The 70,729-nt window shown below is 49.0% G+C and overlaps 1 protein-coding gene and 1 long non-coding RNA gene across 3 annotated transcripts; both read left to right on the top strand.

The window, feature by feature from the left end:
- The first annotated feature begins 31,599 nt into the window (after window positions 1–31,599).
- Window positions 31,600–38,254, top strand: EMX2 (empty spiracles homeobox 2). Of its 2 annotated transcripts, XM_074373548.1 has the most exons (3): window positions 31,600–32,501; window positions 34,399–34,583; window positions 36,785–38,254. In XM_074373548.1, the coding sequence occupies exons 1-3, from the start codon at window positions 32,096–32,098 to the stop codon at window positions 36,950–36,952; spliced, it is 759 nt and encodes a 252-aa protein (XP_074229649.1). In that variant the 5' UTR covers window positions 31,600–32,095; the 3' UTR covers window positions 36,953–38,254. The 2 variants fall into 2 exon arrangements, with proteins under 2 accessions (XP_074229649.1, XP_074229650.1); XM_074373549.1 differs by lacking the exon at window positions 34,399–34,583 and having other exon boundaries at window positions 31,961–32,501.
- Window positions 38,255–58,156: 19,902 nt separating this feature from the next.
- On the top strand, window positions 58,157–68,195 carry LOC141579085 (uncharacterized). The gene is made up of 3 exons (XR_012510117.1): window positions 58,157–58,610; window positions 59,639–59,803; window positions 60,318–68,195. It is a non-coding gene; the product is annotated as an uncharacterized LOC141579085 (long non-coding RNA).
- Window positions 68,196–70,729: the final 2,534 nt, after the last annotated feature.

The following is a 70,729-nucleotide window of genomic DNA, read 5'->3' as shown; positions in this document are numbered from 1 at the left end:
TAATGCTTACAGAGACACTCCCATATACTATGCCTTGTGCTAAGCACGTTCTATGGATTTTCTCCATTAAGAAAATTAATGCTCAGATCATGTGCCTAAAGTCAGGCAGTTAAGAAAACAACACGACTGGGATCTGAATTCAAGGTAGCTTAACCCCAGAGTCAATGAGCTTAACCACCTGGCTATCCAGGAACATAATAATAGAGGGAGGGAGGCTCATTCAAGAAGGTTTGAATAAATACAGCAAAATTTCATTTCTCTTCCTAGTCACAACCACTGCTAACAGTTCATAGAGTGTCTATTCTGACCTTTCCCTGTGTGTTTGATTACATGGCTACAATCAGAAAGATAATCCTCTTTTTTGTGCTCATAGGAGATTAAACATAAAAGGAATCTGTCTTTCCAACTGTCATTTGTAGATGTATCTCTGAATTATTTTTATGTCAGTACATATAGTTCTGTCTCAGTCTTTCCCACCCCTGCCTATTCCATTAGACCAGCTACTCCAGTTTATATCTCCTTGCCCCTATTTCTGGATGTTGAAATCATTTCTGAATTTTCAGTATTGCAAGAGTATTTTTGTCTATGTATCTTTGTGCACATGTGTGACAATTTCTCTCAGGTGAATTATTAGAAATGAAAGTACTGAGGGGAAGAATAGGTGCTTTTTAATAAATACTGTCAAATTCTGCCCCCAAGAGGCTGTAAAATTTCTGTTTGGACCATCAGTGCCTGAAAGTATGTTTCCCCACAGCCTCACTGTAGTGAATGTTACCAATTATTTCCATTTTTGTTAATCTGATGGGTACAAAAATACTCTCTTTGTTGATGTATGTTTCCTTTGATTACATGAAGTTGAACTTTGTATCTCTGTGACATACATGGAATCTGTCATATACCCCAACATCCAAACCCTTGTTCTTCCTCTTCAATAGAGCCTCTCATTCTTAGCAGAGGAAATGACCTCCTAGAATAAAACCTACATTTCCCAGCCTCCCTTGCAGCTAGGTGTGGCTATCTGGCTAAGTTCTGGCCAATGAGATGCAGGTAGAAGGACTGTAGGCAACTTACTAGAAATGTCCTTAAAGGGAGAGAGCATGAATTTTTCCACCCCTCATTTCCTTTTCTGCTGCCTGAAGTGTGTCAAGATGGCTGGAGTGGGAGCAGCCATCCTCGGCTGGCACACTAAGGAGGCTAGAGGGGTGAGATGGAAGGACCTGGTGCTGTCATATTAGCGCTGGACTGTGTACATCTGCATTTCACTTATGTCAAGCTTGTTTAAGCCACTATTATTATTATTATTATTAATTTCTTCTGTGCAGCTAATCCTAAGCCAAACAAAGACAATCTATAAAAGATCTTGTTTGTAAGCCGCAGAAACTGGTTCCTGGCTAGTTTACATAAAAGACAACTTGTGGAAGAATTTAGGGTTTAACAGAATCTGCAGGAGACTCTCCGACCAGGCTCAGAAATAGACAGGAACTAGTAGAGGGGCTTTAACTATGAAGGACCAGGATGGAGGCAACACAGCAAAAATTGCACAGTCAGATGAACTTGGCCATGATGAGGCCAAGCACATGCCACCTTTCCTCGCATCCCTCCATCTCCTCCTCAACCTCCGGCCCTTGGAGAGGCCATCCAGTTGGCTCAGCATGTTCCAATCCTGGCCCCTGTGGCCCCAGGGGTGTGGAAAGGGAGGAACTGGCCCCCTGGGCTTCCGTAGTGGGAGGAGGGACCTGCCTTCCCCCGTGACAACTTAAAACTGGGAAAAGCTCACTGTGCCCTGAAAGGTCAGTGAGGGTCAGAAGGAATTCCCAAGATGCCTCAGCCATTAGGGCAGCTGAGTTTCTGGGGGTGGAGCCAGACCACCACTTTTCCTTTCTGTTTCTGCCCAGGCTTCCCAAATATGCGTGGCTTCTCTCAGTGTTGTCGCCAGTCATACAGCACCTCTGTGCTGATTAGAAAAAGGGGCCTCTTCCTCAAGACACATTACTGCTAACTGTGGCAAAAGTGTTATAATAGATTGATTATTAAAATAGGCACTTTACTGCAATCCAGAGAAAAGGAATTAATATACAATTCTACCATGTCTAGGATGTGATTTGCACCCCTTTGGTTGGGGTGCCCTGGTGCAGTACACAAGCTGCCCAACTGTACGGGGTGATCCTGCTCCTAACTTTTAGTCAGCCTCTTCAGGGTACACAGTTCCCGTCTGCATCCTCTGCTGAAGCCTGGGGTGAGTAACGAGGCTGCAGTCTCGACCTCACTACCCCCATCTTTCTGGCTGACTTCAGATTTGTCACAGTATCTTTCTCCACCTTCATGACATCTGTTCTGTCTTCCTCCTGAATGAGGCTTAAAGGAGATTTTGCCTGTGGGAAGCCTTTGAAGAGTCAAAAGGTACCTCGCAGATGTGTTAGTAATACTACGGAAGCGCGTTAACGTTGACATGATCTAACAGCGTGCACCGTGTTTTCTTTACAGGCTGGTGGTTCTGTGCTTACTCAGCCAGCTGTCCAGAAGTGTACCATGCCCGGGCTGTGTCTGCCCTTGGAGGGGGCGCCCCATGGGGCACACCCAGGATTTCTTGGCATCTCATGCCATCTGGACTTACTTTGTACAGTCACAGAGAGGCTCACGTGCCCAGCCAGGTTTCTGTACTCCACGCGCTTGGGGGACCAGAACCTAAGCGGACATCCCGGAAGTTGCATGAGTCTCCCGCCCTGCTTGTCCTCAGCAATGAGCCTGGTCTGTGGGTGGCCTGTAGCAGTTAGAAGAGATGGAGGTGACGGCTTGCCATCCCTCAGGCACCAGCACCCCTGGCGGGAGTGAGGGTGTACAGTACAGGGATTCCAGAACTCCAGGGTTGTTGGAGATTATTCTGCAGATTCCTGAGCACTTTTGCAATGAGTCTCATGAAGTGGTGAAGTTACTCCCAACAAGATCACTTGCGCTGACCGATACTTTGCATTCCTTTGTGGTGATCTGAAATGACATCAGCTGTATATGGTGACGCCAGTTCTCTCATGGTGGCCAGAAGCTGTTGGAAGGCAGGACTGCAGCTAAAACTGACTTATTAAAATAAGAAAGTAATTAGCACATTAGTAAAAGTGCATTGGCTTGGTAGGCAAACAACTGTCAAAACGTAGACCCGCAGGGAGGAACAAAATAATGGAAAGTGTTCTGGGGAGGAGGAAAGTCTTCCTTGATTTAATGAATACCTTTGAATAGCACCTGTATTCTTGGCCACACTCAGGGAGAAAGTCCCTGCTCCCTCAGAACTGATGTGGTTGCAGTGGGAAACAGAAAATAGGGAAACAGAAGTGACCTTCTTTAGCATTTAGTGAATAATAGTTATTAAATTAAATGTCCCATAATAGGGGATTGGACTAATATATTTTCATATACCCACACTTTGGACTATTTTGTAGCCATTGTAAACATAGTTTTTGAAGACTATCTTACAACACAGCAAAATGCTCACAGTTTATTCATTCATTCAACAAACATTAGTTGAGCACCTACTCTGTGCCAGGCTCTATATCCTGGGCTTGGAGACAGAGCAGGGAGCAGCAGAGGTTAAGTTCAGACAGGCTCCCAGCTGTTATGTCCTATTCAGGGAGACAGTTAATAAGCAAGTCAAAAAATACCCAAGCAGAAAAAGGTCAGATGCAGACAGCAAACAAAGTGACATGATAAAGACTGCCTTGGGGAGGGGACAGAGCTGCTATAGCCTGAATGGTCAGGGATGGCCTCTCGGAGGAGGTGACCCAGAACTGAGAATGACCAAGACGTGGCCAGTAGAAGATGAGGAAGCTTTGTGGAAACTTTAGGGCAGCTAGCCTTTCTTTAGTGCCACAGATGGGGAAACTGAGGTGACAGGGCTCATTTTGGATGTCAGTGGCAAAGCCAGGAGAGGACCTGGGGTCTGGGCTCCCTGGACAGTGCTATTCTTGTGCTGTGTGCCATTTTGGCTCCCAGTAAATGTGGCTCTCAAGGGCTTTTATGGACCTAGGGCTTTCTGTTAGGCAGGTCTCAAGGATTTCTGGAAATACTACAATGTGCATGGGGCTATGCCCAGAGTCACAAAGAGTGTAACAGGCCAAACCAGGAGGGAGCCACACCCATTTTCCACGTAGGAAAATGAAAGCAGCTACACCAGAGAGCAGGGATGTGGGCACAGCATCCCGAGGTGGGCCAGCAGGCAGTAAGTTGAAGGAGGGGATCACTGAGGCTGGGCAGACAACTTTCTCAGCCCCCAGCCCCTGGAGGGGAGCCCAGGGCAGTGAGGAGGTCTTCTGCCTTGCACCCAGGGATGGGGTGTCCCAGACCTTCAAAGACTCCCCAGCCCAGCGATGCAACCACAGGAATGATATGGGACCGGCCTCATCCCGGCTCATTTCTGTTCCTTGTTGTACTGCCACCCCCTGCTGGCTTTGATCTCAGTCCCACTGAGCTTGGCCCAGCTTTGAGTTCTCCTGCTGTGACGCCCCAGGCTGGGACTCCAGCTCACAAGGACTCTGTCTCTCTGTATCACAGCCCGGATCTGGCCTCCTGCCTGCTGGGCTGTGGCAGCAGGATCCCTCGGGACCCAGGGGGAGGTAACAAAGGAAAAAGGTAACTTTGGGCCAGACTGGGGAGAGGGTGGCCAGCCAAGGGCAGCCAGGCAGACGCACTTTGATGGGCAACGGGAACCCCGCCCCTCCATCCCTGGCAGTCTGAGTGGTATGTAAGACCTAAGAGGGAGGGTTGGAGGGAGTGGTCAGGTCCAGCATTCAGGCTCTGGGTGGAAAGACCTGTTCATATTTCAGTTTGAGCCATTTCCTCCCTGGGTAGCCATCGCCAAGATCCTTAACCACTGTGTGCCTTAGTTTACTCATCTATAAACTGGAAGTAATAAGATCAGTTACTTCATAGGGTTGTTATGAGAATTCATTGAGGAAATAGATGTGAAAGTGCCTGGCTCACTGTAATCACTCTAAACCACAGCTGTCACGGATGCTGGAGTCTCAGCTGACTTTGGGAGGCATCACAGCCAGCTCTTTGGAGGCACAGTGGTTCTTGGAGCCTCTTTCCTGTCTCCTGCCTGACAGTAGTCTAACTTCCCCTTTCTTGCATCCTTGTTCTCCTTTTCCCTCCAGCTCATCGCCCAGAGTGGATGTAACAACCTCTGAGGGACCACCACGCATCCATCCTTCATCCTCCCACACCCAGCTTCTTCCTGCTCTGGCTTCTGTTGCTCACAGCTGCCTAATGGGTCTTCCAGCCTCGCTCAAAGTCCTCGATAGCTCCCTGTGACTACAGAGGAAATAGCAACTTCCTCACCTTTTAATTTAAGATCCTTGGCAATATGATCTTTTCAGTATTACTTCCCAGTGGATCTGGAAAGTTTAAGCCTGAGTTTGAATCTGGGCTGCACTATATCTGAGCCATGAAACCTTGGGACATGTATATAACCTCGGTGCGCCTTGGTTTTCTCATCTATAAAGTGGAAATAATTATCCCAGCCTTATCAACTTCACAAGGATATTTGAGGATCAGATGAGCAGGGATGGGGATGCTGTTTCTGCCTGGAAAGCGACTCCCAGGTTTTGGACCACGGCAGTTTCCTTTGTTCTTGCCATTCCCTCCACATGCGATGCCTTGTGACCCACCCTCAGTTACCATAGTCCAAATGGGCACATCATTCAGAGTCCAGACGCCTTGTCCTCTGTGAAGCTGTCCTCATTACCCTGCCTGAAATGATCTCTTCCTCTCACGTTTCCGATCTCATGTTGCTTACGCCTCTCTCAAACACCTGTGAGGGCCTCACTTAACGCTTGCCTACCCATCTCTGCCTCATCTCCTTCGACCGTGAGCCCCCCGGAGGGCAGGACTAGACTCAAACCAGCTCTGCTTTTCCCAGACCACTTCATACCCCACACACAACAGGTGCTGGATGAGTACTTGTTAAAAGGCTGGGTGACGGATGTGGGTAGAGTGAGGTGCACTGAAGCAGAGAGATGCGTCCGATCCCCTCTGGGCGGGTGTTATGGACCTGGCTGACTGTCATTTCCCACACGTGGCCCGAATTTTCACAAATAGAATGGACCCCGCGTGCCCATACGGGAAGGCGTCAGGGGCAGAAATCTGATTGGAGGTTGGGGAGGGAGCTTATCCAAAAGCTGAGTTAAGCAGAGCAAGCACCCACGTGACCTTCACTGGGGCTGCGGGTCAAGGGTGGGACTCGGGAGTGCGGATGAGTCGGTGCAGTACCTCCCTCCTCCTGCGGGCGTCCCCACCGGCGCCTTCCCGGGAGGGGCGGGCAAGAGTGGGGTTGCCGGGGTGCTGGGCGAGTGACTCCTGGCGACCTGAATTATGTTCCACACACAGGAGCACCTGGTTTATTATCGGGGCTGAAACACACGAAAGAACAAAGGCCCTGGGGACGTTTATGACCCAGCTGCTCCCTCTCCGTACGGAGCCGAAGCCGTCCACTCCGGCTTTGTATGAGCCCCTCCTCAACCACCACAAACACCAACCCCCTCCCCGCCCCCCCGTTACATTTTGGGGTCACACATTCCTCAGGCGATGTTGAATCCTGAGTATTTTAATGCTTGATACCTATCTCTGTGTGGATTTTTGTTTTACCATGAGGCCACTGGAAAGTTTTTTGATATCTCTTTGAAACAGATGTCAGCAATGGCTTCCAGCACAGATCAAGGGCAGGTTAAGGCCTTGAGATGGGTCTGAATGTCCCTTTAACATCGTTCAATCTAATACCCAAATATACCTCGAGTCATTAACCTGTTTTTATAAGAAGCTCTGAACCGTATGTTCGGGAACTAATTAAGCGAACACATCAAGCCCTGGGATCAGGTGGAGCTCTGTTTAAATGTCTTAACCTTTTATGATTATCTTAATTTAGAGAAAATTCAAAACACATTCAGAAGTCTTAGAAAACGAACTAACTAGGAATTTACTGGCCGGTTTCTTTTCTTGATGTTGGGATCATTTCTTTACAAGTCCGGACTGGATTCCTGGGGAAATCCTCTGTGCTCACAACTTCCCGAGAAACGTAGACATTTGCCAGCCTGGGAGGCTCAGAGGGGCCACGCCTGACTTCTTCACCGTCCACTCTCAGCTTCTCCCAGCCCAGATGTCTCCTGTTTTCAGAAGGAAGGGGGAGAAAAAAGCAGACTCTGAACATGAAGTTGTATCTTCTTTTTTAATAAAATAAATGAAGTATGAAATGAGTTGGCATGAAGTATTCCTGCAACCCATGTTGTTTTGGGGGAGCCGTGGAGGGAGTTTGGGGCAGGGGCTGCAGTGTAAGCTGCACAGATCTGGCTCCACCTTGGCTGCAGTTGGCTGAGAGGTGATGTGAGTGTGACGGTCACCCTCCTTTTCAATTCCAGGTTGATTCTGGTGGTGGGGAGTGAGGGCTGGGGTGCTCAGCAGGTCCTTGTCTTCATATCAGCGACCTCAGATAAAGGAGACGCACAGTCTATAAGGCATGTTTGAAATGTGTATACTTCCCAAATCTGGTTGAGTATGACAAGGTCTTGTAGTTTAGTTTCTCATTCAATACATCTTTATTGAGCACCTACTGTAAACCAGGTCTGTTCTAGGCACTGGGGATTCAGTGAGCAAGAAAGTCACAGTCTTTACAAGGATGTCAAACTGCCTCTGACACAGGTGCCCAGGTAGAATACCAAGACCGGGCTGGGTCTCAAAAACCCTCTTTCTCAGGATTGTTAAGCCTTTAGAATAGGGTTTCTAGATAAAATACAGGATGTCTTGTTTACTCTAAGAGTGTCCCAAATATTGCATGGGACATATTTATAATAAATAATTATTTGTTATTTATCTGAAATTCAGGTTTAACTGGGTATGCTGTGCTTTTGCTTGATCGATCTTGCAAGTTTACTTTAGAACAAAGATGGGGGGAAGTGTCTCAATCTTGGATGTTAAATACTAATTTTGGAGGAAGGCAGGCAGAAAACAACTTCATATCAGGCCCTTTTCCCTGTTTTATTTCATTTAGACTTCACCACAACTCCATGAAGTACTTTCTGTTATCATCTGCATTTTGCCTATGGGTAGATGGATGCTCAGAGAGGTTAAGTGACTTGCCTAAGGTCACCCAGCTGAACTTCTAGCCCAGCTCTGCTGAACTTCGAAACCTGGGCTCTTTTCTTGCCCTGCCGCCAATGCCAAGCTGATGGTTATCTTCGCAGAGTTCTTATTTTCCTAGCTTGCCCTGGTTTCTCTCAACTTCTTCCCCCTTTTATCCACAAACGTTCAAGGAGAGATTCGCTCCCATCAGATCAATGTCATTGCCATAATGAAAACCACCACCCAAGCCCATGAAGGATGAGATCTGTCGAACCCTAATGAGAATGGTTCCGATTATGCAAAAAGCAACCTCATGGTTATTCTAATGTTACAAGTAAATATAAAACATTTAGAAATACTTGGCTTGGGCTGTTTTTTTCAAGTACAGATGTCTGACTCCCTGCCAGTTTGTTATTAAAAATGCTACGGTGGTTTGGGTACAAAGATTGCTGTAAAAATAAAAGCTGATGCACTCTGAGCACTGGTTTTGACTTTGTGGTGAAAATTGACAACGGTGAGGCTGGAACAGATGGTGGCCAACGGTGGCTCTAAAGTGGGGACCCCAAACTTCAGAGCTCGGTCACTGCCCCCTTAAAACCCTGTAGGAACTTCCCATTGTACCTCAAATCCCAAATGGGCTCCTGCCTCACCCCAGCCCCATCTGCTCCCTTTCCTCTCATTTTCTAGCTTCCTCCAACTCACCACCCACCTGAGCTTGCTCTGTTCTCTGTTCTTGTTGTTCAGCTAGCTGGCTCCTTCTGAGCTCCCATCCTTCAGGCATCTTCTGACCATCTTCTCTGACATGTTTGTCCTTCTCCTACTTCCAATCACTCTTTATCCCATAACTTCGCTTATTTCCTTTATTTCCCTTATAACTCTCTGAAATGATCTTGATAACTTTCTGTCTTTCTCACTAGAAAGCAAACCCAATGAAGACAGGGACTCTGCGTGTTTTATTCACACACTCTGTCCCCAGCGCACAGAGCAATGTGAAGGCACATAGTAGTTGCTCAATAAATGTGTGGTGAACAAACTGATGGATTTTTACCAAAGCACCTAAAGTCTTCCATTGCATAGCCCCTCTGGGTCCATGGACCAGAAATAAAGGGGCAGCTTCTGTAAATGGTAACTCATAGAAAACAGTGAAACTTGGGAGAACCCTAAACCTCTGTGAGCAACAGCTTTGAGGCCGGCGGGAATTTCCAGGATGGTGCTCCAACCTCAGCAATGGAACACACTTTGGTTTGCTGTAGCACTTGCCTGTGCACAGAAGGAGAGTGTAAAAGAGACAGAAGATTGGGGGGGGGCTCACATGCACCCATGTAAATATTATCCCCCTAACAACCTTCCTATTCCAGGCAAATGTGTTGATGCGACCAGAACATTCTGGGGGCATGGGAGGGGGACTATCCCCCGGAGGCTTTGCTCCTTCTGTTGGCACTCAAGGCTCCTCACACACTTTCATCCATCTTCCTTCCTGGATTTCTTCTCATGCTTCTCTTTACGCAGCCTGCTTTCCATTGGTCCTTAATTGTTTGTCCCGCCCCTACTCCCTGCGTGCATTCCCTCACCTGCCCCTTTACTCCTGCTGTGTTTTTGACCTAGGATGCTTTGCCCATCTGTGTAGATCCAAAGCCTACTCAATATTTGATGACTGGTTCAAAGATCATCTTCTTCTCAATCTTTCATTACATTCACCCTTACCTGGCAGTGACCTCTCCCTCCCCTGAACAACCTGGATGTTTCTTCTTTTCCTCATCATATTCTACTTGTTTTCAAGCCTGACTTCAAGATCCTTAAGGGCAGCAGCTATGTCTTGTTTTTGTATTCTCCACTGCCCCCAGCACAGTCATTTTTGTGATGAGTTCGTGAGGTTTCCTGGACACACACAGCCTCAAGTTGTTAGCTCTGGGCAGGAATGGGGCAGCGTCAGGAAGCTACGGCTGATCAGAGTCCATAACGTTCCCTTCCCCTTTCCCAAGACGGGAGGAAGAAGTGATGTGACTTGTGAAATGGGCAATCAAAACCTGCGTCAGCAGGACCCCGCATGTCCAGATGAAAGATCCAGAAAACAAACTGAACTTTCCCTTTCCCATTCAGATGTCTTCCTATTGGGTGGCCAAAAGCCCGAAACAACTGAATTCCTGGGCGCTCTGCAAATCTCTCCCATTCCCAACTTTCACAAATGTTTTATTCCAAAACTCTGTCCAAAAAAAAAAAAAAAAAAAAAAAAAAAACTCCAAAGAAAGTCAAGTGCTAACACTGAACACATGAGTCGGAGAACTGGAGATACGAGTGGAAACAAAGACTGTGTTTCTGCCAGCTAAGTGTTGTCAAATATATGAACATGCAAATATATTTATCTCAAGTGGGTTGTAAACAGAGCGTGTATCTCACGCGGGGTCCAAATTCACTTGCAAGAGGATGGTAACCAGTTCGGGAGACTCTTAAGCCAAGGATCCTCCCTTTCTGCATGATTCAGGAGATTTGGAAACGTTCTGAGAGCAATGTGGTTTTAAAATGAAGCCCAGTACAAGCTTTTGATCTATACAGGATACTATGTGTGCAGGCGCAGCTCTACTGAATCGACAGGCTAAATTTAAACACTGCTCACGTACAGAATCTGGATTTATTATTTTGCTTTGGGACACACACATCTTGTGAGTCTTCTGCATTTATGACACATGGAGAGGTGAGGCAGGAGTCCCGTGATTTTTCTAAGGCCAACACCCCAGTGTGGCGCTGGCTGCTTTGGGGGCCATTGTCATATTTTCAACAAGTGATCACGGTTAGAGGGTGAGCTGGGAAAAATATTTCCCTGAATTCATCATGGATTGCAACAGGAGGAAACACTCCATCACTGAAAAGTGACACTAATGTATTCTATTAGATTTGCTTATCATGTTAAAGAGCATATTAAAAGGAAATGTTTGGAAAAGGGATGCCATAACATGGTATGATGGATTGAGAATTCCTAATTTGGAAAAAATGTGCTAAGACAACATGATTGATGTGAGTGACCCACTTTATTTTATAAGAAAGTATGAGTTGCCTCGGGCTCATTGGTACACATATTTGGAAAAAGTTGGGTTTTTTCCACATTAAGTTTTTATTAACATTTTCAAAAGAGCAGAAACACCATAGAAGGATATAAGTTGTGACTTGTCAATGCTGTTGTGTTTGTAGTCATTCGCTGCTTAGAAAAACGTACCCCCTTGCTGGAAGGGTTTCTGAATTAGGAGTTTCTTGCCAAACGAACACCCGATGGGGAGAATATGTGACACCTTTTTGACTGATTAAGAAATGGCAGGGAAAGGGGATTTTTATTTGAAGCACAATTGGATCTTCTGCTTCTTGTAGGTAGCAAACTCTTAGAATGACTAACATTTCATAGAGCCTCTGGCGACCTCCCTGCTGCACAGAGCAAATAAGATTGAGGCTGACTGAACCCTTTTATTTCTACTTGGGGAGTTGGAACCCCAGGCTGGGGTTCCCCATCATCAAAGTTGCTTGGTCTGGAAGTTGGAAGTCTTGGGTTATCCCAGGAAACAAAAGGAACCGTGAAGGCTCCAAAGAGGGTTGGTGGCTGACAGAATATTCTGTTACCGTTAAGACGATGTTGCCAGTGAGTTTAAGAATTTAAGAACCATCTATGGTATAATATTTACTGAACAAAGGGAGATATGAAAGGAAATCTGTATTAAAAAGTGAAGGTAGGAAAAGAAGCTTTCTGGCGGGCAACTGGTCAACTCTGTCACAAAAACCTTAGATTCCAGCATGCCTTTGGATCCAGAAAGCCCACTTCTAGAACTTCCTCCTAAAGAAATAATCATGCACATTCACAAAGATTTACGTAATAAGATGCTCACTATAGATTTATAATATTAAAAAAATAGACTCAACCTAGATGTCCAAAGTTAGAGGATTGCTTAAATAAGTTCATACATTTGATGCAGCTGTTAAAATGATAATGTAGAATAATAATGTGGAAAAAGGCTTATAATATTTTATTAAGTAGGAAAAGTGGGTTAGAAAACAATATGCATATTATGATGCTATTCGTATGACTCTAATATCAGTGTCTACTTAATTCTTAGACATACATGTCTGTCTACTTCAGTAGATGTTTGTATGTTATAAACATTTTGATATTATTTTAAGAATATATGTATATATAAATATAAAACATATATTTTTTGAAGGATATTTATCAAAATGTTAAAGAATGACTACTTCTGAAAGGTACTGTTTGTTTCTTTCCTTTTGTACAACAGACATACTTTCTCTTGGTAGTAAGTAAAGCAGTAATTAAATGGAAAATCCAAGAGGTTCAACTGATTACAAAATAGAAACAAGAATACAGTTTGCAAGGATTCCCAGATACAAACTAGTTTTCTTATATAATAGTAATACCAAGTTGCAAATATAAAATGAAATTTATTCCATTCACCATAGCAAAAACAAAACAAAGCATAATCACCCCCAAAACTGAAAATGCAATGGCTTATTCATGCAAGAAACATCTAAGACCTGTTTAGATGCAAATATTGAAGTGCATCAAAGGAAATCTAAATTAAGTAAACTATGGTATTTCTGCTTGAGATGGCTAAGTATTGTGAAGATTTCAATTCTCACCCAAATCAGCCTATAAATTTTATGCAATTTCAATAAAATTCCTGATTAAAAGAACTGGCAATTTGATTCTATATATTATCTAGGAAATTAGACACACGGGAATAGACAATTTTTGTAAAATAAGAAAAATGAGAGGAGGCTTGCTCTATCAGATTTTAAAAGATATTACAAAGTCAGAGTAATTAAGCAGTATGATAACGTTGTAGGAATATCAAAAAGGTAAGTGAATAAAATAGAATGTAGAATAGAATAAGTTAATGAAATAAAATGTTTAAATGGGAATCTAGTTATTATTGTATTTCTTGTTAGTGGAGAAGGACAAGATTTTTCCATAAATGATGTTGGAATAATTAGTTATCCATTTGGAGGGGGAAAAAGTAGGTTTTCACCTCCTGTCACATTCACAGAGAAAAATACAAATGTATTAAAGATGTATACATTTTAAAAAATTTTAAAAGTTGGAGAAGAAAGTAAAAAATAAGAATTTCATTACCTTGAGGATAAGAAAGGCCTTTCTTGAAAAGAAATGTACCTCAGAATCCAGAAAGGAAAAAAACTAACAACTTCACCTGCATGAATATTTAAATCTTTGGTATGGAAACACACACAAAAAACAGATGGCAAACTAGTGAAAAAATATAATGTAAGACAAACAATAAATTCAGGGCTTTACTATATGAAGTATTGTTTTAAGATAAGAAAAAGACCATCTTTCCAAGGGAAAAATTGAGATACACAAGCAAGCTTTTTACAGAAGGAGAAATACAAACAGCCACTAAACATACAAGAAATAAAAAAAGATGTTCAGCCACATAAATAATCAAAAGACTTAAAATTAGAGCACAATTTTATTTTCACTCACTACCAAACTTTTAAAAAGGAATGGTAACATTCAAAACATTGAGGATGCAGAGAAATATTTTTGATCCTGTAATTTAACTTCAGGGGATTTACCCTGTGGAAAGAGTCAAAAATGGTCCAATGCTGGGATACTCTGCAGGAGGGAGGCGGACCTACCCCCCGAAGGAGGGAACATTCAAGAGAATGATTTACCTGAGTTTTCCCAAATCCTGTTTAAGAAGCATACATAGCTATATTGAGAAGCATTTTTATAGCAGATGGTTAATGGTTGTAGGATGGGTAAGGTATTGTCTCTGACTTTTTCCTCTTATGTCACGTTTACGTTTTATTATTATGTGTCACTTTCAAAATAAAAAATAATCACATCTGACAGCTGTGCCCAGAGAAATGCCCAAGGTTGATAGTAGGTGAGGACCAGAGGTGCTGGCTCGCCTGATGCCCCAGCTCCCGCTGCCCCCAAAGGGTCTCTCCTTCCTGCAGAGGAGCCCATGGGCCCAGGGAGAGCCTCTTCCCCAAAGGAGCCCATAAGCGCCTGAAAATGTCTCCAGATGCCGCCTGTCAGGTATACAAGGCATTGGTTTAGTGGGTTTCAGGGCAGGGCCAGAACCCACAGTAGTGATGGGGCCTCCCAGCTTCATCTCCAGGGGCTGCTCAGCCAGTGCCAGCGCCAGTGTCAGCTTGCCCATGTGCCCTGTAAGGGAAATCTGGTGAGGGAATCTACGAGCTCTGGAATGATCCCTCCAGCCCACGAGGGGCAAGTGAGCCAAGAATTCCTTCTGCTGCCTCCAGGACTGCTCCCGCACTCTCCACACTGGGAAAAATCACATGGCTGCATGGCAAAGGGGCTTCCCGGTGGGATGGGGGATGTGGAGGGGAGACAGCATGAAGATGCACCCCTTTGAAGTGTGCAACACCATCAGCTCGTATTTTAAAGTGCTTTATCATTTACTTTTCCACCCACTACTTCATTTGATCTCCAGCACCATCTCCTGAAGGAAGAATGGGTGGGATTGTCATTATTCCCACTTTATAGAAGAAACAAAGGAGGCTCAGGAGATTGAGTCATTTACTTGGTCACACAGCTAGGAGGCATGGAGAGGGAATGAGATGTTGGGTCAGCTTGGTGTTAATTCTCTGCTCCTGCCACACTGCCCCTTCTCTGCTGTGGAAACACCTGCCCATGCTCAGCCCATGGAAGCAAGTTCCCTTTGCTCAATATTGGCTGGGACCAAGGGCACTGTAGAGTTTTCTGCACAGTCTAGGATGGCTTCTGACCCCAGCCCCAGACTCAGTGTCTAGCATGACTGGTCCCCCCACAACCCCCGCCCTGAGCAGTTTTCTGCTTCTTGGCAGCTGAGACCGGATCTGCCCATTCTCGGGGAGGCCCTGGAGGAGGGCACAGATCTGAAGGTTTCTATCATCCAGCCCAGGAGAGGCTTCTAACCACTGAAGCCATGCTCTGTAAGCCCTATCTTTGATCAGTTCACGCCTGTGCTCCACAATCCAGCAAAGTGCCTGGCAAACAGCAGGTGCTCACTAAAAGTCTGTTGAATCGGTGGTCCTATCTCCAGTCCTCCTAGGACTCACTCAGGCTATCCCTGTCCCCACCCAGGACTCTTTTTCCCCTGTGTAACATGGATGTGTGTTACAGACCTGAACCTCTAAGACCTGAAGCCACCCAGCATGCTAGGGCCCCTGCTGCCAGCTTTATTTCAGAACAAAGAGGCTAGAAGAACAGAGGCCAACTTTATGCAAGAGATTTCAAACCAGAGACCACAGAAAAGTGGAGGAAGATCTCCATGCTTCTGTTCTGAGTCCACTTTTATAGCAGTTTCATCAGCTTCAACATCCTCAAGAATTTGACTCCACCACAACTCTTTAAGGCCACGGACTTTGCTTTTCTGCTTTTCTGTCCCAGCACATGGCATGCGCATGTGAACAAATGTGGTCTCCTCTTGTAACAACTTGCCACAATAGAAATCAGAAGTTTGGGATTAGGAATGATGTTATGGGCCATAGAGTCCAGCTCCTGCCATTGGTGAACCCAGAAGCATTAAAGACTGCCAAGGTCACAGAGAGAGAGAGAGACAGAGACAGAGACAAGAGATTCAGCCAGGATGCATGAGCTGGTTTTCAGAGATCAGCCAAAGCTCAGGCTAGCTTACCTGGCTTGGTTTGGGAACCAGGGGACCTTGTTGGGATCCACCCATCACATACCAGAACCTCCACATTGGCTCCAGCTGAAGCTCAATTACTGCTGGGAGTGGCATGATGCTCTCATAATGAAATCATATCTTTTGCAAAGATCCTTGAGGCTACTTAACTGTGAAATAATTACATGTGCCTCAGAACTGGGAGATCAAGGGTTTCTATCCAACGTCCCATGATGCTCTTAAAAAAGGTTTCACTATAAACTTCAGGTGGGGTGGGGAGAGGCAAGATTTCCGAGCCAGGACATCATGTTTTAAATCCACCTTTAATGTTTTGGCATCATCTCATCTATATGTATATATCTCTCTATAGAGATGTTAAAACAACATAATAGGAGATTAAAAGAGTAACAATTGTCACCTATAATCATGTTGCTATAACTCAATTGTACCCACATGCATGTGTCTCCTTGTTTAATTACACAAGCAATACGTGAATGCACACTCATTGCCGGAAATTATCATCGTCATCGTAAAGGTGCCCTGTCCACACCATCCCCCATCAGTTCACCTCTCCTCCCCTACAGTAACACAATTGTCAGCTGTGTATTTTTCCAGAACTTTTCTCTGAGTTTACATCTAAGTATTCACATGTAACTGTATATTAGGGTATGAATAAAACAAAAATAGGTAGTGTTTATTTGAAACATTAACAGGATCATATTACGTATTATTCTGGAACTTACTTTCCCCCCCCTTTAACAGGTCTTGGAAATCCTTCCATGATACTATATACAGAGAGCTACTTCTTTTTACAGCCACCCAGATTTTTGTAGTATGGAAGCATTATAATTTTTTAAAAACCTGTCCCTCCATTAAAGGATACTTAGATTGTTTCCAATTTTTCAATATTCCAAACAGCAAATGTACACAGCTTTGTGCAGTCTTAAGCTTTCTGCCTCCCTCACATGGCTGATGAGTCTTTTTACTTATGTCAGCGGAATGCCCTAAAGGGGAATGTCAGCTCCATGAGGGCAGAGATTTCATCTGTTTTCTTCACTGCTATGTCCCCAGTGCCCAGAACAGTACCTGTTCAGCATAAGTGTACCATAAACATTTATTGAATGAATAATTGACCAGTAAGGGGAAGACATAGCTGAAAACAATTTTCATGATTAATGTTTGTCTAACCCGCACTTGACAAAGGCATTTTTACTCCCTAATCATATTCCAGCCTCAGAACAATTGTGTGAGGTCAGCAGATTCTGCGTTGTTACTCTCTGTAACTTACTGACGAAAACAGCATCATGAGGAAAAAATACAGGAGATTTCATGTCTGGGCAAATTAAATAATAGTTATCTAGTTTCCCAAGCAATCCTTGAAGGCAAGGACCATAGATCACTAAATCTTTTAATCCTGTTAATTGCATGTCAGTTGCAAATTTCCATACGAATGGTGAATGCACAATGCTGGTTGGATGAGTAAATGAACCCCGAATACTGTAAATATCTGACTTTAAGTGGGCCCATGCTTGTGAGGACACAGGGCCTCCAAGCTCACTCTGCTCTCAAGACAACCAAGCTGTCTTGAGCCATCCTCACCATCTGGTGGCTGGTGTGGGGAACGGCTTTTTCTTTCTTACCCAGTGCTGGGAGTTACGCTTTTCCCTCCATCTCTACTGGGTCAAGTCTACCTCTGACAGTCCTTTTCCTGGGTTTACATACCTTCTAAATTTTCTTTCCTTTTATCGTTGGAATTACAGGTCTTGCCCACTTCTACTGCCTCCAAAAAAATTGAAAGTGAAGATCAACCAACCAGCCCCAATGATGACTGAGAAGTCAAACTGTAATGCAGGGACAAGGGAAGACATGTATTTTGAAGTAGAATCAGATTTAGGGCCATTGCCCTTCAAATTACCCCATGACCCCTTAGAGTCTTTCTACAGGTCTTCATCAAATTCCTTATCCCATCAACTCAGCCTGCTTCAAAATAATGTTTTTCGTTGTCAGCTAGCATTCACTTCTATTTTTCTGTTTTGTTTCATTATAACAATCTCTATCACAACACCTGTAAGGTTTTTATTACACTTATTTATTTACAAGGCATTCTTTCTCTACTAGACAATGAGCTGTTTGAGGGAAGACATCAGGAGGTTGTTCATTTTTGAATCCCTGATGCCAACATAGTGCCTGGGATCCACCCAGATAGTAGGTATGTCTTTTTGGGGAAAAAAAGGATTTTGCTTTCTTTCCATTTTTTACATGGCACACAACCACTATAATTTAGTGCACTTATATGCCTATCAAGCCTAAAATTCTATATCTTATGAGTAGGCATTTAACAGATTTTTTTGGGAGGAGATACTTGGAAATTTGACCATCATTTATAACATTGTTTCTATGAGGTACAAACATTCTGAGTCCTAGTTAGTGATTAAGAAAGAAATTTTTGGAAAGTAATCTATTTGAAAGTGAAGGCCTTCAATCTTCCTTCCTGACTCAAGCAAAGACACTTGTTAAGCTCCAAGGGATACCCTCCCTTCCCCCTCCCACCTCAGGAAATGCAGTGCCTCATTACAAACATGGAAGCGTAACAGCATCCAAGAAGAGGCAGTCTGGTAGATGGTGGGCCCCAGCAGGATCTTAAGATTGTGTTACCTTTTTAAGGGTCGAGCCCTCTTGGATTTAACTGCAGGCCTGAAGAGGGGGGCAGTGCTGAGAAGGGCTGGTGGTACTGGGGAGACAAGCCTGTTATCCTCCTCTGTGAAGTTCCGGGTATTGTATGTAGCTTGCCTTAGCTCAGCATCTCATGCTTTCTTTTTTCTTTTTTTTTTTTTTTACTTCTCCCCCACCCCTCCAGTTTGGTCTTTTGCTATAGTATTTGTCCAGGATTCTTTCATTTCTTTCTTTTTCTTTATTGAGGTATAAAATGTTATAGTAAAATACACAGGTCTTAAGTTTGTTGAGTTTTAGCAATTGTATACATGTTACCATGGCCCAAATGAGGACATAAAGCATGTCTAGGACCCCAGAATGTTTCCTTGTGCCCCTTTCCAGTGAACCCTCTCCCAGAGTTCTCCCAGAGAACTCTTCTGAATTCTATATCCAGTTATAAACTTCATGTAAACAGAATCACACAGTGTATTTCTTTCCTTTCTTTTATTTACTAGACCACCAATAATGAAAAGGTATGTTTACATAAACTACTTTTCTTTTTTGAGGTGTCAAAAGTTAATGTCCCCAAATGTTGGGCAGTGCTGACCTCTGGTTAGAGGGAATTTAAGTGATTGTTGCTTTCTTCTTTGTACATTCTAGTTTAGTATAAAGATATACATACGATTTTATAATAATGAGAATAAATGAGGCTTTTTCATGGGACAGAGAGACATGGCTCTTATGGAGACAGAAAAACTGAGGTTCAGAATGAGTGTGGGGATGGAGTCCTGGCTGGCTGATGGCTGAGAACACTCTTCCCTGGCAAGACTCTTGGTGGTGGCTGGGGATTTGGTACATCCTCTCAAGGTCAGAGACCCCTCGAGCCATTTCCTATCTGGAGTCTCAATTACCCCTTTGGATATGAAATTATTTGATCAAAGAATTCAACCAACCTCAAACTCTCCCCCTTAGATCTTAGCAAAGAGAAGGCATTGTCCAAGCAAGGGTTAAAAATGCTATTAAAGTCCTGAAAAAATACACAGACAGAAACAATTTCAAACCCTTGATTACATATTGGAGTTCTAGTGATGCACGTAAGGCAAATGGTAATAGACCAAAACCTACAAACAATAATAGAGCAAAAATTGCAGATGAAGTCTACAATTGGACTCTGAGTAACATTTGAACACAGCTAAGGGGCAACTCCTTTTCTGTCTCCTTGATGGTCCTGCAATACAGATTGCTGCAATACATACATGGAGAAAGAATGAGTCTAATAGAGGTATAAATAAAGAGAAAGTTTTGAATCCCGAAAAAACATTTGCAGAAACACTTAAAACAAAGAGAAAACAACCTAGCAGTTTCACAACAGAATGCGAGGCCTAACTCTGTTGGTTAAATGGTCCCATATGTGGTATCTGCAGAGCTGGGAGGCTTGGAATGGGCCGGCCCAGGCCAGTGCCAGGGCTCTGCGCGAACTGGCTGGGCAGTGATCAAGTAGTTCTACCTCACCGAGCCTGTTTCTGCCTCCCTAAACTGCAGTGAGAACGGCGGTATCCACCGGACGGGGGTGGTGGGAAAGGTGACTGAAGTGATGTGGGAGCAAGTTCTCTGTACACCGTCTATGATGTCTGTGTGCCAGCTGCTCACTGTCTCTTCTGGACCTGAAATAAGTGCTCTGGGGAGAGTGGGATCCAGGCTCTGTATCCTCTCGTTATTGAATTGGGGGGGGGGAGTCAAGAGCAAAGTGTTACCTCTTTTCTTACCCAGTCAGCAAAGTGTTATCTTTTTTCTCGCCCTGTGAGACTTCCTCACTGGGGAAAGAGGGCATTTTGATGGGAAATAAGAGATGGTGGCAGGAAGAAATGAAAGATCTGCAATGGAATCCAAGTCCCCCTAGCTGTGTGTGACCGTGGGTGAACCCCTTGGCATTTCAGAGCCTCAGTTTTCTCATCTGGAAAGTGAGAAGCCGCATACTTCAATGAATTGCTCAGACGACCGGATGAGGTAGATCCTTGTAACAGGCGCTTAGCATAGTACTGCGACAGGTGCCATCAGTGATAGAAATGCACTGTCTCCCATGCAAGGTGCTCTGATGGTAAATGAGCAGTGAAATGGACCCTCTCTTGTTCCCAGCACACCTGAGCAGCTGCCCCTTAAACCAGGATCATGGGGGCTCATAGTAAGGGGCAGTAATATGGAACTCTGATGCTTACGCAATTAAAGTTTCCCACGACACTGGGCAGGGGCAAGATGGATCACCTGAGTGGAGAAAATATTGCAGATGGGCCAGATGTGCTAAAGCCCGTCTAGGGGAGCCCCACATCCACCTGCTTGGCACTGTGACCCACCCTTCATCTGGAAGCTTTGGCATCCTGTGAGTGTGCAGACGCCTCCCCACGCAGCCAGCCTCGGAGACTGCAGCCATTGACTGAGGAGGGGGAGGGGTCGGTTGCTTTTTTCTTAGCAACATGAAGACATTTTCCCACTTCCGGTCCCCAGCGCATGTTAGCACACACCCCAGAGCCCAGTCAGGGACAGAGCAGTGAGGACATAGCCTGCACTCTTCCATGTCCGCAAAAACCTTTCCCCAAGGCTGGGGAAAAGGCCAGATCAGAGGCGGGCTCCGGGCTCCCTGAACCTGGGGTTTTGCCTGAAGTGGGGAGCCCATCTCTTGGTTAGATTTTAGCCAAGTTTCATGGTTTTGCTTCATGATGTTCACCAGGTAGCTATTTGGAGGATTTGCTTATAAGAAATAAACAGCCCACAGCACCTTGCGTTCCGGTGGTCTCTGACCCCTCTTGCCCCTTCACTAAGTCTTCCTCGAGCCCACCCCGTTGCCCCCTCCCCCGCCGCATCAGTTTCTCTTCCCGACTCCCAGGCCTCTGAAGTAGAAGCCTTCCGGTCCTCAGGCTGCAAAGTTAGGACGTTTCTCATTTCTGATGCCCGCCGTACCTGACTTCGGTTGTCTTTTTTTTTTTTTTTCACCCATCCATAAACTGAATGTCCGGTGCGGAGGCGATAACCTTCGGACATCCGAAATCCAGCTTTTGTTCCACCTGGCCCCTGCCCTCCTGCGGGAGCAGCTCCCAACTGTCCGCTTTCTTCGGCTCTTGGCTCTTAATCGAAAAGCGGACTGTAGCTGGGACCGCCCGGTCTGCAGGCGGTCCAAGCCACGGACAGCTTTTCCTGGCACGAGGTCGGAGGGCGGCTGCAGGCTGGAGCGGGGACCTCGGGAGCCCGGACCGCTGTGCGCGCCCGCGTCGCCCGCGGAGGCCGGAGCCGCCAGTGCGGCGTCTGGAGCCCAGAATCCGGGGTGAAAGGCCTCCGCTGCTCTCCCAGACGCCTCAGCTGAGCATATGCTGCACTCCTCAAATTCATTTTTAATTCATGACATCAGTGTAGGGACCATCGGAGCCTCTAAACAGCCTCTCTCAAAACCAAAACAACCACACGACGCAAGCGAGAAGAGCCTGCCACTAGGTCCAGAACGTTTCCTCCTCTGTCCCCAGGGAATGGGCGTTTGGAAAACCACTTTCTAGAGCGGATCTGCTGTCCCTTACGGCCGAGTTACCCGCTCCCGCCTTTCCCTGGGGCCGAAATTGGACCCCAGGGCATTTGTTGTAAGGACAGCTGATGTCAAAGTGGTTTCCACTAGGACTTAAAAAAAAAAAAACTTTGTATGAAAACGATCAAATATGTACTTGCAGGGAAATTATAGGCTCCCCCAAATACTTTTACACACATACGTAAAATAAATATATTTATATGTACATATATATCCAGAACTATCTACACATGACGTATAACATGTAACGTATAAAATGTATCATATGTTAACTAACATATTAATGTAAATTGGAACTCGGGCTTAAATATATGGTAGACAGTATATGACATGATGAAACCATATAATACATATTATATGCTAAATAATATATACTACAAACGGATCATATATATAATATATTACAGAACACATATATTAAACAGAATGTCCTCCTCTAAAATATTCACGGTGCTGGAGATCGTGATCGCTGAGCCCCAGCTCAGCATGGGGCACTTCGGCGGAAGGAGGGAGGCGCACAACGGTTCCCTGGATGCTGAAGCCCCCACCCCATTTCTTGCCCCATCCCAGCTCCCCACACACCCAAGTGTCTTGGGGTAGATGTAAAGATTCCAAACGACCAGCTCCTTATTGGAGTAACGGAGATTATCTTTTACAGAGGTCAGACTCCAATGAGGGGGGAGACACAAATTTCTTAAACGACCCGGGAACGTTCAGTCACGCGTTCACTGCAAGCTCTGAGCATTTGGCGGTGGGTCCCGAGAGTGTAAACCTAAGAGTTCTCTTTGACACATAAGACAACTTAAAGTGTCATTTTTCCAATGTAGGCATTTAGAGAGAATTCGGAAATTGAAACGAATCTTATTATATGCAAGACTTCAACATTCCAGAGGCCCTTTAAAGCTGCGGTTAGAAGGGCGGTTAAGAAACCCGTGGATGGGCTGCAAGGAGACGATTCAAAGCAAAGCAAAATGCAGTTAGAAATTTGATATTAACCGCGCACTCGCAAGTAGTGCAGCCTAACAATAATCGCTGCGCGTGTTTACTCTTTTGATGCTGCGGAAATCGGAGAAATACTTTGACAGCGAAGTTACCCTAAGGTGTTACATCGTTTAAAAGGGGAATATATTTCAGTTGGCTTTCTGGCAAACTAAAACGATATGCATGGGAATTCGTTTTTCTCCAGAGTTGCCCAGAAGCGGAACCTCAAAATCAGTTGTCTGGAAGATGGAGGGCGGGGGGTGTTAAACGAGGGTGGTTTTAGATGGGAACGCTCATTGCTCTTCCTCAGAGCGGCCCCCAGACCCCAGGAGCCTCTCCCGACCCTCGGTTCCTGGGTCGGAGGCCGAGGCGTACGCCGGGAGGAGAGAGCGCGGGGCTGTTGGGCCATGCGCGGCCCTGGGGCGCGCAGCCGCGCCAGCAGCTTTTATTTGCAGTCTCTTTAACTCTCCATTTCTGGTTCTCTTCCCTTCGAGCGCCCTGCCGCAGAGTGTTAGACAAGCCCTGTCGTCTGTGGGCTCTCACCTCAGAGTCAATATTATCTCAGATGGGCACAATAGACTGGAATGAAAAGCTAATATTGAACCAATGAGGTCCCTGCCCGCGCCACCGCGTTGCCACCCTTTGTTGCGTAGACCCCGGCGAGCCGCTGGCGGCCAGGCTAAGCGGAGGGCAGCTGCGGTCGGGCCTCTCCGGGTCCCTGCCGGGGGTGTGCATGGGGCGGGGGTTGAGGTGGGGGTGGGGGTGGGGGTGGGAAGCCGGACCCAGCTTTGGCCGCTTGAAGGCCTCTGGAGGGCCCCATTCTCTGCCTCTGCTTCAGCCGCCAGAGGCTCCGCGGAGTCGCGGGGGAAGCGGAGCTCACCGCGTGTCCCAACGCCCAGATACCGAGGAGACGCAAATAGGAAAGCGGGGTCTGGTGTGTCCAACCTCCAGGTGCTAGGGCCCCCGAATGTGAGCGTGGCGGGGCGGTGCAGCTGTGGGGCCGAATCAGAAGACTGCATCCCGATCGATCGTCCTGGGAGGCCGTCTGCCTGCCGCTGTGGCCGCCAGTAATTAAAGATAGCCAGGGGCCGTGGCTCCGGGAGGGGGTCTCCTCATGAGGAGGGCGGTCAGACCCTATCTGTAGGCCTCTTCGGAAGCTCCTACCCCCTGGCCACTCTTCTGTCCCCCGGCCAGCTCTGGGCAGGCTGGGCAGAGCTAAGGAGGCAGAGGTCGCTGGGCCAGGGGCTTTTGGGGCGTCTTGCTGGCTGAGAGGGAGGGCTCAGGCCGCGCTCCCGGATTCTGGACCTCCGGCGCAGGGCATCCTCGGAGATTTCAGGGATGCTTTGAAGAGCAACGCGAAGCTGCGGAGCGCACAGAGTCTCGGCGGAGGCCTCAGAGCGCCGGGCAGGCCAGCGCTGGTCTACCAGAGCTTCCGTTTACTGGCGCAGGGAGGCCGCCACAGACCCACTAGTCCTAAATCAGGGGCTTGAGTCCTCAGGAGGCGACCTGGGAAGGAGCAAGACGGCTTGAGGAAAGGCCTTAGGCCGGAAAAGGGGGCCTAGAGGACAATGGTGGGCAAGTGGGTTCGAGGCAAGTGATGGAGTTATACTATGTGGGGCCGCCTGAAAGAGACAGTTTGGGCGCCCCAGACTGCCTGCGGGGGAGCTTTTTGCCACCATCTCTCATTATCTTGAATGCAGGTGTCTATCGAGGGGGGAGGTGGGGGGAGCTGGAGGTTGGAGGCAGGGCTGTCTCAGGGCTTCTCGCAGGGTGACCTCTCTGAGTCTCGGTTTTCTCATCTGGAAAATGGGTATCATGATTCCTTCCACACCAGATTGTGAGGTTCACTGAGCTCTTGGTGTAAGCAAATACGCCTTATTTAAAAGCTAAAGTTCGATACAGGGAAAGGAATTGTTCTTCTAAGTCTTCCCGGCGTCCTCTCCAGGTTTCATGGAGAGCTAAAGTGTCCAAGAGAAGAAGCCTCCAGTTGCCTTCTTTCCTCAAATGACCACAACCTCCTTTCTAAGCCCTATCCCAAACTTCCAGAGTCCAGAAAATGGGGAAGTACAAAAAAGAGACAATAAAGTGCCTAAGAGAGAGGCTGGTGGGACACCAGCGTTTCAGAAGCCTCTCCTAAGGTGGAAGGTGAATTCCCGTTGACTACCCCAAGCAGCTCCTTAGAGGACTGGAACCCAAGTTACATACAAGGCCCGTGACCAGTGGCAAGAGCAGAGTCTGAAATGAAAAGATGTCCAGGAAGGTGGTGGAGGAGTCAGCAGATGCGTCCCCCACCTCCCATGCTGGGCCTGTGGCCCGCTAAACAGGTCATCTTATCTTTCAGCAGGGAGCTTCTGGCAACAGTCCATGGCCTTGTAGCCCAATGAAGCAAAGCTTTTGGGACTGCTGGAAAGGAAAGCAATAACCCCACCCACCCACTAGCAGGGACAGTGCAGGGGCGCTATCTCCATCCCTGTCCAGGCAGGCAGTCAGTCGCCTGAGCAAGTGTGCCTATGTTCCCTAATTCCTGCGTCCCTGTGTCTGTCAGTCAGCATACCCCTTTCTTATCCTTGCTTGGCCTTTCGACTTTCATTTGAAGGCAGCCGAGGGAGAAAGAAACTGGGACCTCCTTTTATCTGTTTCCTTGCTTTCGATAGTGAATCGGCACAGGCTCTGTGTTGGTTGACGAGTTTCAAAGTGGTGAAGGAGGTAAACTCCACGGTCAGGTCTTGCGTGTGGCTTCACGGGTCAGCGCGGAGTTCCTGGCTCTGAAACACTGGCTCTCAAAAAGGGACGGATCTCGGAGACCCAGACGGTGCAGGCACTCGTAGGCTCCTGCTAACTAACGCCCGGAAAAGGATAGAGCCTGCTTCCTGCAGTCCGGGGCAGCAGAGGCCTGGACCAGGGTCCAGATCCTCCTGCGAGGGCTCAGTTCCCCCAGAGGAATCTTTGAACAGTTACCCGCAGGTTTCCAACGAACTTTGTTTGGATTGCAGGGCTTCATCTCACTGGAGGAACCTACTTGCACAGGGACAGATGAGTACACGCGCACCAGGAGGAAGGGACCAGTCACCCGGGCCAGGTCATGGCCACCTAATCTGGCTGGTGATCAACTGCTACCTCAGCAGTAACCATCAGGATCCCTGTCTCAGGGCGTCCTCCACTGGCCACGAGGGGGCTTGAAGTTAAGAGGGGCAGCACTCCGCAACCCCAGCTCTTCGGATTCCACCCCAGGCGGGGCCAGTGCAGGCCATCCCATCCTGCGAGCCACCAGGGTCGGGGGCCTCAGACACGATGTTGGCTGCATTTGTGCAGTATTGCCCTGGCACAGGTGATCACGTCCTCATCGCCCCTTTTAGAACAGAACCCGTCCCCTCTTCCTTTCACTCTTCCGAAGGAAGCCAGATTCCTAGCGAAGCTGGAATTCCAGCGTGAGTGGTAAACTCTGAAATGGGGAGCTGGAGCTGATGGAGGGAGGAGGGACGCATGTCCTAGATGTCCTCTCTCCTCTGTGGCCATTGAGCCTCCTTTGACTTCCTCTCCTGGATCAGACTGCGGTCACGGCAAGGTCTTGGCAGTGGGGCACAACCCCAGCACTCTGGGGCGCGCGGGGCTCAGCGGCTCCACGGGTATGCTGCCCGCGCCCAGCCCTCGCCACTAGGCGCCGCTGCGCGCACGCGGATATCCACCCCGGGCTGCCGTGCCTGCCCAGCGAGCGGCCTCTAGGCACCAGAAAGGGATTTGCCTTAATAACAATAAAAAAAAAACAACCGTTTTTTTTGGATATTAATTTTTTTTTTCGTTTTACCACTGCTGCCCTACGCAATTCAGAGGCCGGATGACTGGAAATCACTGTGGGCTGGAGGAATTCTTAACTGAGTCCTGAGGATCTCCCCATCCCTGGGACACCTTGGGCCCCGGAAAGGGCTCACTCTCCACTGACGCCTGTGCTTCCCGCATTGCCTTGCCGGCGCACACTGCAGGCTGGAGGGACTGGCTCTCCGGGAGGGTCCTGACCACGGCGACCTGGATTTAGCCCAGCGTGGCAGGTAGGCAGGATGTACAAGGCCATGGCCTCACATTAACTAAAATCTGATGAACGGAAACTGTGCCAAGCATTAGCTCATTTACTCCTCTCAAACAAGTAAGATATTTCCTTTTCATAAATGAGGAAACCGAGGCTCGAGAAGGTGAAGGTCACACAGGTAGAGACCCCAGGCAGCACCTGGGCACCTATCCAGAGTTGCATGAATCTATGCATCTACTCCAGTTATCACACAGGTCTATTAGGAGCCGAGCGAGGGAGAAGCAGAAGCCGGGTGAGGTGGGCCTGGTGGGACACTCAGAGCAGATGGTACGGGAGATCACCGGAAAGCTCTGCCCTTTGATGTCTCCTACTAGCCAGGAATCCAAGCCTCTCTCACTCCCAGAACCTCCCTAGAGAAGTCCCTGGCGTTTGGGGGAGCACTGGAGGGGAGAATGGCAGGAGCGTGAGATGAGCAATAGCTCTTGTTTGTACAACTTGATTGCTCCATCTCCAAGCCCAGCAACAAGCCCTGGAGGTGGGTAGGTAATAATAATAACCTCAACACCAAGGACAAGAGCTCACTTTTGTTACAGCTCATTCATTATATGCTGCACACTGTCTAAGCACTTTGCTTGGCTTATATGTTGAACAACCTCAAGGGCCAAGGTACTATTATTTAACCTCGTTTTCCCAGAAGAGATAACAGGCAACAGAGAGGTTAGGTAACTTGCCCAAGGTCATCCAGGCCTGATTTTTGCAGGGAGGGGGGCAGGTTTACTAAGGTATAACTTACATACAATAAAACTCACCCTTTGTAGTGTACAGTTCTATGAGTTTTTAAGACACACACGAGAGTGTAATTACGATCACAATCGGGAAGCAGAAGGGTTCTACCACTCCCCCAAACAGGCCAGTCTCCTACCCTCCATGGCCTCGCAAGCAGCATTTTACAGGTGACAAAATGGAGGTCGGGAGAGGTTGTGGTGTTGCCCAAGATTGCTCGGTCAGTAAGTGACAGATCCAAGAATGGAACTTTCATCACATGTCTGCTAGTTCAGCTGCCTGCAGAGTGTAGATTCTTGAGTCTACAGAGCAAAACCCTCAGCGACTCGGGGTGTGGGGATTGGGAGCCTCTTGTCTAAGATGGAGCCTCAGAAATCCCCCCACTTCCCACTGCTCACACCGGTACTTAACCAAACACCCACTCTTCCCGGGCAGCTAAGGAACAAAGAGGGGCCGGATTCTGCAAGGCTGAAGACGCCACAAGTTAAATGAATGGCAGCCGCTGGGTCCTAGGAGTGGAGTCTAGAGGCAGCTCAGGGTCCGAGTCCAGACTAGAGTGCCCAGCGCCCTGGTGTACCCGCACCCGCCAGCCTGGTTAATGAGTTACTCTCCTAGTTAATTCCTCCACACGTCGGGGCTGGGCAGCTCGAAACTTTTGGAGCTCCTCTGTCTGGGCACATGAATTAGCATAGATTTCTCAGTGTCCAGGTCTTCCGTGTTGGGCCTCTGACTCACTGGAAACCCGCTTCTCCCTTGTGGGGGCCCAGGAGAGGTTTAGCCACCAGCAGCGCATAGGGGCAGAGGAACTGCCAAGTCCTACTCCTGCCAGGAGGGCGGGCATCAGACTCCTTCACCCTCACCTACCTGGTAGTAACTGGAGCCCCCGGGGCAAACCTGGCCCTGTCAGAGTAGTTTGCAAGAGGCGGGTGGCCTGCAAGGACAATGCATACTGGGAGCAGCCTGGGCCCTCTGCCCCAGACGAACCACTGTCCCTGCCTCAGGAGCGAGGCTGAGACTCTGGGCTCCATAGTGTTGCTCACTTCCTTGGGACACTCTCCGGACACATCTTGGCCAAAGTAGGGTGAGGGTTGGGGGGCAGAGAAGGGGTTTAAGATAGTACCAGCAACATTTAGTTTTACTCTGAGAGTTTAGTAGAGGGGAAACTTATCATACCATGGCTGGCCTCACTTCACCTCTCAGACACTGATTGGATCCCCTTTACTTTCAAGGTCATCTACTGTCATACCCCCAGCCAAGATCACTAAGACTGTGCCTAAATGACCACTCCCAGCCTTGCAGCCAGGGCAGGGCTCTTAGTGCCCCCAGTTTCCCACTTGGAGCCTAAGGAGTTTGGAAGGCCTGGCCTGAGGGCAGGCCTGACTCTCTAGCCCTGCTGGAGATCCTTCCATGGAGAAAGGGATCCTCTCTCATGGGCTCCAGGATCCAGGATCTACAGCCCACCTAAATTGGGTGTTTCTTTCCAGAAGGGAGGACTGACCCTTACCTCCACCCCAGGCTGGCTGGCTAGCACAGCCCAAAAACTTCCACTTTCCCTGGGGCTTCAGGCTTCCTGCCCACCAGGGCACAGTGAGGCTTTGTCTCTACAGCCTAATTGAGGGAAAGATTTCTGAACTGGAGACAATATTTTTGGAGGTCAGTGTTTCAGGACCCAGGGAGGTGTGTATTCAAACTGCGCCCCACCCCAAGAGGCTGGATTGAACACCCTGTATCCTTGAGCCTAGGGAAAAGGATGAGGGGGGTGGGGAATGCCACAAAGCAAGGTTGCCCACTAGGGGTGAAAACCCAGCCAAGACCCCTGCCCAGAGCTGGTGGCAGAGGGCTGATGCCTGAGGCAGGTTTCTTGGGGCGAGTGCAGACCTGGGGCCCACAACTGTATCGTGTGTGTATATGTATGTGTGCCCTGGGAATGTTCAGGGAGACAGCATGAATAATCTCTTTTGGGCCCTCACTAAGGTCAGGTGCCCAGGCAACCCCAGAAAACACACCCTTAACTCTTCTTTTGCCTGGAGTGTTTTCCAAAAGGGGATTTGGACCCTCTTCCCACCCTACCCGCAAACACAGATCATGCCTGGGATAAAATGGAGAAATTGACATAAACATAAATACACAGCAGATGAAACTATAGAGAATCAGGGCAGAGAGTGGGCAGCTGAGAAAGCAGGGGAGCATGTCTGGAGATCTGGGGACCTTTGATTGATGAATCCGGTGGCGTTGAAGCCTGACTTTACATGATTTCCCTCTTCTCCCTCTCCCAATCGACATTTTTTGGGTCTCACGGCAACCTAGTCACCAAACACTGGCATTTCTTCATCCTTAAGAGAAATGACATGGGCCTCCAAGTAATAGATTAAAAGGATGTCAGATTTTTTAAAAATCATTAATTGTAAACGTGCAAAATACCTGCTGGTACTTCACTTAAGAAGAATGTAACTGGCAAAAAGAAAAAGAGGAAAAAAGAGGAGGCTGATGAATAGATAATAGATCTTTAACCACCAATAAACAGAGAGCAGCGCCAGCAGCCTGGGGGATGTGATCATAATTATGCCGCTGCGTGAGCCAATGGGGACGAGGGAACTCGGCCCTAAAATCATCCCAAAACCGAAGGCGAGCTCGAAAATGCGGACAAGGCTTGGGACCGGAGAAGCGATCTGCACTCCCTAGTTGCAAGCCCTGGGTTTGCAGAGCAACCCGCCCCTGGGACGACAGATGGCAGAATAATAATAGAAATAATAATGATAATAATAACGATGACAATAATAATAGCAGCAATAATAACAATACTAACAGCACTAACAAAAATTATAACGACAACGCAGTGGTAATAGTAGTACCCCATCAGTCTCTTCCTTGACCTTGGACCCTCAGTCCCAGATAATGCAGAAGGAATTATGTGGGGGAATATGAACACCCTCCCGGAGAAAAATATCCCGGAGAGCCTGTGGGCTAGTTGGAAGCCCATCTCCCAGGCTGGGTCGTCCACTCTAGTCTCAACTTGGAAACCAACGAGCCGGGTCATGGATCGCGAAAGGAGCGACCCTGGGACGTCGGGGCTACGTGTCGTTGGAGGATCCCCCCTCCCCCGACAAGGCTCCCTCCTCACCTAGGAAACCGCCAGGAGTTTTCTGGGGGGTAGGGATTTGTTTGACCGAACGGAACCAACCCTTGCCCGCTTACCCTTGTGTGCTCCCGGGGCGATCCGAGCTCCCCTGACGCGGGGTCGCGGTGGGCAGCGGCGGAGGCGCGCTAGGGGTGAGGAATCTGTGTGTCAGTCTGTCCGTCTGTCCCACCAGTTCGGGTTCAGCAGGCTCGGGATCGAAGGGACCGCAGCGGAGGCGGCACCGGCCGGGTGCTCTGCAGGGACCCGGGTGCCCCGCAGGGAGTGGTGGTGGTGGAGAGAAGGAGGCGGTGGCTGAGTGGGAGGAGGTGGGGAAAGAGGAGGAGGAAGAAGAGGAGGAGGAGAAGAAGGAGGAAGAGGAGGAGGAGGAGGAGAGGCAGAAGGAAGAGGAGGAGGCGAAAGAGGAGGAGAAGAAGCCTCAGCGGGCGCCGCGGGAGCGAGTGAGCTAGGAGCGCGGGGCTACAGCGCGGAGAGGCCAGGCGGCCTGGCGGGCGCGGGAGGCACGGTCGAGGCAGCGGCGCCGACTCCGTTCCACTCTCGGCCCGGATCCAGGCCTCCGGGTTCCCAGGCACTCGCCTCCCTCTGACGCACTTTAAAGAGTCTCCCCCCTTCCACCTCAGGGCGAGTAATAGCGACCAATCATCAAGCCATTTACCAGGCTTCGGAGGAAGCTGTTTATGTGATCCCCGCACTAATTAGGCTCATGAACTAACAAATCGTTTGCACAACTTGTGAAGAAGCGAACACTTCCATGGATTGTCCTTGGACTTAGGGCGCCCTGCCCGCATTTTGCAGAGGAGAGAAAACTTTTTTTTTTTTTTTTGCTTCCTCTGAGAAACTTTCCCCCCCTCTCCTCCCTGCCTCTAACTCCGATCCCCCCACGCCATCTCGCCAAAAAAAAAAAAAAAATTACCCCAATCCACGCCTGCAAATTCTTCTGGAAGGATTTTCCCCCCTCTCTCCAGGTTGGGCGCGTTTGGTGCAAGATTCTCGGGATCCTCGGCGTTGCCTCTCCCTCCCCCCCCCCTTTCCTTTTTCCTTTCCTTTCCTTTCTCTCTTCCTTTCCTCCCCCCACCCCCACCCCCAACAAACAAGTCCCCAATTCTCGTCGGTCCTCGCCGCGGGCAGCGGGCAGCGGGTGGCGGAGGCAGCGCGCCGCGGTCCCGAGGAGCCGGGAGCCCCGAGCGCCCGCTCCTCGGCGCAGCATGTTCCAGCCGGCGCCCAAGCGCTGCTTCACCATCGAGTCGCTGGTGGCCAAGGACAGTCCCCTGCCCGCCTCGCGCTCTGAGGACCCCATCCGTCCCGCAGCGCTCAGCTACGCCAACTCCAGCCCCATAAACCCTTTCCTCAACGGCTTCCACTCGGCCGCTGCCGCCGCCGCCGGCAGAGGCGTCTACTCCAACCCGGACTTGGTGTTCGCCGAGGCGGTCTCGCACCCGCCCAACCCCGCCGTGCCAGTGCACCCGGTGCCGCCGCCGCACGCCCTGGCCGCCCACCCCCTGCCCTCCTCGCACTCGCCACACCCCCTCTTCGCCTCGCAGCAACGGGACCCGTCCACCTTCTATCCTTGGCTCATCCACCGGTACCGATATCTGGGCCACCGCTTCCAAGGTAGGTGCCACGTCTCGGGGCTGCATTGCGCCGAAGCCCGCACTGCCCTCGGCCTGCTCCGGGTGGGCGCCTGGCAAGGCCTGGGCGGAGGTTTCTCCCGCCGGTTCGTGCCCTGCATTCGGAAACTGGGCGGCGAGGGGCCGGGCATGGCGTTGGTCCCCAGTCTCAGAGCTGCGGCCAGTTTGGGTGCTGGCCTGCGGCCTCTTGACCCTTTAGGGAGGGGCGCAGAGAGAGGAGTTGTCCCCAAAGGTCGAGGCAGGCTGTCCCAGCCTGCTCCGAGTGCCGGCGGCCAAGGAGTACAGAGCCCGCAGGGTCCCCAGGCTCTCTGCTTCCCCGGCGGTGCCCTCACCGCCCTGGCTCCGAGGGGCGCGGACAGGGCCCGGCCGCCAGGTTCGCTTTCGACTGCGTTCGACCGTGTTCGCCACCCACTCAGCGCCCCTACAGTCGCAGAAGACTGCGACTTCTCTGCCTCTGACCCTTTTCGGGCGGCGAGGAGGTCTTCGCGCCCCGAGAGCAAAGTCTGGGAATTTGTTTTATCCTGTTATTTTTGGAGACTCAGGGAGGGGCGGGAACCCGCGCGGCGAGAAACCTCCGAGGCTCGGCACTCTCGCCGAGACCTCGATTTGGGCGCCGAGCGGCCACGGCGGGAAGTCAGGTTCGGTCTGGTTTTTGCTTTTGTTTTTCTTTTAAAAGAAATGAATCCGGTCGGAAGACAGGCCAGAGGAGATCTGTTTGGGTGTTTTCCTTTCTTGCTATTTTTTGGATTTGTTTTTTTCTCTGGGTGGAGGTGGGAGGAAAGTTAAAACTCCAGAAAAAGAGACGAGTAATTAGTTTAGTGATCTGAGCGGGGGGAAAAGACCTACCTCCCGAGGCCGCCGATCAATACTCAACGACTTGTCCATTCATTAACCCTTTGCGTTCCTGCCGGAGCCTAGAATCAGGCAGATCCCTCTCCCCTATAATTAAAAAAAAAAAAGCAAACCAAACAAAAACAATGTTTTACTTTTATTCCCAGACCGGGTTTGCCTCCATTCCCGCTTGAACTGTCGATTTGTTTTTCTTTGCGTTTTTGGTGAACCGATTTGCCACCCTAATAAGTGAACCCGAAACTCTCTGGCTTTGCTAGAAAAGTTTAGTACTGTCTTTCCTCATTCTCTGCCAGCCACGCTTTTGGCCCCCGTGCCATCCCAGAGTTATCGGGATCTTCCAGGGTTGCAGACAGCCCGATCGGGTGCCCGCAGCTCGGTTTTCGATGCCTTTGCTCGCGTCTCCTAGTTCTCTGGAGCAGGGCAGCGGGGGAGCCGGGGCCTCGGGAGGCAGCGGCAGCAGAAACCCTGTGCACCCGCCGGCAAGATTTCGGTCCCGGCAGGGCTGCAACGATCCGCCTCTGCACTTTTCAGGAGGAGAAAGATTTAAATACTTTAAATATAAGTCCCCGAGAAAACTAGATAGCAACTGGTCGCCACTCCTCCCCCCATCCCCGGGGCAAAGTTTCCCCAGAGGTTAGAAAGATGAGAAAGCCGTTTCTTTGGGTCCTGGGCGCCAATCCTCGGGCCCAGCCTTGCTGCCCCCTCCTCTGCCTTAGGCGCCCGGCTCGGAGATGGAGAGGCTCGCGGCGCCAGGGCGGCTGCGAAGCCCGCTGAGGTCAGGAGCCTGGGGACTCACCCGCCGGGGCAGCTGCTGGGTGGGTGCAGCACAGGTACAGCCTCGGCTGTCCGTGCCAGGCAGCTGGACGGGTATCTCCTTCGCGCCTCTGGAGGGTCCCGGGTCCCCATGAGTCGAGCCGCACCAGCTAAGTGGAGGCTCTGAGCGCGGTGCCGGGTCAGCCCGGCTTGGGAGAAGTGCGTGGCCCCGGCCAGGACGGCCCCCTTTAACCGGACTTCTGTGCCCCGCGCAGGGAACGACACAAGCCCGGAGAGCTTCCTTTTGCACAACGCTCTGGCCCGAAAGCCGAAGCGAATCCGAACCGCCTTTTCCCCTTCCCAGCTTCTGAGGCTGGAACACGCCTTCGAGAAGAACCACTACGTGGTGGGCGCCGAGAGGAAGCAGCTGGCGCACAGCCTCAGCCTCACGGAAACTCAGGTAAGCGGGCCCAGGCGCTGCGACCGCATCCTAAATCTCTGGACACACGCAGCCCGCAAAATGCGGAGGGGTCTCCGGCAAACAGGCCGGAAGCTAGTTCCTTGCTCGGATTCAGGATGTGTAAGTTTTGAGGTGCCCTTGGCCTCCTTGGGCTCCAGCAGGGGATTGTGGGAGCCGACTCGCATCAGGCTTTTTGGGGACGGGCTAAATTGCTCCTTCTGTACGGCTGGGCTGGACTTGCAGCTCCTGGCTGACACCTCTGCACTCTAGGTGAGACTTTCAGTGAGAGTATGAGGACAGGGCTGGGGTTCAGGAGGAGGGAGAGCCCAGCAGAGTGTCGGGGTGTTTGGGGCTATAGGCTGGAGAGAGGGCTGGGAGTGGGTTTATAGTCGAGTTCTGTGCGACCGTAGGCTCACGGTTCACATAGACGTCTCCAGTTACTCCCCTTGAGGGGATCAGAGAGTCAGACCGCCGAGCCAGACATCCTGGGTGCGTCCCTAAATCAGAGAAACAGAGCTGGAAGGCTGCGGAGAGGGGCTGCCTCAGGGGGCAGACCCTTCTTTTGCAATAGGGTCTCGAGGCAGGCCTGGCTGTGGCCTGCCGGGGGGCGGGGAGGGGACTTAGGGCTACAGTCGGCGCTACTGTACGCGGAACCGCAGGGCGGGGTCAAAGTTCCCGGCAAACAGTAACATTTTGGGGCAGATTAAGTTGTAACATTTTTTTTCTGGGAGGCGCAAAGAGGTCGAGGCTTTTGTTTTAAAACGTCCCCTCGGACAAAACCGAGGAGGGCCTCGCGGGTTGGTGCGGGGCCCGGCACAAGGCACGGCCCGGCTGATTTCTCCTGGACAGCCCAGGCGGCGGTGGTCTTTGTCCGCCTCGCTGCCCACGCTGCCTGGAGCCTTTGTGTGCGTGTCAAGCCCCGAGCGCACCGACGCGCGCCTTGGGCGAGCGCCTGGGAGAAATGAACCATCCTCCCCCTCAATTAGCAAACTCAAAGCAAATTAAACTCAGCCTTGTTCCAACTCTGCTTTTTCACGGGGCACTTTGGGGGACTGGAGCATTCGGGGAACAGTAAGCCTGGACCATGGCCTGCCCTCTCAAAGGAGGGAGTGGAGCCGACTTCAGGGGCTTGGGATGCTGCTATCACAATGGGACAGCCCCAGGGGCATGGGAGGTGCAGTCCCCACCATTTCCCTTACCTGCACCTCACTGCTGGGAAGCTTGGGCAGTGTTACTGTCTGGTCTGGTCACCGAATGGGACCCACCACCAGCTTCCCCAGGGGACACTCGGGATAGCAGCCGAGCGCCACCTAATTGCTCCCCGGACCTTTAGCCGTGCTCAAAGGAGGCCAGATTGCCAGCCCCGCCCTGGTGGGAAGTGATGTGATGGGGTGGGAGGTTGGCCCTGGCCTGTCCTGAGGCTGGTCAGGAGGAGGACAGAGGGGGGTCCTCTCTTCTCTTTCTGTTTTCCTCTTACTTCCCTTTTATCCCAGTCTTACAGAAGCTTTCACTTTTGAGCCTCTTTTCCTAGCTGGAAAGATGCAGCGGAGTTGGTCCCCAGGGTTCTGCACCCCACCATCCCCCTGGCTTTCTCCAGCAGTCCCCCTACAACCACTCCTCACCTGCAAGAGTCCTGGGCAGAGAGGAGGAAGCTCAGGCAAATCCTGACTGCCGACCCAGGGCCCAGGCCTTGCAGAGGAGGTGCTATATTTAGGCAACGGCTGCGGAAACCGGCAGAAAATAGAAAGCACATTGGGCCGTGCAGGGAACTGCAGCAGCGGGAATGAGATCTTTCCTGCACTGGCTAGGTAGAGGGAGTTAGGGACTTGTCTCTCTTTATTTTCCCTTACTTATTATTTTATAGAGGTTTCCCAGCGTTTGCAAGGCTTTTGCACTCAGTGAGCTGTGGGTGTCCCCGGCAGGAAAAAGTGAGAAGCGGACACTGTGTCCTCTGGGCCGTGGGGCTCGTGGGGAGAGGTGCCCTGGGAGGGCCCAGAAGGGCAGGGAGCCAGCCTTCGCTCCCGCCAAGGAACAGGAGCTCTGCTCCCCAGCGGGGAGGCCGTGGGGAGGCCGGCCGGGAGCACACACGGCTGACGAGCTGGAATTTTAGTTTCAGACCCGGGTCTGGGCCAGGGAAAAGAGGAAGAGGTAGGAGGGCGCTGTGGAGAAGCTAACACGCCCCATCTGCCTCTCTCCTGCAGGTAAAAGTATGGTTTCAGAACAGAAGGACGAAGTTCAAAAGGCAGAAGCTGGAGGAAGAAGGCTCAGATTCGCAACAAAAGAAAAAAGGGACGCACCATATTAACCGGTGGAGAATCGCCACTAAGCAGGCGAGTCCCGAGGAAATAGACGTGACCTCAGACGATTAAAAACACAAACAGAACCCCACAGAAACGGACAACACGAAGCAAAACAGAGACAGGGAGAGGAGGGGAAGAAGAAAAAACCTACAAAACAAAAACAAACCGCACACACGCATTCACGGAGAAGGGGAGAGGGAGTCAGAGAGAGGAGCGGCGCGACGCAGACGTTGGGCAGTAAGAGCGAAGGGTCCTGATCCGAGCCGCGCCGCGAGGTCAGAGGACGAAGGCTCCTTGATGAACACGCAACCCTTGTCTAAGAGGCAGCTGAGTGAGTGACTGAGAGAGAGGGAGAGAGAGAGAGAGAGGGAGAGCGATCCAAAGGTGGCAAAGCCGAAGGCACTCTGACAAGGGGAGCTGTCAGTCAAACGCCAAACCAGCGAGACAAGATGATTGGCAGGTATTCCGTTTATCGCAGTCCGATTTAAAAATAAAATGATGATGATAATGATGATGATAAAAGAAAAAAACCCAACCAGGCACAGGACTTTTTATTTTGCACTTCGGAGTGTTTTTCCCCAATCTTTAAAAATAATTAGTAACAATAACAATCGAAATTTCACAGCCAGCCCCATCCCACACCTGTTCAAAAACTTGAATTGCATGTAGCAGTTGTTGGGCGAATGATGTCTAAAGACAGAAAATGAATCGTAATTTTCTTTTCCTTTTAAAGACAGGTTCTGTGTGTTTTTTTATTTTGATTTTTTTTCCAAGAAATGTGCAGTCTGTAAACTTTTTGATACCTTCTGACGTCAAAGTGATTGTGAAAGCTAAATGAAGTAGGCTCAGCGATAGTGGTCCTCTTACAGAGAATCGGGGAGCAGGATGGGGGGCTGAGGGTGGCGGGGGAGGGAGCCCACAAGAGGAGTCAGGACTTGTGCTGGAAAAAAAAAACCACCTAAATTAATTCTATTTGTTGGACATTCCCTTTCCTAACATCCCAAGACTTAAAACCGCGAAGTAAACTTCTCCTTTAAGTGGTTGGAGATATTGGCTGAATACAATCATTTGCCGTAAAGGCCATTCCAAACTTTAAATTTATCTATTGCAAAAACTGAAGGACTGTAGTTAGCGGGGATGATGTTAAGTGTGGCCAAGGACACTGCGGCAAGTTTTCAAGCACTGAGTTTCTATTCCAAGATCATAGACTTACTAAAGAGAGTGACAAATGCTTCCTTAATGTCTTCTATACCAGAATGTAAATATTTTTGTGTTCTGTGTTAATTTGTTAGAATTCTAACACACTATATACTTCCAAGAAGTATGTCAATGTCAATATTTTGTCAATAAAGATTTATCAATATGCCCTCAGAGTAGTCGTCTTGGGAAACTGAAGTGGATTTTTTTTAAAAAAGTAACTTTAATTTGAGTGTGGTCCTTCCTCAACTAGGCTCAACAAAACCAGGCTCCCCACCCACAAAAGGGCCGGACTGAGGGGTTCTTGGGCATTTTAAAGAGAGAAGAGGATGGAAAACAGGGAGGATTAGGAAAACTTAAGTCCCTCAGAAAAGGGATAGGAGAAAAGTTTTCCAACCAGACTTCAGCCCATAGCAAGGCCTAAAGAGGGAGTTTAATTCGAATTTCGGGTTAAAAATGCTTACTACTCTTAACCTCTTTCTTTAAAAAAGAAAACTGGACATACAGTTATCCCCTGAGGAATATTCCCCCAGGATTGGGGAAAACACTTAACAGAATCAGAATCGTGAAACTTTTATACTGTGTTTCTGACTTCGAACTCCAAAGTACAAGGCTCTTCTCCCTTTCCCTCCCTCCCTTCCTTCCTCCCTCCCTCCCTCCCTCCCTTCCTTCCTTCCTTCCTTCCTTCCTTCCTTCCTTCCTTCCTCCCTTCCTTCCTTCCTTCCTTCCTTCCTTCTCTTCCTGGCCCCAATCTGCTGAAGGTGATGAGGTGAGCCCAAGGGCCTCAGTAGCCTTATAAGGCAAGCATTCTGAGAAACCATCAACTCTTAATTTAAACATTAAAGAAAAAGTTGTAACCAGTCTTGGAGGAAACTTAGCTCCCCGTCCCACTTCTTCCCCCTTCTGGGGGTACGAGGTTGTTTTTGCATGCTTCATTTGCTTCTTATCCTGATAGGCTGCATTAATCAGTTTTATTTCCATTGATAGAGAAACCTCGTCTGTTCTGTTCGAGCTACAAAGCGTCCTGCGAGCTTTTGTGAAAGTGCAAATCAGTTTAAGCAATTATCATACCAGGAATATGAAGGGGAAAGAGGAGGCCTTGCCCAGTGGTCTCCTTTAATCTCTTAATCCACAGATCCAGGGGGGCTGCCTGGACATAATTTAGGACAATCTCCCCACCCTTTACACTGTGATAAGGCCAAGTTACAATGCAGGGCAAAAATACAAGCTTTGTTAACATCCTGCCTTGAAAAGTTAAGATTAGACATTCCGTGCACGTGTGGGGACTATAGGGCACTATGGAAATTTTTCTTTCTTTCTTTTTTTCCCTCCCCTCCTCTCTTCTAAAGTAGAATCCATTCTTGGTCTCTCTCCGTCTATTTTTCTTTTCTTTTCTCTTTATCTCTGCCTCTGTCTCCTTTTTTCTCCCTCTCTGTTTCTCTGGAGAACCCTGGCAGTTCACGGTGCATTTCCATGCAGGCTCCTCTGGGAAGGTGTGGGTGTTGTGGGGGAGCGTGGGCTGGGAGAGGATGCTGGGGTAGGAGGGGCTGCCTCAGGAGACACAGGCTTGCCTTGCAAAGGGACAGGTGCTGTCCTGTGTGTCCTGGAAACTCAACTGGGGGTATCCAGACACTTGTTCAGCAGGACCTTCAAGATCGATAGCTGTTCTCGGTGCTTTGCTGTCCCTGTTACAGCACTGCCGCAGCATCTCTTTCCCTTAAGCAAATGACCTTTTCCTTCTACACATTTCCCCAAACTTAGAATGCCTCAAACAAGAGCACAGAGCTGTTAAAATTCAGACTAGCCTTTCCTGAAGAAAACTTCTCATCTTGATAAAAAGCTTATTTCTGCAAGAACCATATACTTTTTTTAAGTACAAGAAAAGGAGGAGAGTGATGAAGACTTTTTTTTTTTTTTTGGTAAATGTCCTATGTAGTGAAACAGCAATAAAATCATCGGAGAATACTATTAGCTTTGAAAAAAAAACTAAAAGCTTTATTACAAACCAAGCTTTGAAAATAGGGGGGATTAGGCGGCTGAAAGGGTCCCACAATGGTAAGAAGAAAAGGTTTCATGCTAATGAGGTTAATGCCCTTTGTATCTCAGGCCTCCACATCTTCATTACGCGCTATCTCTGGCTGCACGGAGCGGCTCAGAGAGCCGCAATCCACTCCAACGCCCCCCTTCCCGGCCCAAAGAAGGATTTGATAGCAGCTCTGTTCAAACTAGATAATTATATCTTTTCAAGTCGGAATTAAGATAAAGAAAGTGAAGCAGAGGCGGCTCGCCTTGATCCACTGCAAACAAATTTGGCGCACTTTCGAGTCCTTCCTCCGCCTCAAAAAGGCTGGACAGTCAGCTTATTAGCCGCTCGTTTGCTTTATTAATTCATCTATTTAAAGTGGCAGGATTAGAGCGTCTAATGTGGACGCGGGCTGCCGTGGCGCTGAGGAATATAAATATTTGCGAGATGCCATCCCACGATGACTATCTGGGCGCAGGGCGCGGGGCAGGGTGCGGGGCGCGTGTGCCTTGGGGCTGCGTCGCAGTCGCAGTGCGCGCGTCCTGGGCTGGAGCCTTTTGGGCAGGGGAACGTGGGAGCTGTGTGCTGCAGGTCTGTGTCCTCCCTCGTGGTTACACGGGTGCCAGGCCTGGGTGTCCCTGCCAGGGCTCAGTGGGCATCAAGAGCCAGGTTCTGAGTTCCTCCCTGCACATGGCGAACCGTACGCCTGTTGCCTTGTGTCCTGCCCGTTACCCTGAATGGGGATGTAGGTTACACCTTTGATCCACGTCCCGTTCGCTCCCTTGTTGATTACTTGTGGACCTTCCCTGTGTTCCCCTGTGCCAAGTGGGTTTGGGGAGACATAGGTTTTCAGTTCGCATTTCCCTGAGAGAGTCAAATGGAATGTACGACGCAAGTGTCTCCCCCCCCCCGCCCCCCAGTTACATTCTCCTTGTGAGGCACACGTGGGCTCCGCGTGCGTTTCTCCAGTTCCTCCACCGCTAAAGGCCGGGTAGGCGCGGGCGAGGTTTAAGGGTCGTTCATGGCCCCAGAAACTCCTGGGGTGGGGAAAGGCCTCGGACCTCTGGACAGTTTCTCCTTTCTGCCTCTTGTTCTGAGTGTCCGGCGCCCCCTCCAACTCTGTTCCTGGCAGCCAAGCCCAGCCCAAGCGGGAGCTTTGGCGGCGGCCCGGAACCTGCCGGGCCACTTTTGTGCTAGGGGCGGATTGTGGCAGGCAGAGAGCCGCGGCAAGCCGGCCAGGCAGAAAGGGGGCTAGGGCCTGCGCTCGGCCTTGGGAACCATGGCTCCTCCCCGTCCCCTCCTCGAGTCGTAGGAAACAAAGTCTCGGACTTGCGGGCCTAGTGGGGCGGGATTCTTGCGGGTCGGAGGCCTGGCCCGGGACCTGGCCCGCGGTAGGGGGGGATTCAGGCTGGGCTCCCTGCATGTGGGCAGTTGCAAGTAGGAATAAGGGTGTGGATGTGAGTCAGAACGAGAGGCTGTGCTTGTGGGTTTGTAGAGATTGAGTGCATGAGTTTGGTCTGTGAAACAGTTGTGTTTGTGTGTCTGAGCCAGGATTTAAGTCAGGATGTGTAGGTGCTAATTGTGCTAACTGCATGAGTTAGAGGCTAGAGAGGCCAGTGCTACTTCTGTAGATTGTGAGTGTGTCAAGGTGTCCAGCTTTCCTTGTCATCTAGATTGGATTTAGAGCAAGAACGTGCAGGTGTGCAGCTGAGATTAGAGTGCCTACGAAGGTGTAGAAATACAACTGTGTATAGTTCGTGTGCTAGCGTGTCGCCGCGCAGTGTGTATCTGAGCCGGGCTGTAGTTGTGGATCTTGGAGGACGGGAATGCCTTCAGTGTGTGTGTGACTCGCGGGAACATTTCTCCGTGTTTAGGTTGGGGGTCCCCTGTCCCCTGTGATGGCGTCCTTGCCAGCACCAGGGCAGCATTTGTGCGTCTCAGGATCTAGAAGTGTGTGTCTAGTGAGAAGGCTAGGAGGGTTCGGTTATTGTTTCTGCAGCTCACCACTCGCTCCGGAGTTTGGCAAACGGCAGCCGTTTTCTGTAACTGCGCATTTTTCCAGGCCGGCCTTTCTTATTCCAGCAATCAGCGTTTGGTTTACTTGGGTGCCGCCTCAGCGCAGCGGCAAGCCGGGCGGGAAAGGAAAGCGGCCTGCAGCGCTCCGCCGCGGTGCCCCGAGGCCAAGTTGCAGGGCCCCCGGCGCGCCTCGCCCGAAGCTAGCTCCTGCGCCCGCCGCTCGGCCGCCAGATTTACTTCCCCCAACCAGCCTCTCAGCGAGGGGAAGTGGGAGTTTTGAGAACCCGCTGACCCCAGCCGTGACCCCGCTCGGGGAGGTGGCTTCTCCCGGCTCGACCCAGTCTGCCGGGAAACCAGAGGCCGTGCCACGCTTGAAAGCGAAAGGTCCATTCATCAGCCGCGCCCCAGAGTCTAATTGGTCTTTTGTTCATTAGTGCCTGTTGCCCGGCGGGGGATGGGGGGGACTTGGGAGGGCCCCGGGGCTGCAAGTAGGGGTGCCCGGCTCCCCGGCTCCCCGGGCTGGGGTCTGGGTAGGGCAAAGGCGCGTCGCACTCCTCCGAGGGGGCGCCAGAGCGCGCCAAAGATCACGCCCACCTGCAAAGATGCTCGGCCGTAAGCTGGTCTCTGAGCGCCCAGGCCCGGATCCTCCGAGCTGCTGGAGGCCCATGGCTTCGTCCCTGCCCCCACCTCCACCTGCGGGCTGAACCCACGTCTATCCTCCGTGCCTTCGGGATTTCAGACCTGTCTTCCTGCCTCTCCCAAGTTCCCAGCTCAGGCGCTGGCCTTGGGGCTGGGTTGGACTCATGTCCCGCCTTTCTTCGTGCTTCTTTCGCCCTGCTCTAAGCGCCTACCACCAAGAGACTCTGGGTCCCTCTCCCTAGGCAGCAACCTGGCACTCTGGTCGTGCCAGCACCCTGCTTCGCTGGGCGGGGGAGTTGAATCCTTTTGGCCCGCTAAGGAGGTGGGAGTTGACCGATTGTTAGGAGAGGAAGCCTGGGTCTCCACCACTCCAAATTCTACCTGGCTGTCCAAATCCAGTGTCACCTTCCCTCTCCCTACCTCCCACCCAGTGTACAAATCAAGTCTCCCCGTCCCCCTCTCTACCCCACACCTACTGCGCCTCTGTACACTGCTGGAGAAAGCGCAGGGGCAAAGTCTCCTCTCCCAGCATAAGCCCAGAGGCCCAGACGCACCTGAAGGGCCAGGGAGGTGCCTGGAATGGGGATGGGGTCGAGTTTGGAAAATGGTCCAGGGCTCCCAGACCCACGCCTCTCCTCTCTCTGCCCCAGGAGAACCGGCTTTGCCTGGCAGTGTCCTGGATGCCGGCTCCCCGACTCAGTGGGCCCCCTGGCTGCCCCTGCCCCCAGCCAGCTCCAGATCCTATATATAGCGCGGGTCTCCACAGTCCTGGTTGGACCCTGACGTCAAGAAGAACTTGATCTTGCCTGCTTCGCTCCTGCTTCTGAAACTGATCCTTGAAATGAGAGAACAGACTCTACACAATTCCCATGGCCTTGACATAAGGTACAGCGATAAATATACACCACTAATGAGCAATTACCATATAATCACCTTCCAATTAGCTCGCATAATGATGAATTAAACATTCTAGCAGGCGGGATTAGGTTTCTTACTTTGTATATTATTTACGAAGGCTATAGCTTCTGCAAAGAACCAAATATCAAATTAGATGGGGAAATTTCACTTGGGGGTAATTATGCATTCAGGCCAGCGGCTGTATTCTGGTCACTTGTCAAATGAGGCCTCCTGCAAGGTACTGACCAGTTCGTTTGGGCGTTTATTTCCTCCTTTTCCTCTTTTCTCTTTAAGCAGCAATTGCCTTTCCTTTTGCTTTTACCACCCTGGCCCGCGGGTGGGAGGCTGGGGGCTTGGGGCTTGGGGCCGGTAGGCGGGGTTTGGGGAGGGATGTCAGTCTCCCAGGGAGGATTTGGCTCAGGCATCGATCGATGGAAGCCCCCATGCCCTCGCAGCGCCTGTCTCTTAGCCCCTGCCCGCTCTAGCCCTGGGTCCCCTTCCTCTCCCGCTGGGAAGGACGACACGGGCGCGGTCGGAAGACAGACGCGCAGGTCAGGCGCTACTGAGAGCTCGGGGCCGGGCCGGGGCCTTCCTACCGCCCTCACCGCCTGCGTCCTGCTGCGTCCGCGGCCGGACCTTCGCTAGGCCCCCAGGGGCCTCGGTGCTATCTATTCTGAATTTTACCCCTGTCCCCACCTTAGGAACAGGAGAGAAAGAGGGTTCGTGGGGAGGAATACTGAAACAAACAACAAACCTCCACCCACCCGCAGCCACCTCTCTTGATGGAAAATGAATTTTGGCAAGAGATTAGCTCCTAATCTGATCTAACGCTGCTGACATTTGGGAAGAAGATGAAAATGGCAGCTCAATTTCATTCAGAAAAGGGGTCACTTCGCTGGGCTTCGCTCTGCTCCCCAGAGAACGTGGATATCCCTCCCCCCTCCCCTAAACCAGAGGAGCTGGCACGGAGCGGGGAGCTGGTGGGTTGAGAGGCTCCTGGGATTGCCCACCCCCGTCCCAGGGGCAGCGGGCACCCTGGGCGGGACTCTGCCCTGTCCAAGTTGAAACGTGAGCATAGAAGGAGGGTGTAGGCTGGGGAATCATCCTCCGTACCCCAGCCCCATCCCCACACCCCTCCCCTTCAGGGCACTGCCCTCAGGCAAAGGCGGGGGCTCTTGGCCCCCAGCCAGGACTCTTGAGGCTGAGAGCCTCTTCCTTCTAAGGAGGCCAGTGAGAGATAAAGTTTCAGGCCTCACCAGAGGAGAGGCCCTTCAAGCCAGGTGTGTCAAGGACAAGCAGAAGAATCTGTGTCTGGGTCCCTGGGAGTGAGCCTGGGAAGGAAGAGAGTTTGTGCCTGCATTTGACCATGGACCTCACATGCTGGTGGCTGCAGATGTGTGAGTGGCTGTACATGAGTGTGTCTTGCACAGCATATGATTTGCGCATGTGGACACATCTATAGATGTGTGTGTACCTGGCCTTGGGGCGAAGGGTCTGCTGGAGTTCATACTGTGTCTGCAAAACTTAGGAAAAGGCATTTCTTCTTCTGGATAGATGGTTGTCCTGTGGCTTGAAGAGTGAAATGTGAGTTGGGTTTCAGTGACCGCCCCCCACCCCACCCCCCAGACCTCTTATGCTTCGCACAATCTCTATTCTACACACTCTGGCTCCGGTGGGGATTCTCCGTGTTGGGTGGAGTATTACTGAAGGTGCCCTTCTGATTGAGAATCAGCTTTGTGTTGAGCAGTCCCTCCTTCACTGGCTGGGGACACCCCCCCCACCTTTCCAGTGTGGAAGTTTTGGATGCAAGAGCCCCCACTATCTGCCACCAGAAAGTTCCTAAACATCACACAAAAGGCTGGTCACTGCAGGTGCCCTTGTGAGTGAGGCTGAGTAGCAGCGTGCACGCGTGTAGATGAATGAGTGTGTGAGAATGGTGGTAAATATATGCTTGCCTTTGTGGGAGAGGACTGCAAATGTGTGTGTCGGGGGTGGGGGTGTTGAGCATAGATGGAACCATGGTGGGTGGGGGCGCATGGCTGAGAGTGTTGTAGGAGCCATGTAAGTGGCTGGGGTGTACCTGGCTTCCCTGGCTCCCCCAGCCTTCCAGAGCCCTCTTGGGTCTGCCTGTGAAGGGCTCACCCTGCCCTCCCTGCTCCCGGCTCTCCTGTCCCACATTCTAAATGACCATGGTTAGTTTTTTCAATGAAAAACAGAAGTGGTGTCTAATCATGTAAATGACTTCAAGCGGAAGGCTGCTGCTTCGTTGAGTAAATGATGCCACATTGGGTCAGATGTCACTTTCCTTCTAGTTGTCTTGGGGCAGCAAGCAGGCTTCATCAGCTCCAGGGACCCTTGTGAGAGGAGCAGGGTCAGTGCTGATGTTTACGGAAAAGCCAGAGCACTTTTAAGGCCCCTCTTCTCTGCCCACATCCCCTGCTCCTCCTCACCCCCGAAATCTTGAGTTTCCCCAGCTGAAAAGGAGATTTTATTTAGAATATGCTACATACCAGATCCTGCTGTCAGTCCCAGGGAGGCCTGAGGAAGATCAATGGTTAGACCAGTGTGCACACGTCGTGTGTGTGTGTGTGTGTGTGTGTGTGTGTGTACCAATGACATCGGTCCCAGTTGCTCACTGTCCATCAGCTGTCTGAACAGGCTTTGCCAGAACAAGTGCAGTGTAAATCCTGGGAATAACAGTCTACAGAGGTTCCTTGATCCCTGGCCCCAGGGAAGGGAACAGGTGGGGCCTCTGGGAGTCTCCGTTGGGTCTGTTGCACATCCTAGAAGCCCTTCCCCTCCCCTGGCCACTGTGCTAGATGGGAGGCCAATCTGCGGACAGGGGCTAAGTAGCCATTGCTTCTGCTCCAAATCCCTGCTATGAGCCGGCATTTTACCAGGAGATATCAGTCTGCGCCCTCCCCCTGCCGTGGATCAGTTCCTTGTTACTGTGTTCCTGCCCACCACCTCACTGACCTCGGTTCCAAATGCAGGCTGATAGGTGAGGGACACACCCAGGGAGGGAGGGAGAGGGTCTCGTGTCCTCCCCTTCCCAGGCCCCTGGCTTGCTCTCTCCTACCAGTCAAAGGGATGAAGCTGGGCTGGGATGGAGGTCACTGTAAAAAGATAGGGACCACGGACCCCCTCACACCTCACCCTGTGCCCTTCCTGCTGCCTGTCTGATTGTGGTTTAGTCCCTTGTCTCCACATCTGTCTCCTGCAATGGTGGAGAGCCATGTCCCGGAGCCCAGCCCAGCTCCTTCTTCCTTCTCTTCCTTCTTTCTTTCTTTTCTTCCTTCCTTCAACAACCCTCCCTCCCTTCCTCTCCTCCCTCCCTCCCTCTCTCCCTTCCTCCCGTCCTTCTCTCCCTTCCTTCCTTCCTTCTCTCCCTCTTTCCTTCTCTCCCTCTTTCCTTCCTTCTTTCTTTCTTTCTTTCTTTCTTTCTTTCTTTCTTTCTTTCTTTCTTTCTTTCTTTCTTTCTTTCTTTCTTTCTTTCTTTCTTTCTTTCTCTTTCTTTCTCTTTCTTTCTCTCTCCCTTTCTCTCTCCCTTTCTTTCTCTTTCTTTCTTTCTTTCTTTCTTTCTTTCTTTCTTTTTTTCTTTCTTTCTTTCTTTCTTTCTTTCTTTCTTTCTTTCTTTCTTTCTTTCTTTCTTTCTTTCTTTCTTTCTTTCTTTCTTTTCTTTCTTTCTTTCTCTTTCTTTCTCTCTTTTCTTTCTCCCCTCATCCCCCTTTTCCTCTCTGTCTCTCTTTTTTCTTTCATTTATAGGGATTTATTCCACACATACACTCATTCATGTGAAGTGACATATGTATGAAATTAATTATTAGGTATTTTTTGCTAGAGGGAAAGTTTTGACGCAATTTAAGTGTCCATCAATAGAGGATTGGTATAATAACCTACCCTGACGCAGGATGTTATGCAGCAGTTACAAAGAGTGAGGCATAATTTATGTTCTAAAATGAGAGGATCTCTAAGATATGTAAGTGTTCATTGATAAAAGTGAAAAGAGTGTTCCTGTAATATCACTAGTGTAAAAGAAATGGAAGATGTGTATATTTGTTTGAAGTTGTTTATAATCTTTCTAGGAGGATACAAAAAGAACTGGTAAGGGTGGATTCTGCAGCCTTTTTTGAATGCCATGGCGTGGTTGCCAGCTCCTTCAGATGTAACCATGTAGTTCTTAAATGCTTAATGTTCCCTTTGTGATGCGGTTCCAGAAAGGAGCACCAGGATCCAGGTCATCCCTTTGGCTCTAAGCAGCCCTTTTTTAGCCAGTGTGCTTGTGTTAATGCAGTCCAAGTCAGTGTCAGCTTTTTTGGAAACCAAGAGTTGAGCAAAATCATAGAGGCTGGCCAGGCCAGCTTCCCCTCGAGAAGGAATCCTACAGAGGGCCTCACTGGTGGTCACACAGCCTGGGTTTGGATGTTTCCAGAGCTGGGAAGCTCACTACCTCCCAGAGTTGCCTTGTCTCTTCTGAATCAGCTCTGGGTTTTAGGATTTTCTGTGACCTCTGGAGAATAAGTCTTATCTCCTTGGAGTTTACCTGGTGACATGATAATTGTTTGAAGCATTGCCTCCCTGCATGACCCCTTCCCTCCAATCATATGAAAAAATGCAAACTTACACAACAGTAGAGGAAGCAGTGCCATGGGTACATATCCCATCTTCAACAATTATGTGATGAGTTGAACTGTGTCCCCCAAGTTTAAATGTTGAAGTCCAAAGCCTTAGTACCTCAAAATGTGACCTTATTTGGAGATAGGGTCCTTACAAAGGTAATCAAATTAAAATGAGGTAATTATGGTGGGTCCTAATCCATTATGACAGGAGTTCTTGTACAAAGAGGAATTAGGACACTGATGCACAGAGGGGAGACGATGTGAGGACATGGGATGGAGACAGCCATGTACGAGCCAAGGAGAGATGCTGGGAGGAACCATCCCTATGACACCTTGATCTTGGACTTCTACCCTCCAGAATGGTGAGAAAATAAATTTCTGTTGTTTAAACCACTCGGAGTGTGATACTTGTTTCAGCATCGTGAACAAACTAATACAAATGATGAACTCAAGGTCACCCTCCTTCCATCTGTCTTTCCCAGGCACTCCCAAGCCATTGCTATTTTGAAGCAAGCCCAGACATCATACCTTTCACTGGTAACAATTTTAGGATGTATCTCAAGCAGGATTCTTTGAGAAGCTCAATCACAACACCATGATTCCTTAATAATTCTCTCCATGAGGTGATGGACTGATCTGTGAGTAGACCTGGGGCCCAGTGTCCCCCACCCCCAGCGTGAACTCCCTGACAGTACAAGTGAGAAACATCTGGGACACAGGGGAGGTCTGTCTGTAAATGCTGGTGCCCTCCTCCCATCTGAAGGATTTCCCTTCCAAGAAAGTCTGTTTTGCGGGGTAAGGTTGGTGCCTTTCTTTTGTTGGCACAGTGGATTGTGATGTCGCCTGTCTGACCATCCTGCAGAACTCAGCAGGACTCGAGGGGTCTCAGGAGGGGGCTTTGCTCCCTTACCTAGGGCCTCGGTACCTGTGGTCATGTACCTGTTCCCCTTGGGTACCAGGACCCTTGGCCACCACTTCCCCTGCTGCCCCAGCATGGAGTGCCCATGGGAACCAGGCTCTAGCAGGGACTCCCAGGATAGCTGGGGCAGAACCCGGGCAGAGCTACTGTCACTACTGTCACCAGGAGGGACAACCCAAGAGAGTCCTCCTATTTGCTCTCTGAATCCTTCTGAGCTTCTGGGCACCCAGGCTGCTTCTAGGGAGCAGCTGGGCCAGGGGCGCCTTCCTCTATTCTGGCCTGCTGGGGTCTGGGGCCCTGGAAACCACAGCTGTGGGGCCACAGCGTCCTGAAGCAGAGCTGAGCATGGCTCCCCCTCTCCCCTGGTTGTGGCTGCATTGTTAAGTACTGTCCCTAGCAAGTAATTACACCCATACCGGCTCAGTTGCACCCTAAGCAAATTAGGTGCTGATCCGAAGGTGCAATTAAGTAGTGGTGAGTGTAATTTAGTAATTGCCAGCATCTCTTCTCTCTGCGGCAGCAGTCACAGGCCGAAAAGCCAATTCTAAGACCTGTTGGAAGCCCATTTCTTTCCACGACCCTCCTGGTTTTGAGTCTAGGCAAGGAGGTACCTTGCAGCCAACTTCTTTCTGATTTCTAAGTATTGAGGGAGAACCTCTGGATGTGTCAGGGGGCTGAACATAATTAGCATTTTTTAGGAACAAAATACACAACAAACCTGCTATTGTTTCCTTAATTATATGTCTTCTGATATAAAACAATCCCTTGGTGTTGGTGATGTGTTGATTAATTATCCCAAACAGTTCCTTTTGAAAGTTGGGAAATGTGTCTCTTGACCTCCTTCTCCATTTCAAGGGAGCCAATGTCTCGAATTTCCTCCAGAGCCTTGTCACTACCCGTGCTGAGGAGGTGGAGGGAGAAATGGATGCCTCTGGGCTGTAAAGGGGGGGAGGCCAGGCTGGCCTGTGGGCTTTCGGGGCCTTGGAGGCATCAGGGCGAGTGGGGCTGGATGACTTTCCAGGCTGACCCATCAGAGACAGATCTGCGGCCCCCTGTAGGCTCCATACAGGGACTCAGTGTGGGAGGGATGTGTGTGGGCCAGGATGGAGCAGTGGTCGCCTTTGTCTGGAGACTCTGGATCCTCCAGTCAGGATGTCCCTGTGACTCCACTGAGCGGTCTCTCTCCACTGACCCCACCAGTGGACCACTTCTCACTTTCTTCCACCCGTTTTTGTCTTTTGAGCCCTCCCAGCAGCCTCTGAGAAGCACGCCAGGCAGCAGCAGGTATGAGGCCTGGCCTGAGAGGGTCCACAGGGCTGCAGTCAGGCAGATGGCCCAGGGGCTTTGTCAAGTGTGTGGACGATACTGTGGGTGCTGAGGGGAGGGGAGAGCCCCCCAGAGAGCCATGTACTTGTGGGTGGGTGGGTATGTATGAGCATGTGTATGTGTCTATGGATGTACACATGAGTGTGTATGGATGTATCTGTATATGGAGATGAATGGCTACAGTGGTATGCCTATGTGTGTGTGTGTGTTTGTATGGGTGTATGGGTGTGTCTATAGGTGTGTATGTGCACTGGGGAAATGAAACAAGGGTGGGTCTTCCTGCTGAGACTTTCTTTTACATTCCTGATCTCAATCTTTGCTTGTAAGGGCCCCAAATGCCTCCCTCTGTCCCCTTACTCTCCCATCAAACCTTTGCTCTTTTAGGGCAGTCGCCAAGCCTTGCACCTCCAGGAAGTCTACCTAGGTTTCCCAGCCAGCCCTCCCACTATACAGAGCCTGCCATCATTTCCCCATCCTGTTGCCCCAAATAGTTCCCTCTCTAAGCAGGTAAATCCAGTCTCTCCAATGCAGGAACACATGTGGGAGCAGGGCTGGTCCTCACCCATCTCGGTGACTACCTGGTGCCCAGCTCTGGCCAGAGCTGCTCGATCCTTCTTCCTCCAGTTCTCCTAATGCTCTCTCCTCCCCATTTACTCTCTCAGCCCTGTTTTTTTTACGTCTCTCCTTCCCCATCACCTCTGCCTGTCTCTGCATGTCTCTCTCTGCATCTTGTCCTTCTTGTCTTATTACAAAAAAGACTAGAGGCGGCCCACAGGGAATATGATTAAACTGAATTAAGCTACATATGAAATATAAACAAATACAATGTAAAAATAAAACAGTAATAAATTAATACTGGGGGAACTGTGAATAAAAAGTATCAAGGTGATGGGGGACTGGAGGAAGGGGTGTAGAACGTGGATGTGTTACAAGGGCCTGTTACAGTTTCTGTTGGCAGTGATGGTTATTGAACGTGCTTTGTGCTGGGCTCTGAACTGTATGTGCATTATCTCATTTAATCCTCTCAGTAGTGACCCCAGAGCAGGGGCTCACATCCCCATTTTATTTTATTTTATTTATTTATTTTTGACTTGGTTAAGGTTTTAAAAAAATTTTTTATTAAAGTGTAGTTGATTTACAATGTTAGTTTCAGGTGTATAGCAAAGTGATTCAGTTATGCATATACACACATATATTTTTCTCTTCAGATTCTTTTCCATTGTGTTATTACAATAAATTGAATATAGTTCCCTATGCTGTACAGTAGGTCCTTGTTGTTTATCTGTTTTATATATAGCAATGTCATACCCCCATTTAATAGATGAGGACGCTGAGAAGTTCAGAGTCTCGCCCAAGGTCACCTGGCCAGTACATGACACAGCAGGGGTTTGAGCTGAGATGCTGTCTGGCCACAGACAAGATCATCTGCAGCCTGTACCAAAGAGTGATGGGCTCAGTGTGGGGAGGATGGAGTCCTTACTGGGGCAGCAGCGGTCAGCTGAGCCCCTGGGAGCAGGATGCTTGGAAGGGTGGAGAGGAAGGTTGGGAGGAGTGGTGGGGAATACAATAAGGGCGGGCTGGGGGGGTGAGGGGAAGGGCAGGCAGTCAGATCCAGGTTCTCAGAAGGAGGGTCCTCCGAGCTGAGATCCCACGTGGCAGGGCGGTCCAGATAGCCCTGACTGCAGGAAGCAGAGGCTCTTACACCCACCCCTCTTCCTCCACGGCAGGGGGAGCCTCTTCCAGGAGAGGAAAAACAACCTTGTCTTGGGGCACACCTGGCTGTCCCACCGGGCTGGCATTGGGTTTCAGGAACACTCGATAACATGCCTGGGGCAGTCCCCTGGGGAGGGGGATGTGCACCCCTCCTGCCCGTATCCAGTCCCCTTTACTGGCTGCTCACCAAAAAACTACTTACTTTCCTGAAAGCAAGTGAGTACACAGTGCACCTGTGTAGTGTCGGGGGCGCTGGGACAAACGGCTGCTGAATTAAGTGGCTGAGCTGAGCTGAGGACGGAGGGAAAATAGGGGTAGGGGGCACGGCTGGGGGACGTAGGGAGAAGAGCCATTCAGGAGGAAAGAGGAGAAAGTGTCTTGTCTCAGGGGGCGAGTTGAAAGGCAGGGTTTACAAGGTAGAAACAGGATCACTTCCCTCCCCCTGCCTAGGGCATCGGTCTTGGAAAAACTCTTAGTGAGGTAGGTTTAAAAATCTTAGCTGAAATGAATGACTTGGGCGAGAGGAGAAGTGGCCAGGAGATACAGCTGCCCTTGGCTTGGAGAGAAAGGGTTCAGAATGTGGTGATTAAATTATGGCCCATCTTAATGGACCCTCACCCATGGCGGCCATTCAGACCTCTGAAAAACTGTCTCTAGAACCAGTTTAGCATGAGGGAGCCAGTTTTCTACCATGGTTCAAAGTGCATGTTTGATTAAAGTGGTTGCTCACTCAGCAGCTGTGTGACCTGGGTCAAGTTTCTTGGCCTCAGTTTCTTCATCTATAAATGGGGGCAATAATAAAACTTACAACGTGGGATTGCCATGTAAAGTAAATGAGCCTAGCTTGCAGTAAGCGCTCAATAAATGCTAGCCACTATTGTAATTATTCTAGCTGTTGGGGAACAAATGGCTGCCCTTGAACTCTCAAGAGTTCACCTTTCTCTTGACTGTGCCCTGTTATCAGAAAGAGTTAATTTATACAGTGGGATGAGCCCTGGGCTGGAACGAGCAGACCCTGATTCCAGTTCCAGCTCTTCCTCTGATGGCTGTGTGACTTTGGGCAAGTCCCTTTCCCTCTCTGGGCTTCAGTTTTCTCATCTGAGCAGTGAAGGAGTTGGACCAAAAGACCTTCTCAGCCTGATAGGTCTGTGACAGACATTGAACATCACGTGTAGAGTGGCCCCAGGAGAAGCCTTGGACTACCATCAGAGGTTGGCTTGACAGGAGGGACACTAAGCCATAAAAAAATGGCTCCAACGGGAAAGGCAATTGGAAAGGCTTTCCTCTTAGCGTAACTCACCCCGGTGAGTCTTCTCCTGCCCTGTATGCTTTGTTCAGAGTTGGGTGGAGGTGACTCATTCCCGTGCCTGCCCAGGCTTACACCTGCGCACACACACGGAACGCTCCCAGTGAGCATGGGTGCACGTACAAGTACACACATAACACACACACTCACCTGGTTACATGGTCTGTGTGGAAACCACGCCCCTTGCTCTCAGAATCCTGGATCCTGGATCCTGGGAGGACTGTTGCCAGATTTAGTGAATAAAAATACAGAACGACCAGGTGGTTGACCCACCTCTCTACCTTCCCTTTCACCCACCAGGATCAGAACAGAGAGGGGCGGTCCTCACCACAGGCACCTCAGGGGGATGCCCTGCCCCCAATCTCAACACAGTGGGTGGTGAAGGACATGGCTTTGGGGCCTGCGGACTTTGGTGCAAATTCTTGCTTTGTCCCTTTCTTTCAAGTCGCTGCCCTCTGCTTCTCACCTATGAACTGAGAACAATAGCACCCGAGGGGGCTGCTGTGGGACTGAGTTAATGCAGGTAAAATCCTCTGCCCAGTGCACAGCACATGGTAGGGAGTCGGGAGATGATTACTATCGCTTTATTAATGCTTATCAAAGTGATGCTGTAACCACGTTCTTTCCACGAACACTTGTAGAGCAGATTCAATGAACCAGGTACTGTGCCAGGGACCAAAGAGGTCCTCAGGGCAAGTATTGAGGGCTTCGCCGCCTCTAGGAGCTGCTGACAGTCTGCATGAGGACTAAGCAAAACATATGACAAATGTAGTGAGCAAGGCAAGTTGGTGGTAAGTGGTAGTCATGTGACTTGGTCTTAAAGTGTAGGATGACTTTGAAAGAGAAGGCTGTGGTGGTCAGGGAAGGCTTCCTGGAGGAGATGAGGTTCAGGCTCCAGTCCTAGCCTGCTCCTGGTCCTGTACATTCTATTTAGCACCCCGTGCTTGTGAGCAGGCCTCATAGGAACGTGATCTTAATGAGTGGCCCTGACTGTGTGCCCCAGGGGTTAGATAGAAGCACCAGGAGGAAGAAAAGGGGAGTAAGGTAAGTGTCCATGACTGGGCTGGAGTTTGTAAGGGCTGGGGAAACCTCAGCTCCTCACCTGCTTCAAGACCTCTTCCATGATCAGGCCCAGAGAAGACAGATAAGACCCAGATATTAGCCAACTTGTGGCTCTGGCTGGGAGGCTGCTCTGTTGAGAAGCTGATAGCCGGTGACCCTAAGTGCCCATTGTAGGCTCTGTCTTACTGCCCAGGGGCGGGGAAGACCCTGTCCTTATCTTGGGGATTCTGTCTGGTATTTATTTCCATGTGTAGCAGTGATGAATGTTACACAAAACCAGAAAAAGGCAAGAGAACTATGCCTCCTCCCGGAATGGGATGTTTCATCGCTTCGCGTCTGTGCTCCCTGACTGATGGAATTTGACATTTCGAGCTCATTAGCACCAGAGTCCCTTACAGCTAGCGGCTTGTCGTGGGAAGGTCGCAAAGGGCCTTTAACTTTGGCATCAATGAGAAATTTGGCTTCCAGGGAGAAGCTGTCCGGCAGAGCTCAGCCCTGTCCCGAGGTATCCCCTTGTGCTCAACTGACCCAGCCAGGCTCTGTGTCCTCTACTCCAGGGAGGAGGCCCTTCCTGGGTCCTGGAGGCCAGCCATAGGTCAGCCTTCCCCTTCCAACTCCTAGGTCAACATCCTTGATGGTCAGGGTGAGATGAGATCTCAGCAAGTCATACCGACAATTGGCACATGGGGAAACTGAGGCCCAGGGAGTGGAGGGATTTGCTCAAAGCCATCGAGCGTGTCAGGGAAAGAGCATTCAAGGGCGTGGGTTCAGGAGTCAGACAGAGGAGGCGGAGCCTTGCGCTGTTCCTCACTGGCTGTGTGACCTTGGACCGCGACCGCAAGTGCCCTCAGTTCCCAGGACCGCAGAGGAGACCAAGGGAACCCAGGCCACATGACTGGCACGGAGCCTGGCACAGGCAGAGGGGTCCACTCCTGCTGGTTATCGCTCTTCCTTTTTTGTGACTGTGGTTAAGCCCAGACCTCCTGACTTGCAGTGTGGCTGTCAGTTCACAGTGAGGCCTTCTCTCTGCCTTGGTGAGTCGCCCAGCAAAAGTCAAGCCGCGGTTCTGCTCTGGTTTTGTCCTGCGGCCTGGAGCTAAATGGTGGAGGCCGCCTGAGTCCAGGCCACCACAAGGCGGGGCTGCGGCAGGAGGGAAAATGTTCCCCGGGGCAGCGGCACTGTCATTATTGTCATCACCCAGCTGAGCAGAGCTCCGGAAAACCCCGACGGACTGAATCAATGATAGAAGGTTTGCCTGTGGATTTCTCCAAACCTGGGCTCCCTCCAGAGCTTGCGTCTAAAGCAGAAAGGGCCTGGGTTTTGGAGCCATCTGGCCGGTTTCTTCTTCTGCTAACGGGGTAATGTTTATCCTGCAGACATGATGGGTGGGTGCCTGCCGTGCCTTTGGCGCTCGGCAGGTGATTCTGAAATGGAAGCTGTACCGAGCCTTCCCTCCCCTCCTCCTGCACAGACACAGAACGCCTCCCATCCTGTCCCTCACACCCCTTCTGACAGGCAGGAGATGCCTTACCACTCCCACCGTGCAGGTGAGGAAACTGAGTCCCCTAGAGGGGAAGTGACTTACCCAAGCCAACAGCAGCAGAGCCAGGGCCTCAGGCCAAACCTCGGGGCTCCCAGGCCGGGCCGCTGCTGCTGTGCTTCTGGATGAGATTAAATCACTCAGCAGTTTCTCAGCCCTTAGCTTCACCTGCCCTGGGGGATCAGCTGCATTTTCCTTTTCTGAGCGGTAAGCGGCCCTTTGGGCTGGGAGCGCACTGGGTTGCCACCCCAAGGATCTGGGTCAGGCTTTAAGCAGGGCTCCGGGAAAAAGGGCAGGGGTCCCCAACCACAAGTGGGACTATGGGAGCAAGGGGCTGTGACCCCAGGCTGGGGGTCCTGTTTAGGCCGGCTTCCAGGGAAGAGGGTCCTAGTTTCCTCCCGAGCGCCTCTCACACAGCCCAGCCGGACAGACAGTGCTCATCACCACCCGGCCCGGTGTCCTGGTGATTAGGATTTAATGAGCTGGCTGCGAGGAGCTCTGCGGGCTGGGGCCCTTCTCCCAGGCCTGGGGGATGCACCTCTGCCCTGGCTGGGGCTCTGAGTTTTGTGTTTCAGGCCAACTTGCTCCTCGTATATCTGTTTGGAACCAATGAGCCCCCCAGAGCCTTGTACTGGGTTATTTTGAATTAAGAGTTTTAACAGCCTGCAAGACAAACATAGAAGCCTTTAAGGAGAAAGAGTAAATGAAGTCGGCAAGGGGGAGTGCACGGGAGAGAAAGGAGGAAATCCCAGCTGAGTTTTGGCGCGGGGCTTGATTGTGTCAGTGACAGGAGGCTGCATCTTCCAAGACAGGAAGCCCCCTGTGGCTGACAAAACACTCCACCCTGTGTAATTCTATTTAAACCGCACAACCACCCTGAGAGGGAACGATCATCTGTTTTCCTTATTATCTTAATTTTTGCAAATGGTCAAACCAAAGCTCAGAGAGGTGCTGAGACTTGCTCAAGATCACACAGCAAAGAACGGGCAGGGCAGGGCTGGGATTCTGGCCCAAGCTTGGTGTTCTCTTCCTGACACCACAGTATTCCCCTCTGAAGTCTTTGCTTTTCATTCTCTACTTAAATATCAGTGACGGAGCTGGAGTCGGTGTTGTTGAGGCTCCGTCCAGATCCAGGGTCCCCTTTGTACGACCATTGCCAGCTTCTGTGTGCTTTGCTCCCAAGGGCTCTTGCCTGCAGCCTTCGTCAGGAGGCTACCTTTGAGCTCCTGGAGCTGAGTGCCCAGGCATAGAGCTGAAAGTGCCTGGGAGTTAACTGAGGTTCAGAGCCAAAGATTGACTGGAACTAGCCTCCTTGCCTGCAGGCAGAACAAACATCAAGGTGTCATTTGCAGCCCGTGGGATCAGGCTGGTTCTGGGGCTTCACCTCGGATGGTACCCTTGCTTCATTTCTCTCTCTTCCCTCTCCTCCATCACCCGTTCCCTCCCTCCAGTCTCTCCTGGGAGCACATCCTTTATAAATCACTTGTAAATAAATTCTCATCTCAGAGCTGCTTCTGAACCTGACCTAAGACAGGTGCTGAACGAGGGCCCAAGGATCAAGATTGTGTACAGAGATGAGATGAGGAGAGAAGGGAAGGTCCTTTGCTAAAATCTGACCTTGGAGGGGAGCCCTTAGTGAAGCCGTGGCCAGCACAGGCGGGGAAGAGGTCATCTGAGAATGTGCTGGAATCTATGTGACACTGAACCATGATCTTAGAGGACTGAGGTCTCCCCCAGTCTTCTGAGTGACAGAGGTGGAGGTTGGGGAGTGGGGCCTGGCTATGAGGAGAGAGCACAGACACGCTGGGTACTGCCTTGGGTCTGAGGCAGAGATTAGCCTGCAGGATTCTATTAGGAAGTGCTTTCAGAAACCAAACCTGCAAAGGAGTGAGGGAGGCAAAATTGGGCAGTGGGAGATCGGGCTGCGAGGCAATTGTAACAGAGCCCCCAGCTGACCCCATGGGGACCTCTGGAGGGGGCTGGCCCTTCAGGGATATTGTGAATCAAGGCCGGGGGTGGGGGTGAGGTTCTTTGTATTCCCCCAAGAGCCAGTCACCGGACTTGGGCTGCTCCAGGCAGGGGTGTAACCTTGGACTAGGCAGCTTCCTCCAGAGGAGGGCAAGGTCTGGAGAAGGACTCAGTGTCTCCAGAAGGATCCGGGCTGTGTAGCACAGCAGACACCTATGGGCTGACCGCTGACCGGTTCTTACCTGGCGTTTTCTTGTCACTGGCTCATCCCATCTTTGAGTAGAGAAGTTGTAGAGAAGAAACGTGCCTGCTTTTAATTCCATTTAAGACAATATAGATTTCCTGAGGACTTGGTGCGTGTTGGGCTTTCCAAGGCCCTGTGGAAGGTGAGAAATAAATGAAGCAAGGTCCCTGTCTTCACAAAGCTTCAGTCCAGTCGGAGAGACACAGCCTTTGCCTGTGAAAATGGAAATGATGGTTCAGAGGACCTGCTGTCATAATGGTTAGTAACGGCTGGTGTTTATTAAGCACATACTGTGTGCCCGGCACTAGGTTCAGTCCTTTGCAAGCATTAGCTCAGCCATCCTCTCAACAGCTCTTGAGGCTAGAGAGTCTTTTAGCCTCATTTCACACATGCATTCACTGACTTTCTCATAAATACCTGGCAAGTGGTCAAATTGGGATTTTTAACTCAAACGTTCTGACTCCAAATCCTGAGCCTGAAGAACCATCCTATACTGTCTATGGAGGAACTGAGAGGATGCTGGGGTTCCCTTAGAGTCTGGTGAGGAGTATCAGGGAAGACTGCCTGGAGGTGGTGGCACTGGGTCTGAGATTGTGTTAGGGGAGTGGAATTTGCCCCAATGTCACCTGGAGGGAAGGCACTCTCTCATTGTATAAATGGTTTATGAGATGCTTTTTCCTCTGAGGAGCCTCCCTACGTTGATCAATAGAAGTTGAATAGTTTAATGGTACCCCCATTCCTCAGTGGAGGAGGAACTTTCCTGTCTGCCCCTCCCATTTTTGCAGTAACCTCCAAATCCTGTCTCTGCTGTTACCCAGGGATGTATCAGTACGTGTTTAGCAACTGCTGTCTGAAAAACCAAAGCAAAAATGAAAAACAAAACCAAACCTGTGTGACTTGTACTATTTGCCAATTCTGTGGTGTAAATCCTCCATCCTGGCCAATTCATGCTGCTAACAGGATGTCCCTGAAGGCAGAGCTGGGGAGCCACGCAGTCGGCTCTCAGAAGCCAGTGAGCACTGGCTCCAGCAGCCTGCTGCAAGTCACTCTGAGGTCTCTAGCATCTCAATTACCAGCTGGATTCTAAGGGTCCAGCTTTTGCAGTGTCTGGGAAGAGAAATGATTCCTGGGTCCATTTGGCTGTGGCCCACGGGGTGTCCTACTGACAAGCTGAGGACATGGATTTCATTGTGAAAGTCATCTGTTCCCATGAAGTGGACATCACCCACCCCTGTCCTGGGACGTGGTACTGACCACCCACCCTTCTCTGTATCTGACGCTTCCAGGTCTGGATCTGCCCAGAGCTGACTCCTGCTCTGAGGCCGTTACAACCCCTCACACCAAGAGAGCACTTTACTTTTGCAAAGCACCCTGCATGGCCATCTGCTCATATAACCCTCCCAACAACCCTGTGAGGCTGGCTGTGTGGTGCGATCACCACCAATTTACAGGTAAGTAATCTAAGGCTCAGGGACATTTACAGACTGGCTCAAGGCCATACTGACTAGTATACGGTGGCAGAGCAGGACCTAAACCTCATTGTTTCTACTGCCCAGTCTAGTACATTTTCATCTGTTTTGGGCAGACTGAGCATCACAAATATTCCAGAGTGCATTGCAAACTGAAAAATAAATTGAAAACTGGGTTAAAAACCACATGCCTAGATTTATCCTTTTAATTTAGAAATGTTAATCTTAAAAGTATTCCCATTTTTTTTTCATCATTCCCCTTTTGATTTTCAGTAGCAGGTGAAAACGGGGAGATTTGGGAGGAGGAGGGGAAATGACACCTTTCTTAGGTGATTCAGTCCCTCCCTGGCCGGTGCCTCCTCTCCCCAGCCTCTCCCAAACCCAAACACTACAAAGCCCAGGTGTCTGTGGAGAGGTAGGCAGAGGTAATATTTCAGCCCAAGGTGTTTCAGGTCAACAGCTTCTGTAGTCAAGATGACAAAGGTATTTATTACAGGAAATCCCTGGCAAGGATGACCTATGCTTCTCAGAGAGACAGCAATAAAGGCGCTTTTGCCTGGAGCGTGGGACTTCTGAGGCTGATGTGCAAGTATCCGATGGAGGCAGCATTAACATTCCTGTCGGAGATGGAATCTGCTCTTCTGATGAGGAAGTCGGGAACACACACACACCTGGGGCCAGCCCAGGAGATTTATACCTGTGACTACGCTTGTGGTCCTCTGCTCTGTTGAGCACTCCGGGATGGTACAGCAGCATTGTCTGACTCTGCTTACAGGAGAGGTAAACCCACCTTCCGCTGGACCCACCCACCATCCACACTCTGAAGTCCCATCTTTGTTTTCTTCCAGCACAGTGTTGAAGCTTGGATGAGTATTTCTAAAACCTGCCTGATGGGGGGGAACGTGTTAAAAATACAGATTCCCAGGTCTCCTTCCCTCCAGTCTGATTTAGTAAGTTGGGAGAGTCATGTTAAGAAGCTATAGTTTTTTTTTTTTAATTTTGTTTTTTATTGAAGTGTGTGGTTGATTAAGAAGCTATGGTTTTAACAAGATCACTCGTAATTCTTAGATTGGATAAATGGGATTGGGAAAATTCGACAGGTGTGGCCCAGGGTTTCTAAGACAACAGCAGCTGGTGGGGGGGGCTTGTTATGAACTGCTTTTCCAACCTCCTTCTCTGGGCCTGAGAATTTGCATTTCCACCACACTCCCGGTAATGGGGATGCTGCTGGTGTGGGGACCACACTCTGACAGCCACTAGTGTGCACAGAACCTGGAGCCAGACTTAACTTGTGTAAGCCTCAGTTTCAGCACCTGCAATATGGGGTTGCTCCTAACATCTATCTCTAAAGGATTATTATGAGGATTAGCTGAGTTACTATTTGTAAAGCACCCACAGCAGGGTGTGGGGCATGGTAAAGTAGCATTACACATTTGTTAAATAGCATAAAACGAAAGCCCCAGTTATAGGTGCTTATTCCTTCATGCACTCAGTGAATACTGAATGACACTTGCCCTGTGCTGGAACCAGCCTAAGTACGAGACCGTGGAGTGGACCAGGAAGCGGACGCAGTCTCTTCTCATTCCGCGGTACAGAGCTCTGGATTTCATGGTGATGGCTGATGCCTTCTTCCAGTGTGTCATTTACCTGCCCAGACCTTGAAAACAATTCTGTGATTAATGTCAGGGACCTCACAGCACCCATCCTGAGCCTTAACCACACATCCATTTGTGTCATGGCTCATCACCTACATCCTCGCTGATGGCACGCTCGGTGAAGGGGGCTGTCTTTGGCTCATCCCTGCTGAGTTTCGAGCATGTGGTGCAGTGCTTGGCACATTGTAGCTGCTCAATAAACTTTTTTGAATGGACGGATGATGGATGGATATGCACAATGATCAACCTGGGTCACTCACCAGCCTCTCCCAGGTCAACATAGCAGTTTCCTGACAGGATTTCGGGCCTCCATTCTTGGCCCCTTCACTCTATTTTCCCCTCTGCACCTGCAAAGAGGGTTCTAAACCCCAGGTCTAAAAACTTTAATGAAAAAGAATATGAAAATGAATATATGTATGTATATGTATGGCTGAGACACTGTGCTGTACACCAGAAACTGACACATTGTAACTGACTATACTTCAACAACAACAAAAAAACAATAACTAACTAACTAAATAAAATAAACCCCAGGTCTGAAATGCTCACTCCCTTGCTTACAACCTCTCCCGTGGTACTCTCTTTAAATAATTTCTTCTGTGGACATGTGTAGTCCAAATTTCATGACCTGTGATTTAATTCATGTCTCCACTGACAAATTATCAAAGCCACAAGGCTGCCAATCAGAATCCTTGATTAGCAGGCGATAAGAAGTGCTAATAACATTTCGGCTCAAAGCAAAGAAACCTGATGTCTTGCTGACCTATGCAGACTTAACTTGTGTAAATGTGCTACTCCCGTTAAGCTTCTGGAATTGCTGAAAATAGCTCGTGGGTATTCCTTCCCCACAACTGTCTACTCAGGCTCTCAGGGGTCAGGGTTGCCTGGTAGGAAACCACGCGATTAAGGGAAAGTGCAAACTTCTTAACCTGGAGAATGGGCTCACATACTTGGTTTGATCCTTCTTTTTAATTGAAGTATAGTTGATTGACAATGTTGTGTTACTTGCTGGTGTACAGCACAGTGACTCAGTTATACATATGTATGTATGCATACATGTCTATGTGTGCATATATGTCTATGTGTGTGTATATATATTCTTTTGGTCCTATCTTTTGAGTTTGTCTCTTGTTTCTTCCCATTGGCTGTCGATTCATGGGTATCTCCTTGACCAGGTGGGAGCTACTCCAGTGCCAAATTCTAGCCCAGTGTAGCAAGTGCTCAAAAACTATGGAATAACTGAATGGCCTGGCATAACGTACAACAGATTTACTTTGAAATTATTTTTTCCAGATTCTTTTCCTCATAACTTGAGCTTTCCAAATTTTAATGCACAGGTGACCTTTATGAAGACTCGACATAGTTTCTATATGTTTATAATAGGATGCTAAAATGCTACTCACTGAGAATTATAAATGGATTGAAATAAAGAGGCCAGGACAGAGGGTTTCCATGAAGGGAGTGGTTGGAAGGTGGTACATTTCCCCATCTCACAACCTCTTCTGCTCCCCACTCCCTAGTCCCCCTGTGGCTGCTCCGGAGGTGCTTCCTTCTCACTTCAAGCCAAAGGAGGCAGACTCCAGGGGGACCTCTCAGGAAGCTTTGCGAATGTTCCCTAGAATCAGGGGTCTGGGTGCATGAGTCATCCCATGAGGCAAGGGGACCCGCTTTTGGGTCACATTTGTGACCCCAAATGTGAACGTCTTAGTAGGGGGACCTTTGAGAACCCAGGAGACGGGATGTCTTAAGTAACAGGAGACAGAGACACTCCCAGAAAGAATGTCTCGGACAAACCCAGAGAAAGCAGCCTCCCTCCCAGGAGAAAGACTGAGCTCTGAACCCCCAAGATTGCATCTGAGCGAGGATGTCCCCTTCTCCATCCTCTCCTCCATCCTCTCCTCCAAACCTGTGGGTCTGTGGGTGGCTGGAGAACACAGGGAGGAGAAGGGAAGGGTGTCCTGGCCCCATGGCCCATGGAAGCCTCCCTTGCTAAAGTGGGGGTGGGGAGTGAATAATCATAACCCAGGGCTTGACATTTTAATCACTGAAATTGGACTGTGCTTGGGACTAAAAGTGACCCAAAGACTGTTTTTTATTGAAGAATGACTAGAAAAGTGATGGAACCCGCCTGAGATTTTATCCCAGAGCAGGGAAAGGACACTCTGCAGAGCTGGTTTGAAAGGACATTTAGGGTTGGTGCGGGAAGCTGGAGAAAGTTGTTCAGTGTAATGGCTACACTACACACGTACAGAAACGTATAAAAGCATATTTACATAGCCGTACCTGTCGAACACAGATTTACATCAATGCACGTCCATGTGGATATAGCCATGTGTACAAGACATGCATCCCCATATATAAGCTACCATTTTTGAGAACCCATTACTACATGTGCTCTACCCAGGCCAGGCATTTTAACAGACATTAGCTTTACATTTCAAATACAATAGATATCATCCCATTTTATAGATGATAAAACTGAGGCTTAAGGGCATAAAATCTTGTATCCCAGGATCATGTAGCAGGTGGCAGAGGAACAATTCAAACCCAGCTCCCTGCCCTCATCCAGACTATATCTTTGGCTCACCTAATACTTGCATGAGCTGGGTCTGTCTTGAGGGTCCAGGTCTTTTCCATGACCTTATGTGGCCTATAGATTTGGTGACTCCTATGTCTCTATATGGAGATCTCTCTCTATATATACATAGAAAGGTTGTGATTAATTGATATGCTATTGGCCCAGGCTAACGGATTCCCCTCCCAGCTTAGCTTGGTCAGGTCTTGGGTGGCTTCTTCTGGACAACACTAAGTCATATGTCTAAGGCATCTGAAGAAGGCGACTGAACTTGTGGGGAGGACGAAAATAGTGTGGGGGGTGGGGCTGCTATGGGCAAGGTGGGCGTGGCATAGAGACAGAGCTCACAGCTTGATTGTCTGGTAAAGTAGGTCCGCTTGTCCTCGCTGAATTTCAGGGTAATCACATCTCCCTCCTTCCTCCCTCTAGTCCCCTCTTCACGCTGCCCATCTGATCAAGAGAAGTCCTTTATCTCCGGAACAGTCACCTTTGGGATCTTGCCCAGCCCACACTTGGCCATTTATCCCATCTCATTCAGCATGGTTTTTGGTAACTAAATCTGGCCTCCCTAGGCTGCAATCCTTTGGTGTTTTGCTGGGGGAGGCGGGGGAAGAGATGGTACACAGGCATTTCCCTCTCTGCTGTTGTTATCTTGACATTCTTTGGCTAAGGTCCCCTGCATTTTCATTTTGTCCTGGGCCCTGCAAGTTACGCAGCTGAAATGGAGAGGGGAGGGGGAGCACCTTCGTCTGACAAACCCTGGATCCCAGCACCACGCAGACACAGCCTGAACTGTGTCATGGGTGAAACCGTTAAACAGCAGAAGGCCTGAGCTGCTGTGCGTGGTTAGTGTTGGGGTGGTGTGGGCAGGGTGACGCGTGTGAATTACACAGGAAGGGACCTGGTTTCCAGGAGTCTCCCCAGTGGCAAGAGCCCCCTCCACCCCCAACTATTAACTGAGATCTCAATCAGGAAGTTACTCTTCTCAACTGAGGGAAAGAGGTAAAATATTCCTCCCATTCCTACACCAGAGATGATCCAACACACAGAGCCAGGCATCTGGCCATAGAGCCTTGAAAGCAGAGAGAAACCATTCCCTTGGGTAATAAGTAATTAGCAGCAGGTATTTTACTAAAAGGATGGGAGGAATGCAAAGCTTCCCTGGTAAAATGATTGATAGAGACCTGGCACTTACAGTGGGCTCTGAACAAGCACATAAATGATGACGATTAATGTTCTGCAAATCCCGAGGGCCCTACGTACCATCTGCGTGGTCAGGGGCTGACAGGAAAACAGAAACCACGTCAGGTATTTATAACAGGGAACGTAAAACAGGGAGTTTGTTACACAGGTGATCCGTAGGAGCCTAGATGGCAAACAGGGTTCAGTGAGGTACTCAGAGATGTCAGGGCAGGAAGCCATTCCCACCTGAAGCTGGAGAAACCAAGGGACCAGACGGTGCTACCAGAGTGGAGCCCAGTGTGATCTGGAATCAGGCGGACCTGTCCAGGAGCTGCGGAGGTGCTGCCGCCAGAGGAGACACCCCAGGCAGGGAGGTAGGAGGAGAAACACCCTGGCTTCTTCCTTTTCCCCAACCTCCACTCTCTTGCCCATGCCTCCCATTGGCTGACCTGGGAGTCTGGGAAATGCAGCCTGTTGGGTCATCCTGCTGTGATACAAGGAGGGAAAAGATATAGAAAGGATCTGAGAGCAGATAGATCCAGGGCTGGAACAGCATCCTAGCACAGAATGGTAGGGGACACTGCAGGTTAAAAGACTACCGGACTATCTCAAGGCTGTGAAAAAGTCATATAGACTTCACCATAATAGTAATGCCAGTCATTTATTGATAACATCATGTACCGAGTGATCCTCGATTTCACCGAAACTTTTATGACAACCCTGTGAGGTAGGTGGTCCTATCCCCATTTTATGAATAAGGAAATTGAAGCTCAGATATTAAATATCTTGCCCAAGGTCTCAGCCACTCAGTGGTGGAGCTGGAACTGGAGGTCAGATCAGTAACACTCATAACTTTGCTTCTAAGCATCACAGTGTGTCCCTTGCATCCTGGGTGAAGTGAGACGGGAGATTGGCGATATCAGAATCCCCTGCAAATCATTCATAGTTTGTGGATACAGTTGTATTCAAGGGAACTGAGCTGTAAAATGTCTAAAATTGTCTGTCACCTTGTGGGCTGGTTCAGCAAATTCTTCTGTTGGTATCAGAAAGTGTCAAGTTAGTGGCACCTCCAAGTATTATTTTGGCCAAATACCCAAACTGGGCAGATAGTTCCTAACAGTCTAATTGAGGTTTTAATCCCCAGAGTGGGAACTTCTGATGGCAGAACACCCTGAACAAACCTTATTCTGCATTGTCTTTTTTTTTTTTTTCAGTAGCAATTCCAGTGGTTGTGTAGTAGAATCTCACTATACTTTCAATTTGCATTTCCTTGGTGACTAAAGATGTTGAGCATCTTTCCATGTGCTTTTTGTCCACCTGTGCATCTTCTTCTGTGAGGTGTCTGTTCAAATCTTTTGCCTGTGGGTTTTTTTTTTTTTTGGTTGGGTTGTCTTCTTATTGAGTTGTAAAAGTTCTTTATATATTTTGGATGTATATTCTTTGCAAAATATCTGTGTGTATGTATATATCTATCATGTAATATATCTATATAAAATATATAGTGAATCTTTTCTTATACCTGTTGCTTGCTTATTTTTTTATTAACAGTTTCTTTTGAAAAGCAAAAGTTTTAATTTTGATAAAATCTGCTTTATCTTTTTTTTATGATTAGTATTCTTTTTGTATGTGTGTCCTGTATAAGAAGTTTTAACCTATCTTAAGGTCACAAAAGTTTTTCTCCTGTCTTTTCTTCTAGACATTTTGTAATTTTAGCCTTTATCCAGGCCCATGACCCATTTTCAGCTTATTTTTTGTGTATAGCATGAACTCTGGGTCAAGATTCATTTTTTTCCTATTTGGACATCCACTGATTCTAGCAACATTTGTTGAAGACTATTCTTTTCCCCATAGAATTAGCTTGGTGCCTTTGTGAAAAATAAATTGATCATTAGGTGTAGGCCTATTTCTGGACTCCATAATTATTATAGTTTTCAGTACTTTCATAATAAGTCTTGAAATTAGGTAATGCAGTTCTCGCAATTTTGTTTTCTAGATTCAAAATTGTTTTGGCTCTTCTAAGTCCTTTAGGTTTTCATATAAATTTTAATCATTAGCATGTCAATTTCTACAAATAAGCTTATTGGAAGTTTTATTGAGATTGTATTAAATTCATAGACTAATTTGGAATGAATTAACATTGTAACAATATTGAGTCTTTCAACCTGTGAACACAGTATACTCTTTCATTTAGAGTCTTTCAGAAGTTATTTACTTCTTCCAGTAATGTTTTGTAGATTTCAGTACAGAGATCTTACACATTTAAAAACTTTCATTCCTAAGTATTCTATGTTTTTTGATGCTACTATAAATGAAATTTATTTTTAAAATTAGTTTTCTAAGTATTTCCTGGTAATACAATTGATTTTTGTATATTAACCTTGTATCTTGTGACCTTGCTAAATCATTTATTAGTTTTCATAGCTGTTTTGTCGATTCATTAAGATTTTCTATCTAAGTAACAATGTTAACTACAAATAGAGACCATTTTATTTCTTCCTGTCTTATGCCTTTATTTCTTCTTGCTTTATTGCACAGGTTAGCATCTCTAGTATGGTATTGAATAGAAGTGGTAAGAGAGAGCATCTTACTTTTCTCTCGATTTTAGGGGGAAAATGTTTAACTATGTCACTACTAAGTATGATGTTAGCTAATAGAAGGATGGAAAAATAAATATAGGAGTGGAAATGGAACATTTAAAAATAATGAAAAACAATCAATGAAATCAAAAGTTGTTTATTTTAAAAGAACTCTGCTTGCATTCCTCTTCTCTGTACTACACTATAAAAAGTGCCCTCAAAGTGAACCAAGTTCAGGAAGAAAGCTGGTTTTGTGGGAAGGCTCTTCATTTTTATTTCCCTTCTCTTAAGAATCACAGTCCTATACTGCCTGTTTTTCAATGTCAGAAAGCAATTGTTTTTGTTCAAATTTCTAAGTATTTATGAATGGAGGGCTAGTTTTTCCATTATGGCCATAAGTGGAAATTTCCTCTTTATTAAAACATCTGTATAATATTCCATTGTATTTTGTATCATAATTTATTTAACCAGTTCCCTATTAATAAACATTTATATAGTCTCCAATCTTCCTTTTGTAAACAATATTGCAAGTGTAAGTCATCATAGCTAATTAATTTCATATATGTCTGAGTATATCTGTAGAATATATTCCTAAATGTGCCAATGAGGGGTCAATGGCTTGTCCATTTTGTGTGTGTGTGTGTGTGTGTGTGTGTGTGTGTGTGTGTGTGTATTTGCATTTGTAATATGGTAGACATTTTCAGGTTGCACTACTGTGCTCATGGAATTTTCTATTTATTTCACCAATGAGAGCGTACTTCTTTCCACATTGTTAACAACTTTTTGAACTCTAGATATTTTGTGGGCAATCTTCATTTCTTTTGTTATGCATCAGGGTGGCCAACTTTTTGTATATTTAAGAGCCACTAGTAGTTACTTTTCTGTGAAATGTCCATTCATAACTTTTGCTCTACTTTTTGTAATTATAAAAATCACACCAAAAAAAAAAAATAGAAGTAAATACATAAATAAATGAGAGGGTTAGACCAACTCTTTTAGACTTCAATGTGCTCTAAAATTTTAAAGCAAAACCACAACAGTGCAAATAAAATCAACAACAACAAAAATAATCTCTAAAAGACACAAGTAACTCTTGACATTTGGAGCAGAGAGTTGAATCCAGGAAGCTGAAGTGTAATAAAGGTAAGTGTAAGATTCAGTGCTGGATTAATCCAGATGCAACCACCTAGTGAGAAACCAGGGGAGTGTGGCTTATAGACATGTGTGGAACAGACTTAGCTGGCTGAAAGAAAGTCCAGTCTAAGCCTAACATCTGGGAGGAAATCCTGCTTCAATTTCTGTGAGAATAGAAATGCTGTTGCTAGGAAGGGTGAAGAATTCCCTGATCTGGACTGGTAATGAACTCACCAGTGGCTTCCATCCTTGGCTTTTGGAGCCATGAAAAGAAGTGGAAGCCTGACCAGAGAAGAGAGATCAAGTTGCTGAAGGGACTCGAAACCAGGTCATATGAAAGTGATGGGAGGAACTGAGAATGTCTGACGGGCAGAGGAGAAGGCTCAGGGCCCCTTGATCAAGTACTTAGATGAAGAAAGATCTATCCTATGGAAGAGGAAGCTAGAGAGTTCTGCCTGTTTCAAAGGGGGAGATCAAAGATCTACAAGTAGAATAAGCAGAGAGATAAATATCAGTTCCCTGTAAGTATGAACTTCCCAATAGAACTGTTCAAAAATGATAAACAGTTCCCCATGGAGTGATGAGTTCTCTGTCATCTGAAGTATTCAAGTAGAGGCTACATTTCCCCCACCGGGAAGGGATTCTAGTATCTTGTGACTGGTTGGTCTAGATGGCCTGCAAGATATTTTATAGTTCTGGTGTTCTCTGACTTTTATGCCCTTTCTATAGATGAAGAAGATCAGGCTCCAGTAGAATGACTTGCTGGGGAAAAAATGACTGATACGTGGTAAAGCAAGGTCTAGAAACTAGGTTTTGAAAGTCACTGTGAAGTTTATTCAACTCCATCTCCACCAATATAACTTTGGCTAAATTCAGACACCCCTGGAAAGTTGTCAGTGGGAGGAGACATTATGACAGCATGAACATAACGACATGGAACCCCGATTCAGGAGAACTGAGTTCTAATGCTGGCTCTACCATTCTCATTGTACAAGTTGTTTCATCTTTCTTAATCTTAGTTCTCTTATATATCAAGCATCGATGATCTCAATTTACATCATCTTTGCTCAACCAACCCAGAGGAAGTCTCCTTCCTTAAGACTCCTGTAAGATGTATCATCTGCATCAAATACTGTCTCCTCTTCCTTTAGTTCTTTAATTCATGTGTGCTCTCTGTGGACGAGGACCACGTCTTGCCATTGCTTGCATGCCTGAATCCCCTGGTGCGGTTCCTGGCACCTAGCAGGTGTACCCTTAAAGTCTTGTTTTCTAACCTCCCCTAGATTTCAGTTCCTGGGGCCTGGGGAAGCACCATGAAAAAATGAATGAGATCTCCTGTTGCATGTGTTAGGAGATGGTAATAAATCAATTAAGGTGTTCAGCAAGATAAAAAGAAGATCAGGGCATCTGCTCTGTCCAGGTGGTTGAAATCAGCATATTTCCTGAGGAAGTTTTGCCCATTCACCTCGAAAATGTTCTGCTGTTTAAACTGTTAGAAGGAGTTTAATGATAAAAATATGTCCTGGACACAAGTCTCTGTCAGATATGGAGCTCAGCCAACAGCCCTATTTTTAGCCTTGACTGTAAGATGCTGGTGACTTTGGATATTAGAGATGATGGTTGTCACAATAGGCAACACTGGACAATTTTACTCTGACAAAGGTAGCTCCAGGGTCTCAGGGCTTTCTCCTCTGTGGGGAGAAGGAACGTCATCCCCATGTCATCTTTCTAGCCATGTCAACCTTATTCCCACGTCATCTACTGGGGACTTGAGCACAGAGAAGCT

This window comes from Camelus bactrianus, chromosome 11 (genome assembly GCF_048773025.1).
Source record: "Camelus bactrianus isolate YW-2024 breed Bactrian camel chromosome 11, ASM4877302v1, whole genome shotgun sequence".
NCBI classification, from domain to species: Eukaryota; Metazoa; Chordata; class Mammalia; order Artiodactyla; family Camelidae; genus Camelus; species Camelus bactrianus.
Note: the sequence above shows the minus strand (reverse complement) of the source record. Positions and strands in the feature narration are given on the sequence as shown.

Excerpts from the sequence above, each read along its gene's own strand:
- EMX2 (XM_074373548.1), top strand. The coding sequence starts at position 32,096 with ATGTTCCAGCCGGCGCCCAAGCGCTGCTTCACCATCGAGTCGCTGGTG. Across the intron at positions 32,502-34,398 it reads TCTGGGCCACCGCTTCCAAG|GGAACGACACAAGCCCGGAG; the intron begins GTAGGTGCCACG and ends TGCCCCGCGCAG. Across the intron at positions 34,584-36,784 it reads TCAGCCTCACGGAAACTCAG|GTAAAAGTATGGTTTCAGAA; the intron begins GTAAGCGGGCCC and ends TCTCTCCTGCAG.